Source organism: Pyrus communis, chromosome 3 (assembly GCF_963583255.1).
Source record: "Pyrus communis chromosome 3, drPyrComm1.1, whole genome shotgun sequence".
NCBI lineage: Eukaryota > Viridiplantae > Streptophyta > Magnoliopsida > Rosales > Rosaceae > Pyrus > Pyrus communis.
The window spans coordinates 14683599-14752151 of record NC_084805.1 but is presented as its reverse complement, the minus strand read 5'-3'; the positions used below and the strand labels follow the sequence as shown (position 1 = coordinate 14752151).

Sequence of the window (68553 nt, the reverse complement as noted above, 5' to 3'; positions counted from 1 at the left end):
TTAGGTATGTATTGCGGAACAAATATCATATGGCTGAGTGGGCATCTTGGAAAAAGGTGTCAAAGGATATGAAGAAGTCTATATTGGATGACTAAGCAGTAAGTGGGAGTTAATAATATTAGTAATTATTTTATTATATAATATATTATAATGTTTAATTTTGAATTATTTTTTTGCATAAATGAGTGGCATATTATTGATGAAACGGAGTCGAACCTGATGAGATTTGTGGTGATTTATTCAAGAGGCGTTTGACACACTCCGACCGGAGTCGAGGCATGCTGGCCATCACCTGAAGGTGACATAACCAAAAAGGAAAGTGAAGCACAAAAATATGGATAAATTTAAACCAAAACTAACATTTATTTAATCTAAAGTAGCGAGTGCGCAGTAGTGGGAAGAACCCATAAAACACAAATGTTCAAAGTATAGATGACATAAAAGTGTGCAGTCGAAACTAGTTAAAGTGCTTATTACACAACAGGAAAAGTTGCTACATTTATTTAGAGGTATGTTAGAATCGTCGGATATTCCTCGTACACCACAGAGTAATCAGCTAACTAGGACCTGGAGGGGCGAAAAACTGTAAGGTGAGTGGGCAAAAACAAAGGTTTATAAAACATATTTATCTTCTGAACATACTAACCCCTCGCCGTAAAACATGTATAGTTTCTAGAAAATCATACTACGTATAAGTATGAAATCAAATGTAAATCAACGATAAATTCAGAAATATGCCAAACCACAATATCACAACAGTAGCATAATAAAATCAGGTGCTCATTAATCTATGTTAACACACGAGTTCATATAGAGGGGATCTTACATCAACAGGACTGGGTGTAATCATAATATACACTCTACTACTATAATCACGTGAAGACTGGCGCTAGGCGCATCACATATGAGTTGAAGTTGCCTATTGCAACCTATATGATAGGACTGGCACCTACAAAGGATCCAAGGTGAACGTGTGGTGCGATGTGAACATACACGTTAAGCCTGGCCCTGGCCAGGGCGAGTACTACACTGGTGCAAGCATGCATGATGAGCAAGTATAAAGTGTATGAATGTCACATCCCCGTTCGGGCCCCCACCACATCCCCGGCTTGACTCCATTGTAGCACGATATTGTCCGCTTTGGGCCCCGACCACGCCCTCACGGTTTTGTTTCTAAGAACTCACATGAGAACTTCCCAACTGGTCACCCATCCTGGGAATGCTCTCGCGCGAACTCGCTTAACGTTGGAGTTCCTACGGAACCCGAAGCCAATGAGCTCCCAAAAGGCCTTGTGCTAGGTAGAGATGGGAATATACTTATAAGGCTTATAGGATCCACTCTCCTGGGCGACGTGGGATGTTACAATCCACCCCACTTAGGGGCCCGATATCCTCGTTGGCACACTTCCGGCCAAGGATTGGCTTTGATACCAATTTGTCATATCCCGGCCTAGGTCCCCACCACATCCTGGGCTCGACTTCACCGTAGCACGATATTGTTCGCTTTGGGCCTCGACCACGCCCTCACGGTTTTGTTTCTGGGAACTCACACGAGAACTTCTCAGTGGGTCACCTATCCTGGGAATGCTCTCGCGCGAACTCGCTTAACTTCAGAGTTCTTACGGAATCCGAAACCAGTGATCTCCCAAAAGGCCTCATGCTAGGTAGAGATGGGAATATACATATAAGGCTTACATGATCCACTCTCTTTGGCGATGTGGGATGTTACAATGAACATGCCATGCTAATATATAAATCTCAACGTCATAATAACGCATTTTTTAAAATTAAATAAAACATGGCATGATAGGCGTAAATCAATTCAAAAGCAAATGCGGAAACTATAAAACTTTGTATGTATATATGTGTGTGTGTGTGTGTGTGTGTGTATATATATATATATATAAACAAATACCCATTCACTGATACATCGGTGGATCATAGCCTTCAACCTGGTTTGTCCTCGTACCTTATCTGGTTAAGTCTCACCTATATGTGAAATAACTTTACTAATTAATTAATTAGGACCTACACAAAAATGTATATATGTGTATATATATATATAAACAAATACCCATTCACTGATACATCGGTGGATCATAGCCTTCAGCCTGGTTTGTCCTCATACCTTATCTGGTTAAGTCTCACCTATATGTGAAATAACTTTACTAATTAATTAATTAGGACCTACACAAAAAGGCTAGAAAAATCCCCCATATTTTGCTCAAACGGAGGGTTTAAATATACGAAAATATTTTACCCGACGTCGTGGACCCGTACACGTCAAGCACACACCGGTCGGTGGCCGAACGCACCCTTACGCGTCGCCAGGTTGCGGCTACACATGCAGGCTATGCGCCTGACAAACTGACATAGCCTTAGGGAATATTTCGTCAGATTTGACAAAATATTCCTTTAAATCTTACGGCGTTACCTACCGGCGTCAGAATATTCCTTTAACTTTAACGGGATATTCTCCTTCTTCTCCGATTAGCCTCCGTTGTTCGCCACCATCTGGTTCGTTGGAATCTGAAAAAATTTCAAAACTTCATAACTTCTTCATTTCTCAACCATTTTCAACGTACTTTATATGGAAATGAAGCCCAAGAAGAGGAGAACAAGTTTATACCTCTTAAAAGTTGAAAAGGTGGACGGAAATGGATCAAAATAAACTCGAGACTCTTGGCCCTATTTTAGTTTTCTCAAACTCGTGGGTTTCCTCGTCGGCTCCACTTCAAAACCAGGCTAATGGCCTCGGGGAGTTACCTAGATGCTTCTAAAACTCTCAAAATCTTGTAACTAGAACGGAAAAACGTCAGGGAAAACTCTACCTGAGTTGAAGGCCCGAGTTGCTTTGTGAAATCCCGTTCTTGGATTTCACTGTTATAATTTACATATTTGAATTATTGATATTTTGTATTATTGTTCGAGATTTTGTTTTGATTTGTTTGAATTTAGATTTTTATTAAAGTAGTTATGAGGCTTGAAGTTTGAAAATTAAGTATTTAAAATTTTTAGACCATTCAAGGTCACAATTTATATTTTCAAATAGATCTCGATCTCATGAACGCGTAGACTCAAAACTCGTTTATTTTAAGATCGGTTAGTACATATAGGTTCGTGAGGATGAGTGGAGCATGATGGTGGTGGTTTGAGGGTCGATATATGAGGTTTGATGTTGGTCCTAGTTGTTGCAAAGAAGAGAGAGTTACGAATGAGGGAGAGAGAATGAGAAGATGAGAGAGAAAGAGACAAGCTTTTCTGATTGGCTGAGAGGAGGAAAGAGGGATTTTTTGATTGGTTAAAAAGGTGAAGGTGTCTGCTTGGGGGAGAAAGTGTGGAAAAGTGTTTGATTAGTGTGCATGGTAAGTCACGGACAAGTTTTTAAAAAGAAAAAGAGATAAGGTTTTGTACAATTGAAATCATGTGAAATCTAATGTACATTATTGAAAACAGTAGTTTCCAACATTGAATAATTAACACACACGTGTACAAATCTACCCGTTGTTAACGCACTTTAATTAAGCGTAATTTTTTTGTTACAAGTCCGATTCGGGTCTAACTCACGCTCACGCATTCGTAACAACGAGTACTATTTAATTACGATAACGAGAAAAATAATTTAAAAGCCGAATAACTACGTTCAAGTTAGGTTCCACTTTTGCCAAACAGGGCACAAACATCAATTTACACACTCGGGGAGAAATTTACATGGAAAATTAGGGACGGGTCGTCATAACCTACCCCTCCTTAAGAAAATTTCGTCCTCGAAATTTCAACACTACTAAAAATCATAGTTAGAGAACATACGTGGATAAAGACATCGCTTACGTTCATTTGTCTCCGAAGTAACTTCCTTAACAAAGTGGTTTCTCCATAAGACTTTCACTATACGAACGGTTTTGTTCCTGAGAACTTTGTCTTTCCAGTTAAGAATCGTCAATGGAACCGTATCATAAGTCAAATTTGGGTTAATCTCTAACGGCTGAGGAGGAATCACATGTTATGGATCATAGACGTATCTCTGAAGCATGGACATGTTAAACACATTATGCACTTTTGACAATTCTGGAGGTAAATCAAGTCGGTGAGCAACTTCACCAACTCGCTCAATGATCTGATATGGTCCGATATAACGAGGACTTAGCTTTCATTTCTTCCCGAAATGTACAACGCCTTTCCATGGTGACAACTTTAAGAATACCCAATCTCTAACCTTATACACTATGTCGGTCGAATGTCTGTCTGCTGTACTCTTTTATCGATCATGTGCTACTTTCAGATTGTCCTTTATTACTTGGATATTATGTTTCATCTCATCTACGATTTCAAGACCCACCAAAACTCTTTCGCCTACCTCGGACCAACATAATGGTGTACGACAAGGTTTCCCATAAAGCGCCTCAAATGGTAACATACCAATGCTGGAATGAAAGTTGTTGTTGTAGGCGAATTCTATCAAAGGTAAGCATTTGTGCTATGCGTCTCCGAATTGCAGGACTGAAAATCTCAACATGTCTTCCAACGTCTGAATAGTTCACTCTGATTGCCCATCGGTTTGAGGATGATAAGCGGTGCTGTAGAGTAATTTTGAACCGAGAGTTTCTTGAAAAGCTACCCAAAATTTTGAAGTAAATCTGGGGTCTCGATCGAAAATAATACTAACTAGAACATCATGATATTTGACAATTTCATAAACGAAAAGTTCGGCCAATCGACTCAACGGATAGTTCTCACGAATAGGTAGAAAATGCGTTAATTTGGTAAACCGATCTACAATCACCCAAATACTGTCATAGCCAATTCACGTACGAGGCAGCTTAGACACGAAATCCATTATGATATATTCCCATTTCCACTGGGGTATAGGAAAGTGATATTAAATAATGTAGTCAAAATCGCTGATCAATTCCATCCATCTACGCTGCCGGAGATTAAGTTCTTTCTGAGTTAAGATATACTTGAGGCTTTTATGGTTAGTGAAATTCAACACGTTTCCCCATAAAGATAGTGCCGCCAAATTTTCAAAGCGAAAGCAATAGCTGCCAATTCGAGATCATGAGTAGGGTAATTCATCTCATGGGGCTTTAATTGTCGTGAAGCATACGCGATCACCTTTCCATGCTTCATCAATACACAGCCTAGACCATTCAGAGAGGTGTCACTATAAATCTCAAAATTCCCATTGTCATCGGGAAGGGCCAAAAATGCGCATCAGTGAGACAGTACTTCAACTGTTGAAAATTCCATTCACAATCATCACTCCATTCAAAATTAACTCATTTCCTGGTCAACCTTGTCAGAGGTAGTGCTATGGTCGAAAAGTCTTTCACAAAGCGTCGATAGTAGCCAACAAGACCAAGAAAACTTTGTACTTCAATGACAGTCTGAGGTTGCTCCCAATTTTCCACTGCTACTACTTTATGAGGATCTACGAGAACACTCTGAGCAGATATCACATGTCCCAAGAATAACACCTGATCCTGCCAGAACTGGCATTTACTGAATTTAGCATATAGTTGATTCTCTATTAGCTTATTCAAAACCAGAAGTAAATGTCTAGCATGGTCAACCTCACTATGAGAATACACCGGAATGTCATCAATGAAAACAATTACTAACCTGTCAAGATACGGACTGATTACCTGATTCATCAGGTCCATAAAAGCTGCTAGGGCATTAGTTAACCAGAATGGCATCACAAGTAACTCATAATGACCATATCGAGTTCGGAAAGCTGTTTTTGGAACATCATCACTTATGATCTTCAACTAATAATAACCAGACCTTAGATCGATTTTCGAGAAAACACAAGCACCACAAAGTTGATCAAAAAAATCATCGATACGAGGCAACAGATAATGATTTTTAATCGTCACCCGATTCAACTGTCTGTAATCAATACATAACCTCAAAGTTCCGTCTTTCTTCCTTATAAACAAGACTAGAGCTCCCCAAGGGGAAGTGATCAGTTGAATAAACCCCTTACCAACAAGTTCTTGCAACTGGGTGTTTAATTCCCTCAACTCTGCAGGAGCCATACGATAAGGAGTTAGAGAAATAGGGTCGGTACCTAGAATTAGGTCGATAGTGAACTCCACTTCACGATCTGGTGGTAGGTCAGGTAAATCGTCGGGAAAAACGTCAAGAAAGTGTTTGACTACACAGACGTCTTCCACCCTTGCAAGAGTCTCCTCAGCCATCACTACATGAGCCAAGTAGCCTTGACAACCCTTCCTCAACATCCGCTTTACCTTCATGGCAAAGATAACTCCGTGTTTCAGACCACTACATTCGTCGACAAAAGTTACGATAGGCATACTCAGTCGATGGAAAGTAACAATTTTTTGGTGACAATTCAACATAGCATGATTGTAATCTAACCAATCCATGCCACAGATAACATCGAAATCAACGATGTCCAAGGGAACAACATTAGCGGGCATTAAAACATCCTCAATGAGAACGGAACATCCTCGATACTCCCAACAAACGTAACAAATTTCACCCATAGGCATCGAGAACTCCAAATCATAACCGAAGAGAATAGGGTAAGGTTGAGTTTTTTGAGCAAACATATAGGAAATAACCAAATAAGTAGCACCCATGTCAATTAAAATTCTAGCAAGATGGCTAAGAATATTCAACGTACCCATGATCAAATCGGGATTACTCTAAGCATCCTGCATGGTGATATTGTTAACTTGACCTTGCACTTGTTGTCTACCTCCATGACCTCTGTTTGCCTGATTGCTGGGTCCCAGATTACCTTAACCCTGGTTGGTTTGATTAGATTGCCTGATCGAACTGCCACTACTAGAAGCTACATCAACATTCTGGTACTGTCCTCTAGCGTACCATTGCGCTCCGTCGCCCTGATACGACGTATAACCCTTCTGGTATTGCGGATAACCACCCTAGTAATATGAGACATTAAGTGGACTAATATGCTCTTCCTAGATATTGCGATATGTTTCCCTAGTAATGAAAAACACCACCATAACCTGTCTGCTGGTAGGTACCAGGTTCTAGAATATGTTATAGAGGAACTGCATGTGGTAATGTAGAAAGCTAAGTTTTCTAACTCTGAGGGCATTGATTAGCTCTGTGTCCATCTGACCGTATGTATAGCATCCATTACTTCCCCTTTCGAGGGCCAAATGATGATTGCCCCTGTTATTATTCTTCTGAGTATTACTATTATCCTCTTCATCATTGACATCATCAGGAGCATTCTCGAAATCTTCAACACGAAGCAGAACCTCAAAGAATTCTTGGTAGGTAGAGCATGGAGTAGAAGTCACCAAATAACGTAGTCGCTTACGAGTCCCCTTCTTAAAATAATGGAGCATCTATCTGGGATTCCCAACGATCTGGGGACAATAACGGGATAAGTCAGTGAACTTCTAGTGGTACTCTGTGACTGACATTTTACCTTGCTTCAACTCTGTGAATTCGTTTTTCTTCCGATCTTTGTATTCCGGAGGTGTGAGTCTAGCCTCAAATAGGCGCCTGAAAACATCCCAATTCATGGCATCTTGAGCAGATAACGGGCGTGACTCCTAAGCCCACCATGATTTTGCTCCCAGACGAAAGAACCAAGTCGCTGCTATCACATCCCAGTCTCGACTTCACCGTAGCACAATATTGTCCGATTTGGGCCACGCCCTCACGGTTTTGTTTATGGGAACTCACATGAGAACTTCCTAGTGGGTCACCCATCCTAGGAATACTCTCGTCCGAACTCGCTTAACTTCAGAGTTCCAATGGAATTCGAAGTCAGTAAGTCCCTAAAAGGCCTCGTGCTATATGGAGGTGGGCATGTACATATAAGGCACATCACCCTATCTCCGTTGGTTGATGTGGGATGTTACAATCCACCCCCCTTAAGGGCCCGACGTCCTCATCAGCACATTCGCACCACACGACAGAGTGGCTCTGATACCAAATCGTCACATCCTAGTCTCAACTCCGTCGTAGCACAATATTGTCCGCTTTGGGCCACACCCTCACAGTTTTGTTTCTAGGAACTCACATGGAAACTTCCCAATGGGTCACACATCCTGGGAATGCTTTCACCCGAACTCTCTTAACTTCAGAGTTCCAATGGAATCTGAAGCCAATGAGTCCCCAAAATGCCTCGTGCTATATGGAGGTGGGCATGTACATATAAGGCACATCACCCCTTCTCCGTTGGTCGATGTGGGATGTTATAGCTGTCTCGACCCATCGCTACACTGGGAGATTCCTCTATCTTTACATAATGCGAAAAGTATTTTCAACATGGTCGATCCAAACCTCGGATTTCTTAGGTCCCTCATTGCCAAAGAAATTATTTATCTAAAGATGAGATACTGTCTCTAGGGTAGTCCTTTGGGGAAGACTAAGTGAGGACTGAATAGCACTGGCGATAGCCTCACCGAGTTGCCCAAAATCAGGAAAATTAGTCTCATAAGGGTCTCATAAGGGACATATGGCGCTCTACAAGGTGGCATGATTCTGACATAAGAGATAAAAAATTATTAGGACCTTAACACATACGAGGAATGTAGGACTGCCAAACTTATGCTCTAATACCAAACTGACACACCCCGATCGAAGTCGAGGCATGCTGGCCGTCACCCGAAGATGACATAACCAAAAAGGAAAGTGAAGCATAAAAATATGGATAAATTTAAACCAAAACTAACATTTATTTAATCTAAAGTAGCGAGTGCGCAGTAGTGGGAAGAACCCATAAAACACAAATGTTCAGAGCATAGATGACATAAAAGTGTGCAGTCGAAACTAGTTAAAGTGCTTATTACACAGCAGGAAAAGCTCCTACATTTATTTAGGGGTATGTCAGAATCGCCGGATATTCCTCATACGCCACAAAGTAATCAGTTAATTAAGACCTGGAGAGGCGAAAAACAGAAGGGTGAGTGGGCAAAAACAAAGGTTTATAAAACACATTTATTTTTTGAACACACTGACCTCTCGCCGTAAAACATGTATATTTTCCAGAAAATCATACTACGTATAAGTATGAAATTAAATGTAAGTCAACGATAAATCCAGAAATACGCCAAATCACAATATCACAACAGTAACATAATAAAATTAGGTACTCATCAATCTATGCTAACACACGAGTTCATGTAGAGGGGATCTGGCATGAACAGGACTAGGTGTAATGTAATCATAATATACGCTCTAGTACTACAATCATGTGAAGACTGGTGCTAAGCACATCACATATGAGTCAAAGTTGCCTATTGCAACATGTACGACATGACTAGCACCTACAATGGATCCAAGGTGAGCGTGCGGTGCGATGTGAACATACATGTGAAGCCTGGCCCTAGCCGGGATAAGTACTACACCGGTGCAAACATGCATGATGAGCAAGTATAAAGTGTATGAACATGCCATGACAATACATAAATCTCAACGTCATAATAGCATTTTTTTTTAATTAAATAAAACATGGCATGATAGGTGTAAATCAATTCAAAAGCACATGTGGAAACTATAAAACTTTGTGTGTGTGAGTGTGTGTGTGTGTAAATGCTCACTCACTGATACGTCGATGGATCGTAGCCTTCTAGCCTAGTTTGTCCTCATACCTCCTCAGGGTAAGTCTCACATATATGTGAAATAACTTTACTAATTAATTAATTAGGACCTACACATAAGGGCTAGGAAAATCCCCCATAGTTTGCTCAAATGGATGGTTTAAATATACGAAAACATTCTACCCGACATCGCAGACCCGTACACGTTAAGCAAACGTCGGCCGATGGCCAGTCACGGCTACACGCGCAGGCCACATTCCTGACAAACTGACAAAACCTTAGGGAATATTCCGTCAGATTTGACGGAATATTCCATTAAATCTAACAGCATTACCTAAAGATGTCAGAATATTCTGTTAACTTTAATGGAATATTCACATTCTTCTCCAGTTCACCTCCACGGTCCGTTGCCGTCTGGTTCGTCAGAATCTGGAAAAATTCACCGGTTTCTGGAAAATTTTCAAAACCTCATAACTTCTTCATTTCTCAACCATTTTCAATGTACTTTATATGGAAATGAACCACAGGAATAGGAGAACAAGTTTATACCTCTTAAAAGTCCAAAAGGTGGATGGAAATGGATCAAAATAAACTCGAGACTCTCAGCCCTATTTTCATTGTCTCAAACCCGTGGGTTTCCTCTTCGGCTCTATGGAGCCAAAAATAATCACAAGGCGACATGTGGATTTTTGGACAAAAGATGACAAAAATACCCTTGAGTTATAACGGGATTCCTACGTGCGAGCAGCAGGCAATCATCCCTCAACAAAGTCAAAAGTGCCCAAAATAAGTAACAATTCAAAACCTATTTCATCAAATTCCATCTACAAGGTAATTCCCAAAACCTATCTCATTCCATATATTTTCTACTTCATTATTTAGCTAATCAATTAGTTAAATAATTTATTCATTCCATAATTCCTAAAACAATCCTTCTAAAAACATAATAATTGACTAATTAATAGGTTAATTGCCTAATTACTTAAATGTCAATTAAGTCATCCATTTTACCCAAAAAGCACAATAAGGCCGATTATCCTCCACCCCCAAAGAAACCAACTGTGCTTTCTACCTTTTCTATCACATCTTTCCTTTTTATGATAATAATTAGCTAAGTTAATTAGGGAATTATTTTGATTAATTAGCTAATTATTTCATAACTCCCAATTTGAAACAAATCAAGAACCTAGCCCACAAAAAGAGCTAGGTGGCCGGTCCTCTCTCACCTAAAGAGGCAGGCCATTCACCTATAAAAGCTCTCCATTCTCTCCCAAAGACCACTTCCAATTCTCTTGCTAAAATTCTCTAAAATTCTCAAACACTTTCTCTCTAAATTCTAACTTTGGCATCGGAGGTTCTTCGGCCAAAGCCCCCCCCTAATTCATCGTGGGGGCGTGAGGCTCTTGGCCTTGACCAAAGGTGTTAATTGTTTTGTAGGTGCAATTTTATCCCAGATCAAGGAGGAAGAAATTTGCATCCACAGGCTCCACTTCAAAAGTAACAAAATCTTGTAACTCGAACAAAAAAACGTCTGGAAAAACTCAACCGGAGTCGGAGCTTAGAGTTGCTCCGAGTTGGAAGTTCAAAACTCGTTTATTTTAAGATCGGTTGGTACGAATGGGTTCGTGAGGATGAGTGGAGCACGATGGTGGTGGTTTAAGGGTCAATCTGTGAGGTTTGATGTTGGTCCTTGTTGTTGCAGAGAAGAGAGAGTTACAGGTGAAGGAGAGAGAAAAAGAAGATGAAAGAGAGAGAGACATGCTTTTTTGATTGGCTGATAGGAGGAGCGAGGGATTTTCTGATTAGTTGAAAAAGTGAAGGTGTCTGATTGGGGGAGAAAGAGTAGGAAAACGTTTGATTGGTGTGGATGGTAAGTCACGGACAGGTTTTTAAAAAGAAAAAGAGATAAGGTTTTGTACAATTGAAATCACGCGAAATCTAACGTAAATTATCGAAAACAGTAGTTTCCAACACTAAATAATTAACACACACGTGTACAAATCTACCCGTTGTTAACGCACTTTAACTAAGCGTAACTTTTTTGTTCAGGTCTAACTCGCTCTCACGCACTCGTAACAACGAGTACTATTTAATTACAATAACGAGAAAATAATTTAAAAGCCGAATAACTACGTCCACGTCAGGTTCCACTTTTGCCAAACAGGACATAATCGTCAATTTACACACTCGGGGAGAAAATTACATGAAAAATTAGGGGCGGGTCGTCACACGTTACCGACAGTGGAAGTATGACGTAGCCCGACATAAAGAAGCACCACCAGCAGGGTAGTTTTTTTTCGATGTTATGGACAAATAAATTAGTTTTATAATTATGTATTTGTGGACAATAGCATTAAATAATTATTTAATTTCTATTAGGAGTAACAATTTAATATGGACTTTAAGTATTTATTCTCTTTGAAGATTCGGTTTACAAGTCTTTGGTATGTTGTCCCTGCATTTTTTAGACCAAAGAGCATAACCTTGTAATAGTACATACCTCGGTCAATAGCAAAGAATGTTACTTCCGTATCTGGCTCGTACATCTTTATCTGGTTGTACCCAAAGTAGGCGTCCATAAAACTTTGTAGTCATGGCCTGGGGTCGAGTCCACCAGAAGGTCGATCCGTGGGAGCATTAAGGGTCGTGGTGCTATTTTGTTTTTCTTTCAAATCCTCTCTCACACACATATCCTGCATATAAATCAATCAATATATCAATAAGTAAACTTGTTTGTCACTTTGTAGTGCTAAATTACAATATTTCTTCTGAATGTAACTGTGTTGATATATGCTTGCTAGCCAGTGCTTATTCGTCCTATCAGTCGTTGGATTATTAAATTAGGTTCAAACATTATGCATATGCTAACTTCATGTCCATTGTATTTGTGTGTGATTGTTTATTGCAGGTTTCGGACCCCGTGGAGGAGCCAATGGATTTGGAAGAAATTTAATCGGGAGGAGCTGAAAGTGAGGCTGAACTTGGAAGTGAATGAGATGGTGAAGAAGATGAGGTAAGTGATTATCATCTCCTAGACAGTAAACGTAGTTGGGTTGGAGAGCACTTTAAATCGTATGAGGTTAAGACCCTAGTAAGCGTCAAAGATGAAGGAGGAAATCTTGTAAAAGATGAAAAGGGAAAAACGTTAATGGTTGAAGAAGTAAAACTTAGAGCTAAATGTATCTATCGCCCCAAAGATAGAAGAAATTTGGGTGATTATGTAGCCGATCCAATTGTAAATGGGACGTACGGCATAAGAAAACATCTTGAAAGACAATTTAGATAGTACCCCGTAAACATGAATAAAAATAAAAATAAAGTCCTTTTGGGGATAAGAAAGCGGGTAAAAAGTTGGTTGCAGGGGTGTTTAACCAATTCGATTATTTGGAAGGATGTGTAGATATGATTGTTATTGATGAGATGCCCTTTAATACCGTTGATAAGATGGGGTTCGATAGGTTTTCTAGTGTTGCAATTGTATTGCTTTGTGTGCTTTCTATGACTCTTGTTAGAACTTTTTTAAGAATGTATGACTAATCTAAGGCTAGTTTGAAGAAGGAATTAAATGCTCACCGAATTTCTCTTACACGGACACGTGGACAAGCACTCAAACATGAATTATATGGTCCTCACCACATCCTTTATTGATGACGAATGGAATATGCACAAGAGGATCATTAATTTTTGTGTTATTCCTAACCAACCCTAAACCACAGTAGCTAAGTTGATTGAAACTTGTTTTTGAATGGGACATAAATAAAGTACTCAAAATCACGGTTGACAATGCTTCGCAAATAGTTGCATTGGATCCACTTAGGTCAAAGATGAATAGGTGGGAAATTCACAAGTCATTTTGAGTAGGGAGTATTTACATGTGAGATGTACAAGTCACATAACCAACTTAATTGTGAGTCAAGGGATGCAGAGGCTAACCAAGGCCTTTTATCCGTAAGTAATTGTGGGAGGTTTTTGAGAAGTTCTCCACAAAGATTAGAGTATTTCAAGCAAGCTGTGCATATGAAGAAGTTAATATGCTTTTTATTTTCTTTTTTAACGAAGAAGTTAATATGTTTAGATTGCCCACAATGTGGAATTCAACATTTATTATGTTGGAAGTAGCCATAAAGTTTAAAAAGGTCTGTGAACATTTTTGATGTTGCATTGCTTTTGAGGTTGAACAATTTATGTTTTTGGTTTGAAAGCATTTTGATTTGAACTAAACTTTGTATGACTTTATTATGGTTACTTGAACTTGAACTTCGCTTTTCATTTGGGTTGTACTAATTTCATAAAACATTTCGTTTGATAATGCTTGGTTGTGAACATTTAATTGAATGTTTGATGTGGCATGAAATGGATGGATGAAATGGAATGGTTGCATCATGCAAAAAATGGATAGATGGATGAAATTCTTGGTTGTGAACGTTTATTGAATGTTTAACTGAACATTTGGTTGAACTAATGCCAATATTTGAATGGATGAAATGGAATTTAGGGTCGAACTCATTTTAATTAGCTAGAACATTTTCTTGGATGAAATGGAATTTGGGGTCCAGCTCATTGTAATGTCCTATATCACACTAGCAGGTCCCTTTTTTTATAACTACCAGGATCCTTCTTCACCCCAATACCAAAAATTGGGCCCACACAAACAAAACAAAAAAAACCTGTAAAATTAGCTACACCCCATGATACTGTACCCAATCAATACCAAAATGTTTTTAGGTTTTGGTTTGGGTTCCACTCCCACACCATACGATACCGCACCTTGGCCAGAGCCAATACACACGCTTATTAGCCTCCAACGTATCCCTGTTATTTTTATTTAATTTATTCAATTTGATAGCTCGTCAGAAAAAAAGAAAAGAAAAAAAAAAGGATGCGCAAGGTAGATTTGAATGTTTGATGGTTATACATCAAAATCCTGTTTTAAGCAATGTGAGCACTAACAAAGAGAATCAAATCCGCTGCTGATGCAGATATGATCATTCATGTGTTGTGTTCTATTCTAATCTACTCTAATCTACGCTAAATTTACGAGCAAGGAAATTCGATCATGAACCATTAAAAGAGATGCTTACTGAGACTGCTCTGGTCCATTGTGTATGCCAAATTCTGCGCAGATGATTACAGCATGTTTAATCTAATTTAAAAGATGAGACCACCAATATGCATATTTTTCGATCCTCCCATGTTGATTGTGGAATCTCTCAGAAGACCAGCTTGGATGCATGCAAAGGCTCAGAATTACTATTTTCATTCGTATTTTAGATACACACTCCATTTTCAGACTTTGATAAAAAAGGAACATAAATTTGGAGAAACCCAAACAGCAGGCATCAAGAGAGGCATATCACTTCTTATTTTGAGGACTTCAACTTGGACGAGGATTTGGATTCAGCAGCAGCTTTAACAAGCTTTGTTGGCTTGATCACGCTCTTCGGGTTCAGAGCCTTCCTCACCTTGAACACGGCCCAAGCTGCCCCTATAGCGTGCCCTGCGGCATCAAGCCCTTCATTCGTGACCTTCCCTGCCGGTTCTCCGTACCTGCAATGAAGAACGCATCACATGTAGGCCAGCCATTTGATTCCCTTAGTTGACAACATATATATATATATATAAGCATGCAAACCAACCATGACGAATCTGGTATATATCCAAATCTAACCTATACTTGCATTGACCTAGCTCTAAGAATCAAAGCTACAGCAGCTGCAATTGTTTTGCAGATTTCATGAAAACGTTCTGAACAAACTCCATTAAGAAAACAAGGAAAATCTTCTACAAACATCCACCGAATAGCAACCATGAGCAATACACGGAGCCAACACCATCGTGAAATTTTAAGGCCTGTTACCGGACAAGGTACTACACCATATAGTGATAAAACTATAAATACTGAAACTGAGAAGGATTCGATCAAATAAGTAAAAGTTCATGGTCACATTAAGAATTACCTATGTGAAACAAGCCCAGTGGTGACGACCGATGTGGTAGACATGACGTTCCTTCCCGCAACTTCCACAGCATCACAGACCTTGTCTGTGTTTTCAACCACAAATAGCAAACTTGAGCACAAGAGAAATGTCACTAGTCCTATTTGCTAAGATTGCAACTTGCATAATTTCATGCTCAGCACCTCTATATCTCAAATATCAAAATCCAGAAACAAAACATGTAGAGCTCAAGCAAAAGACTTACTGAATCCATCCAAGGAAGCAAGGATGATTTCTCCAGGCAAAAGGCTAAAAAATTTCTGCCCCACTTTAGAGTTAACTATCGAACTCGTGAAAAATCCAGATACTTTGACAACCCCTGAAAGGATCCCGGTGGCCACTTTCTCCGACCTCTTGGTCAACTTCTTAACCCTGAAATTTGCAAATACATTAATGGATGTTAGCCTTGTACTGCTGCATACTAAAAACAGGGTGGTTCTAGTATCAAAGTTTGACAACTAACACTCGATCACCGAAACTCAACCCGAAACTAAGAAGCTGAAAATCATCTACTCTAATTTTAGGAGAGATGGGGAGATCCAATCCAGCAGCTGCTTGGACCACGCCTTTCGGTCTCATTGAGCTCTCCAACTGAGCTCAATTAGTTGGCTCTTAAGCAAGAAATTTGTTGCTTAAGCGGTCATCTTAAAGGGGATCTTGTATAATTTCGCACCTGAGGGGTTGAAGAAATTCGACCGCCCCCTACATATTTGGTACCCTCTCCTACGAAAAAACTCGCAATACCGACTACCACAAAAAATTAATATTTTTCAGGAATTTAAATGGACGTATTTTTTTCTTTTAATAAATATCATAATTGTTACCAAAATCAAACGGGCAGACGCAAAAACTTAAAAAAAACAATACTGTTTAATTAAAAAACACACCTTTGGATCCTCCTGAAGGCCTCCGGACTAATCTCCGATGGAGAAGTGGGTCCCATCCTCATCTTCAAGAACTCGTTCCCCCACTTCAACCTATCCACCGTCACATCCCCACACCACAGAATTCCCCTTATCATCTGCCCCGAACCCGCCGCAATCAACCGCGCACATTTCCCGCTGTAATCCTCCACATTCGGAGCCAGAGTAGTCCAGTACGCCGCGGCCCTATCGCCAACCTCCTCCCCCTTGGCGTCCAAAACCTCCCAATTCCCCACCCCCTCAACCTTCCCCTCCGAAAAACAACTGTAATTCCCCAGAATCTGATCAAAGTCCCTCAGCAAACCCTCCTGCCCCGCTGACCCGAAAGTCAACCCGTAATTCAGCAACTCGAATTCGCCTCTCTTCCCGGTCGAGTCGTCAATTTCGCCTCTTTTTGGCGACCCATTTGCGGGGACCCGAAGAGTGAAGAAGTAGTGGGACTGATCGAGCTTCACGGAGGGTTCGTCTTTCGCCAGAGGCCACTGAATCTGGTCTCCCACGCGCGCGAGTACAGCGACTACATTCCCGTTCTGCCGGAGACCAACGACGGTAAGTTCGCCGCGGGCAATTTCTATGCTCGAGTCCTTCTCTATAAGGTGGACGATAGCGCCTGGTATTTTGACCAGGAGGTCCTCGGAGGAATGGGTAACAGGGATTTCTGTTGAAACAGCGTCGTCTTCCGGGAAGAGGTTCTCGGCGAGGTCGTTCACGTCGACCGATGGGTAAGAAGTGGGTTTTGAAGCGGACATGGTCTTAGGTTGGTAAGAAGTCGGTTCTGAGATTTTGAATGTTGGTGGATTTCGGGTTGGGGAATATATAACTGCCAGATATGGGGGTTTTACGGAAGGAGCAACCTTGAGTTCTAAGTAATGGAGGGCGTGTCGGTAAGGACGACGATGGAGATGCCGGGACACGTGGCGACAGCTGGACTTGCCGCGTAATGACCGTGGGTGGTTGATGCTGTGATAGAGACTAAAGTAACTGTATATTTGCCACGTTCAACTTGGGACTTTGCGTATTAAGAACGAAGTTTATATTGGAATAAATAGGAAACCCATCATCAATTAATTTAGATACGACAAGAGTTTGGCTATTCAAGGGTAAAATAAATAATACTATGAATGATTTTTTAGTATAAAAATATGATTTTTCGTTAAAGTGAACAATTATGCAGATTTTTCGTTAAAAATTTCTATTTTTAAAACTAGATTTACAAACTAAATGATATGGTTGTAACTGATTTGATTATTAATTAAGTGTCGATTAACATGTTTATTTCTTGTTGGTGATACATCATTTGACTCACAAATTTAGTTTAAAAATTTGATCTTTCTAGCACTATCCATTATGAATTATTTTGTAAAAATAATCTCAACAATTTTATTTTATTATGAAAATTAAGATCGTTTATTTAATCAAATGTGATAAATAGATAAAAAGTTTATAATACTTCTATTGAATTCGTCTCTTTATTTTTATACAGTTTTATAACTAAACAATCTTGTGTGACATTCCAGTCTTATACTAAAATTTATGTTTTTGGCTTGTGTTGGGAGAGTAACACATACGAGACACTCTATCCCTATGTGACTTTAAAGTCAGTAAAGACATTATTAAATTTAGAAATACTCACATACTTTATTTCAAAATTTATGTTTTTACCTATTAGTTTTTCTCATATTGAGTTGGACAAAGGGCTGGAAGTAGGGGTAGAGGGAAGCCAAATGAGCGAAGTCAGGTGGGTTCTCGGATGGGTCGCAGGTTGCTCCGCCTTTTCTCTTCCTCTTCTTATATTTGTTCATCGAGTTTGAAAATGCTGGTTTGACATTGCTAAAATTATTTTAAAAACAATTTTTTTTCTAAAGTTAGGGCTAAAATTGTGTTCGGTGAATGAAAAAAAGAAAAGTATTTTTTGTTAAAATTATGGGTTCAAAACAATAGAAACAGAAGCAGCTCTACCATTACTTCCGAAAATAATATTTTTTTTCATAGCATCACAACCCCCAAACTAGCCTTAAGGGTGCGTTTGTTGCACAAGACTATCTCGGACTGGACTAACTTCAAGGACTAAACTTGACTGGTTTAGACTAGACTAAGCTGGACTATTATTGTGAAGCGTTTGATGCAGTGTCGGACTAAAAACAAGATAATGTAAATAATAATAATTAATTCTTCCTTTTTTTTTCTTTTTCTTTTTCTTTTTCTTTTTCTTGTTCTAGAACACTCTCTGGACTAAGAAACCTATCTCTTCCCTCAGCCTTTTTCACGTCCAAATTCCACAACTCTGGACTACGAAGCTCTATTCCCTCTCCCCTTTTTTCGTCCAAATTCCACAACTTTCTCCCTCCATTTCAATCTATAAAGCTTCCAAATCACAAAATGCAACACAATCACGAAATTCAACTGAAATCAAAGTCAAAATGGCAGCTAAGTCTCTTGTATTCGCGACGGTGACGCTCTGATTCCAATCTCAACTTAAGTCTGGGTCACGAACCAAGACCGACTAGTCAAGAATCTCATCTCCTCGAGCTTGGAAATCACTAGGTCAGGTCAGAGGATAGACGATAGAAGAGAGGACGCGAGGAGAGAGGGAGATGACGTGATTCTGGGACGCGAGTAGCCATGAGAGAACGAGAGAAGTAGATAGAGGAGGTGAGAGCAAAGTGAGGTGTCTTAGCCAGTCCCATGGTTTTGGAGCGGACACGCTAAGACCAGCTAGTCCTGTTGTTAGTCGAGGTGAGTCGTCACTAATGCCACTAATGTTAGTCCCGAGAGCAAACAAACACGGATTGCACTAAATCTTTAATCCAATCCAATCCAGTAAGAGCTAAAGAAGGCAAATAAACGTCCCCTAAAAATATAAAGACACGCTTAAGCTCTTGAGTGCAACTCTAAGTATTAATATCGCTTAAATAAACAAGGGCGTAACTAACTCTCAAAAAAATTATTTTACACTTGTCTCAAATATATTTTTCTTCTGGTATTTTTCAAATGATTTTTTCGACTATCAATAATAGCTCTCATACACAAACCACTAGTTTCTAAACATCTTCTTTTAAAAATTTGAAGTGAGCTTCTTAACAGACTGATAATATGGGCTGACCCACCCACTTCACATGACAGCCCAATCACGATATGGCTCTTTGCTAGTCCGCTGTTTTGGGCCGGAATAGAAACATATATTAGAGACCATAATTTCACAGAAGGGTTTTATCAGAAATTAGTTCTTGAAATGACACACACCTTTAAGATAGTTTTTAAAATTAAAAATTGATTATTGTAATCCTTGAAAATATGTGTCACAAATTAATTGCTTCTTTAAATTTTGTAGAAACTTCTGTTATATACTGATATGACACATAAATGGTTCTTGTAGGATTTAAGGCATTTTATCACAATTGGTCCCTAAAATTGACTCACACCATCAAGATAATCCTTAAAATTGAAAATCGAAAAGTTGACTCACACCATCAAGATGATCCTTAAAATTGAAAATCAATCAATTAGTTCCTAAAATAGGTGTCACAAATCAATGTGGTCATTCCGTCATAATTACATCAAAAATTTTATTATGTGTTCATGTTGGTTTAATAACTAAGTAATTAATTAAAAAAGTTGTCAAAATACCGTTTTGCACAGTGATACTATCTCAAGGCAGACTTCGTTGTTCTCCGCGTCACCAAGATCACTGGGATAGCATTCAACAAGCTCTCCAAGATTAAGGTTGTGAGGTTGTCAATCACAAATATGGGGATGGTGATTGCACATAAGTCGTCGTCAAAGGTGGTCTCGATCTTGGTCCAATCAGGTGAAGGGTGTAAAGATGGGTGTCTTGAGAATTTTTTTTCTTCAAAGAAGAGACGATGATGGCTACCATAGGTGGAGGTAGAGGAATGTGAGTTGGGATCGGAGGTGATTAAGGGATTGGGTTTTTGGGTTGACAATTTTTTTAACTAATTATTAAATTATGAAACATATTTCTAATTCATTTTTAATTTAATTAGACTTATGGGATCCATTTATATGCCACACCAACACATAGCAGAATTTTTTTATAAAATTGTGACGAAAGAATCATATTAATTTGAGACGCTTATTTACAAGACTAAGACTAAATTGTTATAAAAAATAAAAAATTTAAAAAAAAAACTTATAGGGGCTCATCTTGGTGGTGTGGGTCAATTTCAAGGATCATTTGTGAGGAGAAAAAAATAACTTGTGGGACTGATTTATGTGCTACATCAACACATAACAAATTTTTTTTACTGAATTGTGATGGAAGGACCACATTAATTTGTGACACCTATTTTCAAAAACTATATTGATCGATTTTCAATTTCAAATACCGTCTTGATGGTATGGGTCAATGACACACCCTGACCTAACTCGAGGCATGTTGGCCGTCACATGAGGATGATGTAGCCATGAGCGCAATGCGGAAGTGATAATGATACGAAAATGTGAGTAATTAAAAACCAAAACTAACTAATTTACACTAGGTAAGTATATAAGTGCGAGTGAAGATGTTTAAAGCATGGTTACACATCATTAGAGCATAGATAACCTAAGTGCAGTCTAGCAGGCTAAATACTAATTATACATGATAGGAAAGAAAACCCTACATTATTTGGAGTCTGTCAGAATCGCCGTAGAGTCCTCGTAAGCCACCAACACGAACGTCTAACTAGAACCTGAAGGGGCGCAAAACAGAAAACGTGAGTGGGTAAAAACAAAGCTTTTAAAAACCTTTTCACTTTTAAAAGTAATAACTCCTCACCGTAAAACCCGTATAGTTTCCCATAAAATAGTAATACATATGTATTTATAGAAATCAAGCTTGAGAGTAAAGAAAACCAGGTATATGCCATGTCACTATCTCATCAATAAATATGTAAGTCAGGTGATATAAATCAATATAAAAGTGATATGTTAGCTGGAGTCACCTAATGTGACCTATAAGGCTCTAAACCTGCACATGAGTCGGAACCACCTAATGTGGTTTGTACGACAGGCTGGGTGTAAATAAGTACGCTAAAGTGCTATAATCACGTGAAGGCTATGCGACGAATCACAAGTCACCTACGAGTTGAAACCACCTAATGTTGTCTGTACGACAGGCTAGCACCTGACTTGAATCCAAGTTGAGCTTGTAGTGCGGGAGGTGAACAATCACGTGAAGGCTAGGCCCTGGCCACGGATGGAGCACTAACATCGGGGCGCAGGACAATGAGCTCTACATGCATTAACTCATAAACAACTACCATGCAACCATACCGTCAATATACATTCACCTGACTTACCTGGGTCTTCGCAGCATCATGCAATATTATGCAAAGCTATACTAATGCATATGCTAAAATGTAAAGCAAATATGACATGGCATTTCAAATGAAATTCCATTTAAAACAGTTTCTGGGAAACGCATAATATATATATATATATATATATATATATATATATATATATATATATATATAACCAAAAGCTTACTCATTGGCATATAGCAGGGTTGTAACCCCCAAGTCTCACCTGGCTGTGCTCGTCTTCCGGAAACGTCTCACCTATATGTGAAACTACTATTTTAACGTTAATTCTAAGCACATAATCAAAACCGTGCAATAACTTCTTATACGTTGTTCAATTTGGGTGTTTGAATATACCATTGTGGCCTACTCAACACCACGAGCATCCCCATATTTTTAGAATAATTTTCCGATATCCCACACGCCTTCACGCACCGGCCAAGGCACGGCCACACGCGCAGGCACGTGCCTAGCATACGGACGAAATATTTAATGTCGTTAAGGAATATTTCGTTAAATAGTAGCATATGTTTTTAACTTTTACCTAACGCCGTTAGTATATTCCATCAAAGTTGACGGAATATTCTCCTTCCTTCTCCAATGGTTCGTTGGAAATCCGGCGTTGGCCATTGTTGCGTCACCGGAAACTGGAAAATCATAAAACTTCAATATCTTCTTCGTTTTTCAACCAAATTCCACAAATTTTATATCAATTTGAAACCCTGAACTAGAAGAACATGATCTTACCTCTTAGAGATCCTAAAACTGATGAAAAGTGGCCGGAAAATCCTCCGATATTGCTAATTCTGCAACTTGTGGAATTGACCTATCTCGACGTCCAAATCTTCCCAAAAATTGTTCCCATGTCTCTATGGAGTAATTTTAAGACTCCCTTAAGCTTTAAAACTCCGTGAAATAATCACAATCACGATGGAGCAACAGAGCACCACGCCGGAGCTCTTAGGTTCTTGGGTTCCCGTGATCCGTTCTTTGATCCAATGGTACGGATGGGTTCGTGAAGTCACCAAAAACACATTGGTGCAAAGCTCAAGCTCCATCGATGAAGTTTGGATGATGTTTGAGAGTTGAAGGCTTGGATTGTACGGACGAAAGAGAGAGTTCAAGAAAGACGGAGAAGATGAAGGAGGTTGGCACGTGTATGTGTGTGTGTGTCCGGATTGGGCAAAAATAGAAGAGTAGGGCCCTGATTGGGCCATAAGGTTTAGGGCTAGCAATTTAACTCAAAACAAACCCACAATTCTAATTAGACCCAAAAAAGTAGGAGGTATGATGATTGGTCCATTTCCTTAGCCCGACTACATGATCGTTTATTCGTAACATTTTCATTACAAACCCAACTTGGTCCTAAATCGCATCAACACTCTCGTGACATCGAGTATGATTTACTCACGTCCGCTAAAAAATAGTTTAAAACTATAAACGGACATCCACATCACTACGACTCAAAGGTATACTTGTGACAGCCTGTCCCGGATTTTTCGTACCGTATGGGTGAAATGACGGTTTTGCCCCTAGTGTGGTTGTTTTTGGATTTTTTTTGGTAGGTTTTGGACCACACACACTCTCCCACACCCCCTCACCCTTTTCCCTGTCCTGTATCCCTGTCCCGAGCTCTCTCTCTCTCCCATTTCTATCCCCATATGTACGGACACACCCAAAAACCATTGAAACCTTCACAGATCAAGGGAACAAATTACATATTCGTGCTCGTGAGGTCCTTGGGAGTTCAACCATACCCATTTCAGGTAATGATACCTTTGTTTTCACGAACTCGGGATACCCCGATTTGGTCACTGTTCATGCACACGTTGATTCTTGTGTTTTTGGGAATTTCAAGCTTGTAAGAAGCTTGGTGAGGTCCTTAGGAGGCTCGGGGTGGTTCGTTTGAAGGTTTTGGACGTCGGGATCGTGAGTTACAAGCTTGGCCGGAGTTGGTGGTGTTTCCCCCCCGAGATTCCGTGGATTTTAGTGCTTGAAAGTGATATGGATTTGTTCCTCTTGTTGTAAGCTTCATTTTGGTACCAATTTTGTGAAATTTGGTTGAAAAACGAAGAAGATACAAGGTTTTAAAGTTTTCACGATTTTCTGGCGCCGGCGATGGCGCCAGAGTCTCGCTGGAGAAGATAACGGAATATTCCTAACGGCGTTAACGGAATCCGTCAAAGTTAACGGAATATTCCTGACTGCGTTAACTAACACCGTTAGTGTGCTAGGCACGTGCCTGCGCGTGGGCGGCACGTGTGGCCATGCCTTGGCTGGCGCGTGCGGCGTCGAAAAATTATTTTAAAAATATGGGGATGTTCCTGAGGTTGAGTAGATCACGTTGGTGTATTCATGCACCCCATTTGAACATTGTATGAGAAGTTATTTCGTGATGTTGGTTATGTGCTAAAAAATTTACGTTTTTATAGTTGTTTCGCATATAGGTGAGACCTATCCCGAGGACGAGCGCGGTCACTCGAGGTAAGGGGTTACGACCCTTCTACATACCAGTGAGTAAGCTTTTGGTTTTCTGTATATACCTATACACTTATGTTTTTCCCAGAAAGTGAAATGAAACGTTTATACGTTAATATGCCATGCTTATTGTTTGCCATTTATTTACGCATTATTAGTCGCATATGTATGTATATATGTGGTGCTGCGGACGCACAGGTAAGTGCCAGGTGAGTTATGATTTATGTTTATGTTCAGTAGTGATTTGAGATGCATAAAGAGTTCATAACCTGCACCCCCGGTGTTAGTGCTCCCGCCCAGAGTTGGGCACAGTCCTTCACGTGATGTTCACCTTCTGCACCACACGCTCATCTTGGATCCAAGTTAGGTGCACAGTCCTGTCGTACAAACCACTTTAGGTGGTTCCAACTCGTAGGTGACCCGCGATTATTCGCCCAACCTTCACGTGATCGTAGCACTTAAGCATACTTATATTACACCCAGTCTTGTCGTACAGACCACTCTAGGTGGTTCCGACTCGTGTGTAGGTATAGTTAGTGAGATAGAGATTTGAGCTCTAGATTCAGCCGTACATGTCACGTTAGGTGACTCCGGCTAATAGATTGCATGGCATTGATTTGACATTACCTGAGCACTTGCATTTTACTTCGAGGCTTTTGGCATGGCATATTTCTGAGCATGACTTATATATATATATATGTATACTCTATTTTTCTGGGAAGTATATAGGTTTTACGGCGAGGGGTTAGAACTTTGTTTATGAAATGGTTTTTGAAAAGCATTATTTTTGCCCACTCACACTTTCTGTTTTGCGCCCCTCCAAGTTCTAGTTGGCTAGCACTCTTGGTGGCTCCCCAGAGGATTTTCCCGGCATATCTGACAGATTATCACCAGTGTAGGACCACCTTTGGGTGTGTTTTTGTAGTGTTGTTTCTCCCGGACTGCATTAGATCTTCGTGCTCTGAACTTTGTTTTTACACTTACGCTTGCACCTGTATGTTCTTACGTTGTGTATAGCTGATTTTTATTTATTCGTACTTTTATTATTATTTTATTAGCTTCCGCACTGTGCACATGGTTACGTCACTTCCACGTGACGGCCAGCATGCCCTGATCTCGATCGGGGTGTGTCAATACTCGTCATTTCCACACATTCGAGGATAAAATATATATTAATTCGGGACGGGTCGTCACAGTCAATTCCAAAGATCATTTGTGATAAAAATAAAAATAAAAAAAAGCCTTTCACAATTGACCTAATAAGTTTCCAAACATCTTCTTCTTTTATCCATTTATAGTTTATTTATTATTATTTGATGAATTTAACCATCAAAACATTTAATTTAAATGTGTGCGTGTGTGTGCGCGCGCGAGTGTGTGTGTATTCTCACTTTTCCATTTACTGAAAACGATTTTATCTGTTTTTGTTTTGATTATTTCATTTTCTGTGCTCAGAAGGATTCAACTAAAAATTGCTTTGAATTCACTTCAAAGATGACTTAGGATGTCATCAAAGTAGAGAATGGCACGGGAAAGCACGAATCGAAGCAATATTTTGTGCCCATAAAAAGAAAAAGTAAAGAGTAAATTGAATGCTTTAATAATTTGGATAGTGGCAAAAGATTATTCAGTCATGGCAACAAACAAAAGTGGATTCAACGCTGCTTTGTACAATTTTTTTATTTTTCTTTTGACAAGGCGAAATTCATTACCAACGAAACATACAATACACAATATAAACAGAGACCCTATTATAATTAAAGTAAACTAAACTATGGACCCAGAGCAAAAAACTCAACCCATAGGTTGAGCCCAAAACATGAACACAAAGCAAAAACCCTAGACCTTGGTTATTCATAAAATACAACTGCAACTTAAATGCCTTGTGACTTTTTTGGAGTGTAACTCGGACAATGAATCAGGAATTGGCTTTGATGTGCTCTAATTCGCCCCGATTTACAAAACGTCTCTCATAAGTAAACTACCATTTGCACACTCTAACACCATATATCTTGACCTAAAAGGCTCACACCCCAACAAGAATAACTTTTATGAAACGGGTTTATCATCACCTGGTGTTCTGATCCAATAGCACAATATCATGCGTAAATTTCTCTTCACACAACATGCATCAATTTACGGTGCACTGAAAACATTGTCTTATATCATGTACGGCGTGCAACCTCAAAGCAACAAAAAACCGTGACGTATATAATGAAAGCTCATTATGATGTACACGTGAAGTCGTGAGTAATCACAAGGACCACGGCGTAAAACTGTTTTTAAGGCATCCAATGAGTGCCGTAATGCATATCTTATACGATGTTTGTCAAACATCGTATTAGCTTGTTAATTTACGGCTTTCTTCCTAATTCTTCATCACTCACACGTGTATTTATAGCACCCCGAAAATAACATTTTTTACGGCATGCATACTAAGCATGCCCTAAAACTCAAGCCGTACAATCTAAAAAATGTTGTAGTGTTACATTATTGGATTAAAAATGCTACTTTACCCCAAACGTACTATAAATGTTCCGCGTCTTATGCCAATTATCAGCTTTCCACCGATTATTGATGCATGGTTCGAATCAATGGCCGACAAGGATGAAGTAAGTTATATGGGTGAATTATGGGGCACAAATCTTTTGTGCATGGTCTACACTTTTGTTCCTTGTTGAGCTAGGGTCCTATCAGAGGACCCCCTCCTTGATCATGCTCGATTATCACAGCCTAACAGGATTGATATACGATCTGTTGTGGTCCTTCGTGTCGTCTTCTTGTTACATATATAGGTCCCAGAAATTAGGCTAAAGTTGAAGATTAATCATTGAAGTATAGGATGCTCTACCATCTCAATTGACAATTGTAGTCCACATGCCCTCTCTAAAGCCTATAGCTTAAGAAAAATTGTGAAATCAAAGGTCTTCTACTCTTCTTGTTTTACAAAGCGGAAATATCTTGTAACTTCCATTTCTCTTTCGTACATGATTTGAAAATATCTCTTCGTGTTCCACATGCCCTCCCTTTTTATTTTCATCTTCCTTTTCTTTTTCGTACATGAACAGAAAATATTTTTCAACAAAGCGGAAAGTGAATGCTTCTATACCAGATGATTATATGTAGAATAAGATTTCTAATTGTATAGTGCACAAAAAAGGCCGTTGATGGCTCTTTGACTTAGTTTACATAATAATAAGGAAAAGAGACCCGTGATTATTTGATTTAAGTTATTTAAAAGAAACAAAGATTTGAGTGGTTCAATGGGACAACATCAAGATTTGAAAATGGTGAGAGGTTCCCCTCGTGCTATTGTTGATTGACTAAAAGGTCTTATTTTTAATTTTTTTTTTCTTTTTTTTTTTTTTTTTTGCAGAGATGATTTTTATATTTTTTTAATTATATGAACGATTTTAAATATAAATACGAAATTTCGTGAATTAGTCACAAAGTATGGATGAACTCCTTTTGATTCTTAAGGAGGCAAGCCTAGATACTTCCAACATATGAGTGAAAGTTGAACAGAGGTCTTAAAGTTGGTATCGAACCAGTACTTTGATTCCCTTGAATCCTTTCTCGATGGATAAGTACACCTTTCTAGGGTTCAGCTCAAGTAATGTAGACTCTTTTACTGGATATATTCATATGTTTTTATATAGTTTCTATAATTAAACAATCTCATATTTTATTTTATTTTTGCATAGATGATCTTTACATAATGAATACTAATACAAACAGTTTTAACCAAGAACACAAAATATCGTAAATCGGTCATTAAGTATCGTAAGGAGAATTCCTCCTTAACGTTAAGGAGCTAAGTTAATTCCTTTAGGAAACATGAGATGCATAGGAACCATTTATACTAAGGTCGGAGTGGGAATATCTTAGCTTATCTAAACATATCTTACTCGTTACCAAATACCATTCTTTATTTATTATAGTATTTTGATTCCCTCATTAAAAAAATGAAAATATTTTGCCCTCTTGCTCTTGTTTTTATATCCACGTACAAAATATAGAGATTCCATGTCCAAATTGATTCATTATTCAAATAAAATGATAAAATATTGCTAAACTTACACTGGAAAGAATATTAGAATCACCTTCCTGTCTAGTGGATAAAACCATCTTTTTCCATTCGAAATGTTTGACCGTTTGCATGACGTTCAAACAAACTTAATATTTGCCAGTGGCAGATTGCACCAGCTAGGTCTTCTATTTCAATCCACAAAATCTCGGGTTCAAACCCTTAATCCTTCTTTTTAGTGTAGTTTTAATCCTTCTTTTTAGTGTAGTTTAAAATAAAAAGTACTTATTTTTAGCTACGCTCTTAGCATTTAATTGTAATCTCACTTTATTTTCTGAAACTCAAAAGTCACAATTTTACTTTCTGAAACTCAAAATTTATTCCACTTTGACTTGTGACTCTCTTTTTTCTCCGAAATTCATAGGTCGTCTCCTGAAACATATGTGAGGCCCAACACATAATAAGACTATGCCATATCTACAATAAATTTGATTATAAATCTCCATTATGAGTTCACATTCAACAATAAGAAAATATTGCATTTAAAAGAAATTAAAGAGATGAAAAAACTAAAAAAGAAATTGATTAGTCTGATGCACTCAAATCAAACCCACATTAGAATTTAACAGATTTAAGGTAATTTGAAGTGAATTTTGAAATTTATAAGGACAACTTTTGAATTTCAGGAAGCAAAATGAGATCAAAGTCGAGTTCCAAAGACGAATGAAGCAAATTTTAAGTTTCAGATAATAAAATGGTAACTTTTGAATTACCGAGACTAAAGTGAGATTAAATCAAGTTTCAAGACATAGCTAAAAATAAGCCATAAAAATATGGCTTGTATTAAAAAAAAAAAACAATTAGAAACTTGAGATTTTATATAATTTAAAAGGAAAAATAAACAAACAATAAAAAAAGAAATTTTCACGTTACACCAGCCCTCAGAAGAAGCTCTGTCGTTGGGCCATAGCCTATACCGCTATAGTAGTAGTTTGCTTTAGTAAAACACAACACAAAGTAAAAACGCCCTCTCCCCTAACACGTACCAACAACTTGTAGTTGTACCACCTATCACTACAAGTTACAAACCATCAAAATCCCCCATCATTTTTTTACAAGGGATCCATTTGTGTCACTACAATGGGGCTCCGAACCACGTGCTTCCCGTCGCTCCAGTAAAGCGACCCGAACGCCGCACCTGACTCACCAAACACCACATTCCTCCTATCCACCGCGACCGTCACTACAAAGCTCCGCTTCTTTACCGCCCCACTAAACACCAGCCTCGACGGCTTCACTGACACTGTCACCCCTTTTGGGGCCTCAATCCTAGACCCATACACCGCATTGGGTTGCCCCACATTCGTCACGGTCCGAATAAACATCTTACTTGACTTACCCGCCCTGGAAAACACCGCGCCAATGGACGGGTAATTGAGATTTTCCGGCGCAGGCTTCTTCACCGGACATTTGGGTTGGACCCGAGTGATGACCTGAATCACTCTTGGCCCATACCCAACTCCACAAAGAAACCGAACGTAATCATCATTGGTGATGTCATAAATAAGCCCAGGATCCATGGCCCGGCCCAAATTCAAATGACCCGCCCCCAAATCATAAGGCGTGGAGGGCTTTCCGGTTGCCTCATCAGTCATGGTCTGATTTCTGTTATCAGTCACGCTCGCCGTCGTCATCATGGCGGATCTTATGGCGGCTGGGCTCCAATCCCGGTGAGCCGACTTCAGCAAAGCCGCAGCTCCGCTCACGTGCGGAGCGGCCATCGAAGTCCCGGACAAAATGTTAAACTCCGTTTTCCTCTTGTCAGTGTCCAGACCGGTGGGTCCCACGGAGTCTGTCCAAGCGGCCAAGATGTTGACTCCCGGGGCGATCAGGTCTGGCTTCAGAATTTCCGGGTTCAGCCCGTTCGGCCCACGACCCGAGAACGAAGCCACAACCGGAGCCGGTTTGATTCCAATCACAGTCCCTTGGAAATCGAGCGTCGCCATGGGGGTCTTGGTGGAGGCCACGTAGGCCTTTATTGCGTCACCCTCGTCCGCCCCGACGGCGCAAGTGGCCAGGATATGTGCGTCGCCGACGAGACCCTCGCCGTTAGAAATTCCGTTAGCGAGGATCATTCCAACACCGCCGGCTTTCTTCACGACTAAGCCTTTGGCCGCTCGAGGACTGCTCCCGCGGTCGCATATTACAATTTTGCCCCTGACCTGGCGCGGGTCCAGGGTGTTCTCCATGCACAGCGAAGCAGAGAGCATGCTTGATTTCCCAGGATAAACGACAGGGTACATCTTGCCTTTGAGAGGTAATCCGGAGTACAACGACACACCGCTTAGTCTCCGGCCGTTGCCTAAAATCACAACCGCCGGGAAATTCCGATCGATGGTTCCTGCGCCCACCGTAGTAAGCCAAGGCGCGAGATTAGTCACCGACATGCCGTTTGGACCGTCGTTGCCGGCCGAGGAAGACACGAACACTCCGTGCGAAACCGCTCCGTACGAACCAATCGCAATCGGATCGAGATAATACGGAGCAGAAACACCGTCGCCGCCTCCGATTGAAATAGAAATGACATCAACGCCGTCATTAACGGCAGCGTCAAAGGCAGCCAATATATCGGAGTCGAAGCAACCAGAATCCTTCCAGCATACCTTATAAACCGCCAACCGAGCTTTTGGAGCGACTCCTTTCGCAATTCCGGCGGCGTAACCCGACATGCTCGCCTCGAACGCGTACCGGCCGATCGCCGTGGAGGCGGTGTGGGTCCCATGACCATCCGCATCTCTCGGCGACCGGTACTCCACCGTGTCGTTGATCGGTGATATCGGACCTCCGGCATTGGCCGCCGCCTCGTGGCCCTTGATGAAGAATCGAGCTCCGATCAGCTTCCTGTTGCAGTTACTCTTCGCGAATTTAGTTCCTGTCTCGCAAACCCCCTTCCACCGCCTCGGAATCGCCCCAAGATTCTTATCCGTGAAACTCCGACGCTCCGGCCAGACACCGGTGTCAAATACTCCGACAATGACGTCGGAGCCATAGTCCGATTCCGACCACAGCCCCCTCTGGTTCCTGAGCCCCAAAAATTGTGGGGATCGAGTGGTGTGGAGACTCCGGCGGCGGTCCTGGATCACAGCAAGCACCGAAGGGTGGTCGGAGATGGCGGAGACCTGGTCGGGAGTGAGAGAGGCGGAGAAGCCGTGGAAAACGGTGTCGTAGACGTGGAGGATCTGGGGCGGGTCGGCGAATTCGGAGGCGTACCAGTGGTAGTGGGTGGGGAAAATCGAGGGCTTGGAGTGGCGGTCGACGCGGAAAATGAAGGTCTTGAGGGTTTGATCGGCGGCCTGCGGCGCGATTTGGGCTGAGAATTTGAATAATGTGAGAAGCAAGAGGAGGGGGAGGAGAGGATTGGAGGCCATTGGAAGGGGGGGCAGAGAGAGAGAGTGAGAGTGAAGTGGAAGAACTGTGTGTGACCGACAGACAAGAGGAGGGGAGTGTTATAAGTGAGATTATTATTCTTTTCTTTGTTTTGAATAATTAATCTGGAATTCTAATTAATTAATCATTTTCCCGTTGTAGTAATTTTGTTAGTTATTTTAATGGCGGGATAATTTTGTCGTAGACGAGTCAGCCCATTTACTGCGCGGGGCCTCGAAACAAGAGAATCGACGTTGCATTTTGAAATCTTTGCTACGAAAACGACGGCGTAGGGTCCTTAATTTAACTTAGGTTGCATAAAGCGGTGCCGTTTTGTCAGCTTAATCTGAAGGATAAAAAGAAGATAAAGATAAAGATAAAGATATTAAATCCGTCAATTTTTGGGGTTCCAATTCCCATCTTTACTCCTCAATTCGAGCGAATTTAACTCTGAGGTGTGGAGATCTATAGTTTCATTTCTTTTTACTTTTCATGTGGTTATGATGTTGAATAATGACTGTTGCATTAGGTGGTGATCATGATCATGATATGCGTATGGTCTGCACGAGTCCTATCACATTTTTGGGGTAAAATCGATTACTTGGGGTCAAATAGTTTTGATAGCTATAAAGTGGATTGATGGGAGACATAGTCACACAGATGTATTTACAGTAAGGGAAAGAAAAATAGACTTAGATTTATAATAGGTTAGTAATAATGTGATTCAAATTCGTTTTTACAAGAATCGAATCTAAAACGTCTCACTTAAATGAACAATTTTTTTGGTAAAATTTAATTTAATTAATATTTTTATAAATACAATAGACTTACATACATTTAATATAAGGGAATTTTAACGAAAAGTCTGCAGTACTGTTCACTTTAACAAAAAACCACATTTTTACACTAAAAAGTCAATCCTGGTATTATTCACTTTATCATTTATTTTGTCCTTGTCATTAAAACTCAAAGTTTTCAAACTCTTTTCATTAGGTTTCCTTTAATATAATCACCGATAGATAATAATTATACAATTAAGACATTGATTATATGTAATTGATAATATTTATACAATACATGTATTACCACTTCGTACTACGGTCTAGTAGTATTCTTTTTTACTTGTAAGGGAGATGTCTTAAGTTTGATTCTCGTCAAGACAAAGTTGACCCAAATTAGTATGACAAACCCATTGTAAGGCTTAACTCATTCCCTCACTCTCTTAGCGTAGATATTATCGTTTGTACATATATGTATTGTAGTCATTCTCAAAACTTATATTTAATTATTTTTAATGGTATGGGGCAAATGATTGAGTAGGGACTCATCTATTTTGTATGATCCATACATGGTAATTGGGAGAGATACCTACTGTACCTACTCATGTAGAATATTCCATATGGAATGTAATTATTATTTTTCCTTATGTTTTAGATTATTTAAATACAGTAGGAGTATAAAGAAAAGTAATGATTATTGAAATTTGTTAAGGGAATTTTAGTTTTAATTTGTCATGAAAATGTTATTTCATACCAACTACTATGTGTCCCATATTCTTGTGCGTCTTCTATTATTCTTAGTTATTTTCCCACATGGTGCCATGAAAAATTAAGTAAATTTACTTTCAAGGATGATAAAATTAAAAAATTCTTCTGTGTTGGTCTCTAATTTTTTTTTTTTTTTTTTTCCGTCAAAGTGTTGGTCTTTATTTGCACCACTAACTAAATGGTTTAAGACTTTTGAAACTATTTGAACCCGATTTTGTACGCAGTCGGTCCATATACTCTAAGAGGTTGGATGAGAGAAATATTAATAATCAGGATTGGTTTCCGGATAAAGGTTGAATCAATTGCATAATCAATTTAGGTTCTGAGTTCTAGTCAAAGACGCAAGAAAAGATGATAGAATTTCGAGCGAGAATAATTTCGAATATATTCAAAGAACATGCCAAGGAATTGGAATATTATTAGAATCTTACAACTCGACAGACTTGGCCATCACAAAATTCACCCCTATAAATAGAAATTGTTTTGCAACATAGAAAGCCCTTTGAACTCAACAAAAAACTAAAAAAATATCTACGAGAAACCTCATTCTACGGAAGCTTCGCTCTATGTGAAACCTTCTCACAACCCTGCGACAAAAAATACTAATTATCCCAACCCCTCTGTTAGCACATATTCAGTTAGGTTGAACATCATTGGGTTAGCAAATCAGCAACACATTCGTTTAGCTAAACATCATTGTAGTCGTGAAACTAATCGGCCTAGAAGTACCTTTAGTTCAGTTGAATAGCACTACTTCTAGTTAAGGTGGTTATCTATCTAAATCTTAGCCGACAAAAAGTTTTTTATTCTTTCTTCCAAAGATGTCACTTCATTAGTTTCTCAGTGAAGTGAGGTTTTCTATGATCGACTTGTAAGTACATATCAGGGTTTGGCATTCAAGTCGCCGAATGACGTTTACCATAAAAACACTCATCTCCTTTGAGTATATTTGCCCTTATAGTCTAATACCAATTCAACTCACTTATATTCTCACAAATATAGTTGAAGCTATCGGAACATGGTGCAGATCTTAAACTTCGCATTAAATTAAGAAACCTTATCTTCGAGTTCTAAAACCCTAGGCCGAGAGGCATTCCTTCCTCGGCAGTAGTTGCTAAGTGGAGAAGTCAGTAACGTGTTCGACACCACCACCAGAACTACTTTACTTGCCTGATCAACCTTAGTCATGAGTTAGCATGCTCGCATTCACAACGAGTATGTAATTAGCTCAATAATTCCTCGGTCTACAGGCCATGTAGAAATTATAATTTTTAGGATCAACAAAAACTTATAGAATGTTTTTAATTAACAAGCATGAGAACTTACAGAGGATATCCAAGACATGATTATGATAAATAAAAAAATTAAAAAAGATTCCAACTCATTTCAGAATGTAGTACCAATTGACGGAAGATATCCAGTGGCAAATTTATTACCATATTTCACAAATAATGCCCAGGTTTAGAAAGTCGATTAATGTAATCAAGGTTATTTACTTAGCTTTTTTTTATTTTTTTTATAGAACAACAGTGTTAATGAGTTAAATAGTTAAATGCTAGAAAGGATAATCAGTAGAAATCGAAACGCAAGAATGCATAGACATAGTTGAAATCATTTAGTTACCTAATTTTGTTTGTTAATTAGGTTATTTGAAATCATTTTCCCTTTATAAAGCTATCAACCTAGCCATACACATGTATGTGATCCTCTTAGAATTTCCCGTCTCCTAACTTGCATGTTGAAATGAGAGTCGTAAAACCTTTTTTTTCTTCCAAAGAAAGTTGTAAGACTTTGGTTTAGAACTTTTTAGGAACATCAAATACAGCAGAACATAATTTAAGTTAATGACACATCAGTCAATTAATTCCAAATAATCACCGACAACTAAATGATCTTCCTTTTCCTTTTCATTTTATTCTAGTTTTCTTTCTTTTAATTAAAGATATATTTGCCGATTTTCTCTCAACTTTTATAAAGTTGTCAATTCTCTCTAAACTTTAAATTTAACTGAGCATCCTTAAATTTTTATAAATAACTAATTTTCCTCTAGCGTTAGTTTTGAATTTTTTAGCCAATTTTTCATCCATCTTGGTCATGTGGACAATACATGGCAACCATTTAAAAGTGAACATGTAATTTTGTTTTGTTAAATTGCACGTAGAGCCAATACTTTGCAACTGTTAATTGGGCTCTCATGGCTAGTTATAATTTAAGTTAATGACACATCAGTCAATTAATTCCAAATAATCACCGACAACTAAATGATCTTCCTTTTCCTTTTCATTTTATTCTAGTTTTCTTTCTTTTAATTAAAGATATATTTGCCGATTTTCTCTCAACTTTTATAAAGTTGTCAATTCTCTCTAAACTTTAAATTTAACTGAGCATCCTTAAATATTTATAAATAACTAATTTTCCACTAGCGTTAGTTTTGAAATTTTTAGCCAATTTTTCATCCATCTTGGTCATGTGGACAATACATGGCAACCATTTAAAAGTGAACATGTAATTTTGTTTTGTTAAATTGCACGTAGAGCCAATACTTTGCAACTGTTAATTGGGCTCTCATGGCTAGTTATAATTTAAGTTAATGAAACATCAGTCAATTAATTCCAAATAATCACCGACAACTAAATGATCTTCCTTTTCCTTTTCATTTTATTCTAGTTTTCTTTCTTTTAATTAAAGATATATTTGCCGATTTTCTCTCAACTTTTATAAAGTTGTCAATTCTCTCTAAACTTTAAATTTAACTAAGCATCCTTAAATATTTATAAATAACTAATTTTCCAGTAGCGTTAGTTTTGAATTTTTTAGCCAATTTTTCATCCATCTTGGTCATGTGGACAATACATGGCAACCGTATAAAGGTGAACATGTAATTTTGTTTTGTTAAATTGCACGTAGAGCCAATACTTTGCAACTGTTAATTGGACTCTCATGGCTAGTTCAAACAGTAAGTATACAAAGTGAACTAGCAGAAGAGAAAAAAAAAAAAAAAAAAAAAAAATTTGATATCCACATTAGAGATTAAGTTACTTTATTGCCCTCAAATATTTATTGTCACATCCTGGGCCGGGACAGATCACTTCCCCGGCCCGCTCTATCACCGTAGCATGATATTGTCCATTTTGGGCTTACCATTCCCTCACGGTTTTGTTTTTGGGAACTCACGAGCAACTTCCCAGTGGGTCACCCATCATGGGATTGCTCTAACCCCCTTCTCGCTTAACTTCAGAGTTCCTACGGAACCCGAAGCCAGTGAGCTCCCAAAAGGCCTCGTGCTAGGTAGGGATGAGAATATACCTATAAGGATCACTCCCCTGGGCGATGTGTAATGTCCCAAAAACAAAACCGTGAGGGAATGGTAAGCCCAAAGTGGACAATATCGTGCTACGGTGGTGGAGCAGGCCCGGGAAATGATCCGTCTTGGGTTGGGATGTGACATTTACCATGTGACTAAAATGGATATAAAATTAGATGGAAAATTCCAAAATCTAACGTCATAGGAGAAATTGGTTAACTATTAAAATTGGGTAAAATACAAAAAACTACCTCAACTATTGGGGTCACGACAATTTCATACCTCATCTTTTAAAATTGACAATGTTATACCGTATCTTACGAATTTGTGACAATGTCATACCTCCATCAATTTTTCTGTTAGTTTTTTTGTTAAGTGCTGACGTGGCAAGAGACAAGGACCACTCACTAATCCAGCTAGATTAAAAAATAATTAAATATTAAAAAAATAACAATAAAAAAACAAAACAAAAAAATTTCCTATCCCCTTTCCCCTCTCCTTCTTCTTCTCCTTCTCCTCCTTCTTCTTCTTCTTCTTCTTCTTCTTCCTTTTTCTGGGTTTTTTTATTTTTTTATTTTTTTTAATTTTTAATTTCCTCCTCTTCCTTCTTCTTCTTCGGTTCTTCCTCTTTCTCCTGGGGGCCCCGGGGGGGGGGGGGGGGGGAATTGGATTTTCAAATTTTTTTTTTTTTTTTTTTTCCCTCCTCCTCTTCTTCCTTCTTCTTCTTCTTCTTCTTCTTCTTCTTCTTCGGTTCTTCCTCCTTCTCCTGGGGGGGGGGGGGGGGGGGCACGGATGAGGTTGGGTTTTCAATTTTTTTTTTTTCTTTCCTCCTCCTCTTCTTCCTCCTTCTTCTTCTTCTTCTTCGGTTCTTCCTCCTTCTCCTGGGGGCGGGTGGGGTTGGGTTTTCAATTTTTTATTTTTTTGTGTTAAAGATTAAGCAGAAAAAGATGAAGATGGGGAAGAGAGAGAGGGGGAGGGAAGGGACGACTAAGGTTTTTTAATTTTAATTTTTTTTTTAATTTTTTAATTTTTAATTTTACTTTTATTTATTATTTTAATATTTAAAAAATATTAAATATTTTTTTTTAGTTTTTAATAATTTTTTAATAGAAAGTGGTCCCAGTCTCTTGCCACGTCAGCACTTAACAGAAAATTTGACGGAAGTATGACATTGTCACAAATTCTTAAGATGCAGTATGACATTGTCAATTTTAAAAGATGAAATATGAAACTGTCGTGATCCTAATAGTTGAGGTAGTTTTTTGTACTTTACCCATTAAAATTCAAGGGGGTAAGGAGCTAAAATTAAAGTTAAACGGAATTAGCAACTCCTATCAAGTTCGAAGAGAAATCGACAAGTACCTCTTAATTAATCAAGATCAATTTTATTGAACCCATATAACCTCATTCTACACCCAACTTAAATTTCAAATATAAATTGTCTTTCTTGCCTTATTATACAATTACTATCAAATAAAAGATGAAATTACCACTAACTTCTTCCAAATGTTTATATCGAGATCATCATTCACTGGGCCACCGTCCGGCGACTAGACACGCCGCATGCAAAGCATCGCGTGGCGGGCGCCTGATCAACACTTTATCATTTCAGTCTTGTCCCCATACCAGTGGGTCCGCAAGCTCAGTGTCTGACTGCTGATGAGGACATCATCTGACAGTTTTTTGTCATTAGCTGGAAAGTTTTTGTCTGCGGTTGGACTGACACTGTATGACGGGAATCCGAGTTTCTGGTTTTGACTCAACGCCTTATAAACTCAATCAAAGCCGTAATTAGCGCCAGTTCTTGTAATTGGGCTGAACCCTAAGGGGCCCAAATTTATAAGTTTTGTGCTGTACCGTTTCATTTGAGGAAGTTGGTCGTTTTGCTAGGTTTCGGCTTCAAACACTAGAATCTATGGAACATGGAAGACACAAGGACAAGTGACATTTAGGGAAGTTCAATCTTGGGTTGTCTGTTTAAATTTACTTTTGTTTTTGGGTTTTTTTATTTTTTGGCAGCTGACGAACAGTGCCGGTGAAATTTCTGGGTTGATGACGGAGTTTTGACAACCATTATGGCCTTTTTCTTGGATACAATGGAAGGGAATGAAACTCTTGATCTCGCGATATGGCCGTTACTGTATGTCTGTATCTGTATTGTGGAGATGCGACACAGTATGATGATTGCAAAATGTCTTAAATTTAAATTCGTAATGACATCTATGTCTCCTTCCACCCGTATCACTTGAGCTATCTCTAAGGGCCTCGACGCTTCTGGGTTTGCAATTTGAGTTTTGGGTTTGTATTGACAATTTGGACTTTGATTTGGTGTTTTAGTTTGGGGCTTTTTTGTAACATCTCGTAAAGTAGTCTTCGTTTGTTATTGTTCATTGGGCAATGCTCATTCCTCCAAACCTTGCTCTGGAATTTTGCAATTTGTTGATGAATAGTGTTATTCACATATATATATATATATATTTTTTTTACTTTTCACATACTCCTGTTAATTTTTGTCCATGATATTCTTCATTTCATTCGATCTGACAACCGAAAATCGAGCGGGATGTGTGAGAGGTAAAAATAGATATGTGGATAGATATGTGGATAGCACCACCCTGAGCGGAGTGTTTGAGAGGTAAAAATAGATATGCGGATAGCACCACCCTTTATTCAATTGTCCATCTATCTTTTTACCTTGGTTTCTTTTTAAAATCTAAAATCAGGTTAGTTTGATAAATTTTCAACATGAAATCAGGATTTGTCATTGCATTTCCGACTTGTTAAGCAAGTTCCCACCTATCGACTAGGAAATGCAATCATATTTACCTTGCTAATAATTTGCGGATAAGGTGATAAGGTTCTAAGGGCATGACAAAAAATTTAAAATAATACGTAAACTAAATTTATTATACTAACTTTGGATAACCAAACGCACGTGTTATTATTCTAGTGGGAAGTATCTTTATTTTCAACTTGCTGATTCATGAGCTAAAGACATTTTCTCCTTTTCTTAGTGTAGTTTATAGTAGTAATATTGCTTGTAATAAAAGAAAACTCTCGAGAATGAAATTAACGATGTGATAGTTTCTTGTTTTATAAGGCTTAATGCAAATTTCTTTATGCAAGAACTAGGCCCCAATGCATAATTATCCTCATACCAAACCCATAATTTCAACTAGAAAACCGTACAGAAAGAAAGAAAGCAAATGAATACTAGCATCCTAATTTCACGTAGAAGGTGATGATTGATCTGTTAGCATAGCAGTTGGCACATACAAGGCATGCCACTCAAATAATTGTGGTGTGATTCTGGTGGTTGCAACAGCCCGAAGATATACTGTAAAAATGCAGTAAACCAATGGATGAACGCTCACAGAAATTATTAACATGATAACAAAAGAGGAGGGGAGGGTGGTAACAACCAACAACTAACACAAGTATGAGAAGATAAAAGTTAACAACAAGATGGCGAAACATGACATGAAATCATGAATGCCCTACTTCTGTTTGCTTCGTCCTTGTTAGGAAGTGTGGATCATATACAATCGTCCCACGTCGCTCGCACCTAAATGCGTCGACGGGACTGATCAACTTTATATCCAAGAGCTCAAAGATGCCGCCCCGATAGCAGCGTACAATTCTTTTGAGATAAAACTTCGTACTTGAATGGTCACCCGGGTTGCTCCCGTGCATTACATCTGGGTCATGCGCACAACCCGCATACGCATGGGAGAATTTTCACTCTCTACCTTATATCGAAATCAATTTGATATTTTTCTTGAAACTTTTGGGTTCAAGGTAGGAGATTTATTGTGCTTAATTGTTAGTGTTGAGGAAAAGGGCGATCGGTAGAGATATAACTTACACCAAAATACCTAGATATAATTGTTTTCCACCATTACTGTAAAACGCTATCCGCCGCAACAAGCATTCTTTGAACTACTTGAAATTACGCAACGACAATCTTTTTTCTCCTACAAAATTACAAGTGATACTGGAAGACAGGGAATTTAAACACATGACTTAAGTTTATTAGTGGGTAACTGAGCAGATTAATAGCCCAACTATACAAAGCCCACTTTTAACAAGAGTTCAAAAATATCTAAAGGCCCAACAATGACCAAAATTAATGGGATATGATTTTCATCCACATTTAAAAAAATTTCATTTAGGGTTATTAAATTAAATAAATCAAAGGCGAATTTGATTCTTACTAAATATGAATTTGAATCATATTATAATTAACCTGTTGTAAGGCTAAGCTTACTTTCTTCTTTTTAGTGTAAATAATATTGTTTATTCAAAAAATAAAAAATTAAATAAATCAAATGAAAGCAAGAAAGTTGATTAAACAAGAGTATGTGAGAGAAAAATGTATTTAATTTTCGAAACCAACTAGAAAGGTAAACAGTCATAGGCAAGGAACAGAGCAGGAGACATTATTGCCCTTTTTGTGGTCGGCTTAATCTCTTCAGTGAAATGGATATTTTATTGAAAATTTGTTAAAATCTATAGTTAGGTTTATTTGTCCCGATACTATCACGATACTATATTGGGAGCTGCTAAGGAATTCTCTTAAAAGTAAAATTTCTTGTGTGCTTTTTACTATCTTATGTTTTTGGTACAACGTGTTATAATGTTGGTAACAAAGAATCTATCAATACTTCCACTTTTAAGAGAGTTTCTTTAGTATTTATCTGTTATCTTAGATCCAGGGCCGGCCCAGGCCTAGTGCGGGTAGGACGACTGTGTAGGGCCCAAAATAATCGGGGGCACCAAAATTATTAGGGTGATATATTTGTGTATGTTTTCATAAGAGTATAAATTTATAAAATTTGGTTCAATGACAAAGAAGTTTAACTATAAATGGTGGTTTTGTTGTTTGAAATCAGTGAGGAGGTCTTGGGTTCAAAACATCATATGTGCTTATTTGCTTTTCAATTTTTACAAATTTCTTTTTATAAGAGTATAAATATATAAAATTTGGCTAAATGATCAAGAAGTTTAATTAGAATCAATGGTTTTTGTTGTTTAAAATTCACGAGAGGTCCTAAATTCGAAATGCTAAGTGCATGTTTATTCTTTTCAATTTTTACGAATTTTTGTTTAGTTGTCAATTTATTTTTAATTAATAGCTAGTAGCTATGTGGGTTGTTATTTTAAAACATTTGTTTTAATTCAAGTCTAATCTTCCATAAAGAGTAATGCGTTGACCAAATTTTTAGACTAAATTTGCAAATCATATAACGTGTCGCCAAAATATTTAATTTAGTACCAATTTATTACTTATACATATCAATTAAAGACTCAAAAATATCATTATTTTTTTAGTCCCATATTGACAAGGTTAGTAAATAAGAAAAAACATCTCACGATTTATATAAAAATACTTTAAAAGTTCAGATGGAAAACAAAACTCATATCTATCTACTTATAAATCAAGAGTTTTTTTGTTTCCCTTCTTACGATACAAAATAAATTAGTTTTTCCTTGTTTATAAATTATTAAGTTTGAAGTGTTTTTCTAAGTATAATTTTATTGATGTCTTAAGTGTGAAGACAAATAATTTTCTTATATAAAATAAGAGCATATTTTTTTATGTCGTCCTGGATCTCAAAAATCTCTCACCAGCCATGCTTAGATCTACCATGGTTGTCTTAGGTCCACTCCTTCAATGAAAAAGATTTTACTCGTAGGGTAAAATTCCTCTTTCGTTATCATATTGATGTGAAAGTACTACTTTAATCGTGTACCTCAATAATAAATTATATCGGATAAGTTTAGACTTACCTATCAAAATTAATCAAAGTGCGAGCCGAATCATTAGTCAATTTTGTGGGCAACCCACACAAGTGATTTACAATGAAAATCGCCACACGATTTCCAACAGTTTTCTTCTTTAATCCCCTATTTGTATTTTTTTTTTTTAATAAACGATATCATCTATGTTATCAAAGTGCGAGCCGAATCATTAGTCAATTTTGTGGGCAACCCACACAAGTGATTTACAATGAAAATCGCCACACGATTTCCAACAGTTTTCTTCTTTAATCCCCTATTTGTATTTTTTTTTTTTAATAAACGATATCATCTATGTTAAAAGAGTAGAAAATGTGTTAAATATCACAATAGACTAACAATAATATGATTTAAATTCGCTTTTAACGAGGATCGAACTTAAGATATCTCTCCTACTTGTATTAAATTGCAAAAAATTTGTATGAAAAAGAAAAGAAAAAAGTGAACGGAAAGTTTGACCTACCAACCACACCACCTTCTCTAACAAGGTGAAAGGTCATTTTTGCCAAAGTCAAATATATATCGAAGCACTAAGAGAGGCACATTCCAACATTCATTTGAAAGTTGGGGTTTAAGATATTACATGAAGAGAGATTCCTCGTTAATTAGCACACAATTATTATTACAAATTAGATGAATAACTTACATTAGTGCCAAAAATCTAATTAAGAGAAGGGGAACAATGAAGATTCCACCAACAAGAAACAAGAAAAAAACCCATGTGGCTGGAGTTATTAATTTAAAGTAAGATTCCAGAACATGATTAAGCTGCTCTAATCACACTTATTTAGCCCTGTCCTTGATCACATCCATCCCCATCTCGGTCGGATCGGTCGCCTGAAGTTCATAGCTGATGCCATCTAAAACTCTCCTCAGCCCAGCTTTGGAGGTTGCATATAGTATTTTTGCCCTAATCCTTGATTCACTTGGTGACCTGCATCAACCCAATTTCACATCACCTTCAAATTCCCCTTATACTTACCACACAAGATGCTCCTATATATACGTATGAAATGGGGAAGTGATTCTCCGAGAAGTGATTTCCACACTTTTGTTTTGTCACACGGACTTTCCCTTGTTCATTTCACATTTTAGATTGAATGAATCAAATGACAATCAAAAGACGTAAACTAAAGAAGGAGTGCAGACAAGAAAACCGGCGTGACAATCACCACCCTTCAAAAAAAATGGTAGGGTTTTATTTTTATTTTTATTTTTTTTCAACAACTGTCGGCCGAGATATTTGAACTCCGACATCCGGTAAAGATTGAATGTCGCTATACCAATTAATTACGTGCAAAAATTGTTCTTTTGATGTGACAAGCGAGCAGATGATATTTTATAAGAATCCAAAATTAGGCGTGGGAAAAACCATTGAAAAAGAAAAGCATGTACCAATTGACCATGATGGATGCACCAAATTGGGTATTCCTAATTGGTCACAAATATTCCTACCTACCAAACATGGCTCCCCAATTAATACAGAATTCTCATGATTAGCATGATTAATTACCAACTACTTAATCTTAATTTTTAATCAGACATGGAAAATTAAAGAAATTAGAACAAGGGAAGTGATTAATTACTGACCAAGCAATGAAGAAGAGTTTGCTCTTCCTGCAGTTATCAACAGTGACAAAATCAAAATCAAAGACTGCATATCTGCAATCGTCTTTGGGCAAGGAGGCAGCCAGATCATCGTAGTTTTCCGCTGGCCCACCAACTTTGTCAACGGTCACCAGCCTCGATCCCTCATCAATCTTGAAAACTATGTATCTGTGAACTTTCTTCCATTTCATCTCCATGAATGACTTCTTGCATTCATCAGTCACCCACATCCCAGTTGTAGCCTATCATCGTCAAATAAATAAGTATTACTCGCAAGCGCACGAATCAATTCAACTAAACATAAACATATACATAAATATGAAAATAAAAACAAAAAAATCACTCGTAAGCGCACGAATCGATTGAATGGCATAAAGGAATTGAGAAAGTTACCATCTTGAAAGCCATTGCCATGGTTGCTGAAATTTGAAGGGAGGGTTTTGAATCCGGTGAGATTTCTGAAGGCTGGGTCCTCAAAGTGGTGCTTTGCTTTCCTCTTTATATAACAATTGGGATTGCTGGGACGCCCTTTAATCATTAATGTTGCCTGATATTACAACTTTGTCCTTGCTTACCTTAGATCTGTGACTGTAGTTGTACTGCACATTCTATTTTCAATGACCAAATTGCCCCCCCCTAATCAGTAGATTTAGTTTGTCATTGCGTTCGTGACCTCCGGGCTCTTGTCTCCCCTTCCACTTCCAGTTTTGAATTTTTTTTATTTTTTTTTTATTTTTTTTTTCACAATGTGGTAATTTGCACCCAAAGGATTGTATGCAACTTTGTATTTTAACCAATCACAAATTTTTAATTTTATTTTTGGGTTTATCAGAGGATTGTAATGATACAGAGAAGATTAGTACAATGTTACTTAGTGGCGATTAAGTAAAATACTAATTTGTATAGATTAGTACAGAGTCAGCTAGAGAAGATTAGTACAGTGTCAATTGGGAACTCTCAGGTCATTACGGATGCTATTGATCGTAAAATCTCGGACGAAATGAACAGAGAGCTCAACACCCCCTCACCATTGAGGAGGTGAAGGACACCCTCTTTCAGATGCAACTGTCCACTTCTCTGGGGTCGGATGGCATGCCCCCTCTATTCCTCTAGAAATATTGGGCAATTGTCGGCAACGATGTTTCCAATGCTATCATCTCCTTTTTGGAATCTGGTCGAATCCTTTGCAAGATCAATTTTACTCATATCACTTTGATTCCCAAATAGTTTCGACCTTCTAAGATGCCCCAACTCCATCCCATAAGTTATGCAATGTTCTTTACAAAATTGCCTCAAAGATGTTGGTGAATCGCATGAAAGCCACTATGCTAAGTATCATCTCCCTAAACCAAAATATTTTATTTCTGATCGCCTAATTTCAGACAATACCCTTGCTACAGAGGTTGCCCAATCTCTGCTCTAACGAAAAAGGGGGAAGAAGGAGCAAATGGCAATTAAACTCGAGATGAACAAAGCGTACGATCGCATTAAGTGGGGCTACTTGCGTATGGTGCTTACGAAACTGGGTTTCTCCGGTTGTTGGGTGAATCTTTTTATGCAATGTGTTTCCACAGTCACCTATTCTATCATTGTGAATGGTTCTCCCTGCGGTTACATTCACCTTTCTCGTGGGCTCCGACAAGGAGACCCTTTATCTCCCTATTTGTTTCTTCTCTGTGCTAAAGGATTTTCGGCCCTTATTGACCAAGGCACAATGATTGCGCAATTCAGGGGATCTCCATTTGCCATGACACATCACTAATCCATCACCTCATTTTCATGGACGACTTCCTTTTATTTGGCCGTGCCACTAAGGAGGATTGCATTGAGATTAAATCAGTTCTAAACTACTATGCGGGGGCCTTGGGTCAATGGGTCAATTTCTCTAAGAGTGTCGTTTGCTTTAGCCAGAACATTACTCGGGGAGAACATGATTGTTTGGCAGGTTTACTGTGTTGATAGGCATGTCAAGTACTTGGGCCTCCTAACTCTGGCAGGAAAGAACCTAGGTGCTTGCTTCGACCACATAAAGGAACGCTTGTAGAAACGTCTCCAGAGTTGGAAAGGGAAACTCTTAAGTGTGGTGGGTCGTGAACTGTTGATCAAAGTTGTTGCCCAAGCCATTTCCCTTTACACCATGAATTGCTTCATTCTACCTAATGTTTTGTGATGATCTCAACAAAATATGGCCAAATTTTGGTGGAATGGTGTGGATGACTCTTGAAAGATTCATTAGATTTGTTGGGATTGGCTTTGTGCTCCGAAAAGTGAGGCTAGCTTGGGTTTTAGGAGCCTCTATGCTTTCAACCTTAGTCTTTTGGCAAAGCAAGGTTGGAGGCTCATTCACGACCATTCCTCTTTGGTTGCCCGTGTATTAAAGGCCAAATACGAAAACTCTTCGTTTTTGGAGGCATATGTGAGAAGGAATGCGTCATCTTGTTTGCAAAGTTTGTACTCGGCTCATCCCATCATCGAGTTGGGCTCTCATTGGCAAATCGGAGTCGGTGATAATGTTGATTTTTGGAATGATCACTGTCACCTTCTACTTTCCAAATTGATGATTTTCTTCCCTTGCCCCCCAGATTGCCTTTTGTCGTAGGTTAGCCAGCTGATCAACAATCATCAATAAAGGCATCTCTGATTTGCTCCTTATTATCTGACTTGGAAGCCAATGCAATTCTTCCCTTCCTCTTAGCTTTCGCATGCCTGGGGATAAGTTACTTTGGCATTACGACTCCAAGGGTCTTTTCATGGTTAAAAGTGCATATCACCTTGCCTCACGTTGGGTTTTAAGAATTGGTGACCATGCTTCGTCATCTCATCCTGGAAGCAGCCTTAGTGTGTTGTGGAAAAGAATATGGAATGCTCATGTCCCTTCTAAGTTAAGGTGGCGGCTTGGCGTATTTGCAAGGATATCATTCCACCTCGTGCAAATCTTTTTCATCGTCACATTGGATCCTCTTCAGCTTGCGTGTTTTGCCTTAGTTGCAAGGAATCTTCTTTTCACCTGATGCGAGACTACCCCTTCTTTATCTGCACTTGGATCTCTACTTCGTTGGGTCCTCTGCCTACTAGACCAGGTGTTACTTCAATTGGAGATTGGGGTCTCTTTCTGGCTAATTCTCCATCTCATGAGAACTTTGATCTTGTTATCATGATTTGGTGGTCTTTATGGAATGCCATAAATTCTCTCATTTGGAACGGTAAGTCAGAGAAGTTGGACCTTGTGGTGGTTCATTCTTTAAGTTATTGGCATGATTTTATTGCTTCTACATGGCCGTATCCTTCTCCTTAATCTTTGACCCCTTTGATTATTCGGTGGTCTAAGCCCAGGTCCGGTTATATAAAGATCAACGTTGATGGGGCTTGGGATAAAGAAAAAAGCTAGGGGGAATGGGAGTTATAATTCGGGATGAGATGGGGCATTTTGTGGCTGCCCGTTCCATAAGGTTCGATTTTGTTTCCGATCCTCTGCATATGAAAGCTTTGGTTGTTCGTGAAGGCGTGTTCTTGGCGATGGAAAAAGGTCTTATCGATGTTCTTTTTTAGGCTGATTCGCTCCTGATCCTGAATGCGATTTTTGACAACTCTACCAATATGTCAGCAGTTGGACTTATTGTACAGGACGTCAAGGCTTGTCTTCACACGATCATTGATGCTACTGTTTCCTATACCCATCGCCAATGAAATGATGTTACTCATCGCCTGGCCCATCAAGCTTTACATATGATTTCAGTGAATTGCTCCTGGTTCGAGTAGCCCCCCGATTTCATACTTGGTTTACTTTCGTCTGATTGTAATTGACTTTGGCGACTTTACTGCTGGCTCTTGATGAAACCCTTTTTTTTCGATCTATGGAATCTACTATCGTTGCTTTCAAAAAAAAAAAAAAAAAACAAAAGGAAAAAAAAAAAAGAGTGCTAGTACCGTACATGCTAAGGTAAGTAAATTATATAGGGCTTAATGACTTTTCATATTTTTTTGGAAGTTTTAACGAAACACTCCCAGTACTGTTCACTTTAACGAAAAATAACATTTTTACTCTAAAAAGTCATTCCTTCTACTATTCACTTACAACACATTTTTGTCATTTTGATTAAAACTCAAAGTTTCAAGCCTTTTTCATTAGTTTTCCTTTTTTTTTTCCCTATTTTAATATATGTCTATTTGAAGACACGTAATCTTATCCTAAATCGTAATTGACCTATTTTTCCAATTTGTCTCTTCTTCTTGTTATTGACCAGCAAGTATCCATGTCCATTCATAGTTGCTAACTTGTTTCAATTAAAAAAAAAAAAAAAAAAGTTGCTAACTTGTTCGTAGGTCATTGTTAAGAAGTAATGTGACGGGAATACTAACCAGCGTCTGGAGGTCAGGCAAGAAAGTTTCTCCTTTCCGACAGTGTAATAAATTCAAAGAGCGGTTTGTTGGGATTTGGATCCTCTCCTAAGCTAATGGAGAGTATCCTCCTCATCAATCATCGTGGGCCGTTAGATTTTTATCCAACGGCTACAATCATTATAACTTTGAAGGGACCCTCCCGTTTGTAGCCGTTGGATAAAAATCTAACGGCCCACGATGATTGATGAGGAGGATCCCCTCCATTAGCTTAGGAGAGGATCCAGATCCGGTTTGTTGTAACTTTTATGTTCATATACACCAATAACCTTATGTAATAAATTCATATTGCTATTTGAACCGTCATTTAATAACCTTTTCACAAGCAAACATTCGGGAGGTCGCCGATTGAGGAGTATTCAGTATAAAATTCAAATACAGAGATATATATACTCTGAATCACTTGTGCTACAGACTTCTTGTAGATCTAAATTGAACGGACAAGCGACTCAATCAATATGGAATACCATATTGACCTCTACACAAGTGGGTCAATGTGGTCACACTCTACAAACTTCACTAAACTTGAACGAATACAGATGATATGCTGGTCCTTTCTTGGATCGCACACGCACATCCCAATCCCCCATCACACTATACATATCTTTGAGTTCTTCAACGAGTCTTTGCGTGAAAAGAAAGAATCCAATTCATTATATTTCTATATGCAAGATCTAAACTGTTAATTTTCTAGACAACTCAACTCAATAATACGTACCATGGAAAAAAAATTGCAATTGTTTTATTAAGAAAACACAAAACTTGGCAACTTGTCTGTATGATTGTACTTGTTATTATATTCATAATTATTTTAGGGTTTTGAGTTTTTCCACAGGTTTGTCTGTGAAAAATGGTAGGAGATAGGAGCAACAACCCAACATTCATCCCATAAAATACTGGTCACCTAATATTGGTGATAAACATGGCTCATCCGATTGAGAAAAATGGTAGAAAATACAAGCACTAGAATCCATGAAATTTGCATACAATTGTGAGTGCATGCATGGATGTCTGTATGGGGAAACATGCCCCTTCATGTGAGTGAGACTACCCCTTTGGACAAAAAGCTCCATCAATCCCATAACTTGTGGGTGTGGGTGCCTAATCTCTGTTCTACAATAAGTTTGTATTGTGACCACCCAACAAATCTATGGCTTATTTCTAATGGAAGTACATTATAGCGGTTCATGTTATGGACCAGCTCCTAGTCTAGTGATACTTACTTTTATGTTGAAAGATATATTAATCTGATGGTACTTGTCTTTACAAAGGTAAAAGAGATTACACGTTCGAAGGTTACATAATTCTCTTTACCCTAAACCCTAGAAAGCTCGATCAGATTCACAATTTATGAGTGGTTCATCTATTTGCTAGAATATGAGTTTATAGGCCTCACAATCTATACGGTGGATGCAGGGTTTTGATATGAACGATATGACCTGGATTCGATGCCACCCAACAAATTTTAGCTTCTTTCTAATGGCAGTACTTAATAGTGGGTCACGTTGGCCTTACATAACAAGAGTAGCATTTGTCAAGCAACGGTTCTAAAAATCCCCGACTAGGCCACGCTTAGGCGCTTGTCAACCAGTTACCATCCCGATTAATTCTTAGGTGTTTGAAAATTAAGAAAGGGTGCCTTGACGTTTGTCTAGATCCGCTTAGGCACCCGCCTAGATTGTGACTCTCACCTAAATAGAAAATCGATAACTGTCATTTTGCATTTTATTTTTGTTCAATAAATTGTAAAAGGCTTATTGAATACTTGGATGAACACTTATTATATGTTTGTTCCCCATATTTTTAATATGTTCAAATACTTTAATATATATATATATATATATATATATATATGTCATAATACTTTAATATATATGTCATTTTATTTTGCAATTTATGTGTCCGATACAGTTATGTATTAAAAAAAAATATAAATAGATTTACTTAAATCCGCAGCTCAACGCCCAACTAGCGCCTAGCGTTTTTTAGAATCATAACCAATTATAAATGTTTAATAATGAGTAGAACTAGCAAGACACCCAAAATAAAGCGGCATCAAACCGTAGTTTTTGTACAACTTATTATCATATATAGTGCATTTGATTAAAAGTTTGTAACCGGTTTTATTATGTACACTTCCGGTGCAATTTTCAGACAAAACTAGCTAAACAGCTAACAAATAGTACACGGTTACCCAAAAAGTCAAGCATGGTGGCCGGATTAACTTCTAGAGTTTTCAGAGACCCTTCATTTAAAAAGCTAGACAAGAACTTACTGCGGCTGCCAAATGCTACTATGCTATCCTCAATGCATACGAAATTTCTAGGAAGGCCTCTGAAAGATATTGCTTAGACCTAAAGAACCCAAAATTCATGTCCACACGAATAAGATGAATGAGATGCAACAGTTTTAGATTGGTGGCTCTTAATAAAAGGGCATCTAAATCTAACTAGTAGTCAACTATTAGCAGCCAATAAGAAAAGGTTAGGGTCTGTTTGATATCTAACTTAAAAACGAAACTCAAAATTTTGATTTTTTCTAAAAACACATGTTTTGATTTAAAAATTTTAAATCCAAAACCGTGTTTGGTATGCTTCTCTAAACTAAACCAAAACAGAAAAAAGTTATGTTAAAGAGCTTGATAGGGGTCTTTTTCCCATAGTAAATCCCTATCTTCTTGTTGGGGTTTTGGGCTCGAATAGTGACCTGGATCTCTAGAGAGATGACGGAGGCGGAGACAATGCTGTCAAGTTGAATCCTTTGAACGCAATGTTCTCGAATGAGTAGTTGGAATCAGGGCGAACTGCGACGTAGAAGATGTCGGCAGAGGGGAGGATGAGAGTGGAATGAGGCCGAAGAGCCAGTATAAGCAGCAGCAGGAGCTCCGGCAAGGGTTCTAGCAAGTGTAGTTCTTGTAGCGGGTTGCGTACTCTGTCAACAGGACACAGTAGACTTGGTTTTTGGAGATGTGCAGTAATTGGAAACTTGAGGAGGAGTCGGGGGTGGAGCTTTGTCAAGAAATCAAGCAGACTGCACACCAGTGCAGGCCTTTGTGAGAAAGATAGGGAGACGGGGTGGCTGAATTTCCGAAAAAAAAAAAGGTCCAAAAACACACATTTTGTGGACTCAACAAATAGGTTTTGTTTCCAAATATTTTTGAGTTCAGATTTTGAGAATTGTTTTCAAATCAAATATCAAACAAAGATTTTAAATTGTGACTCAAAACTTAATTTTTGAGTTAAAAACATTGGATCCAAATCCAATACCAAACGGGCCCTTAATTTCCATGAGCTGTTATATGATGGAACAAATTTGATCGAAAAACAGCTGACCGATTGTGAACCACCACCGGCTTATTGCAGAGACCATTAAAACACAGTAAACTTAAGGGATTTCAAAATCTATCTGTTTTTTACCTTTTTTTTTCTTTTCCAATAGAGCTACCGTAAACTGGTGCCAAGACGTTTGAAAGAGTTCATCCCATTGCCTAAGTTATGCGCAATATGAGTAGAAATGCAGCATAATTTGATTACCAAATAATCGTTAAAACCCTAATCGGCATATGTTCTTGTAGCGTCCTCCCATAATTTAAACTTCCTTCAGGATCTGAATGCTTACTTTCAAGATACAGAAGTCGTTCCAGTCACAATTTTCATTTGTCCTCGTTCGATGGTTCTTCTTTGTCCTTCTGTCGGTACAGCAATTACAAAGAAGGGAAAAACTATTTAGTAATTGAAAGTAAATTCTAGAAATTTTTCTTTTTGGAAGAAACAAAAAATGTACATTCTAGAAACTTCCGATAATCGATATTCACACCAAATCAAAAGACGAATTTTGTGACCAAGAAAATTCAGCATCATAAACACTCATGCAAGAAGTTCTATGCGTAAGGTTTGTGAGCATACCTCAGACGGATTCTTCAGAGATGCAAGAAGATCTTTCACTGAAGGATCGTTGGGGTCAACTCCTGGAAGCTGTAAGGAAAATAACATATCAGAGAAACAGCAACAGCAAAAATAGCTATACACATAGTAAAAGAGTTAGGTTCAATTACACATACAGATTCAAGGATAGATGATACAAAAGATTGATCCTCCAACACCTTGCTCGCATCGGTCTGGGATGATGGCTCTCCTGCACTTTCCTGCATTGACATTTGAAGAGCTGCATGCAGCCAAGATATAATAAGCATGCTGAAACTAACAAATTCTCCCAGAACGCTCCGTCAATGCTCAGAATTTTCAAATCAAATGTAATATTAACCAGAAAAAAGGTAAAATGAAGAACCAAAAAAGGACGCATGATAGGTGTACATTTTGATGCCCAACTACACCAAACTAGAAAATGATTCATGTTCTCAGGGCAGCTAAGCTTTAATTGCTATGAGTATGAATTACATGAACCCATATTTCATAGCTTGGGAATTAAGCAAACCATAGCACTTGTACCCATGGCCAAAAGTGGATTAGATGAAGCAAGTAGACCACTTAACATGTAAACATAAAGAACTACCAAGTATAAACCTATGAATGTCAAATTTATCTGAAGGTAATGCATAAGTTTTTAAGGTCAGACAGTCGTAGAGATACTCTCGAATCTATTAAAAATGAATGTGACCTCCAAGAGTTGTACAAGAATATACCTGTACAAATTTAAGTTTGCAAGAGGATATAAACCTCATGTTAAGTTAGTGGCATGGAACAAAAAATAGAAGCATGTTAAATGAACAAAAAATAGAAGCATGTCGTAAACAAATTTCCACAAGTAATCAAGCAAAAGAAGCTCATGCTCAAGTTACCTCACTCAACTAAATAATATGAAATATAAGAAATAAAATAACTCACCTAAAGCCAACTCCTGATCCGCACTAGTCGCTTCTGACATCTCAGTATCACCTGCTGAATGACCAGTTCCAGAGATGTTCATTGACATTGCAAGAGCCTCCTTCAACAAGTCATTCTCCTCAACCTATCACACATACCATTAGCCAAGGCCAATTTAAATAACAAAAATTCTTTGAAAGATAACAAATGACAAAACAAAACCCAACAATATAGACTTTATAGACTTTAAGAACTAGACAAGGTTATGCAAGCATGCAAACACAGACAATCAAGAGAGGAACTGAAACCAACCATATCATCGGTATGTTTCTTATCCTCCTTGGAAGAAACGTTAGCTTGATCTGTCATGGTCACATCTTCTGATTTGGATGATGGTTCCCCTCCTTTTCCACCAGCTTCTTCAGCAGCTCTTTTGGCAGCGGCTTCTTGCCTAGCCCTTTCCTCTTCCATAGAAACTCGAAGGGCGAGAGCAAGCTCAGGATCAATGTTGGGATCAACGCCAAAGTCATACCCAGAGCCACCAATAGCAGAAGCAGTTGCTGCTGCTGCAGCCACTGCAAAACCACTTCCACCTTCTCCGTCACCAGTAAATACAGGTGTACTGCCATTAAATAAGGAAAAGCTCATATCACGGGAGACATAGTTAGAATTATTAATTATACAATGTACTGTGACATGTTCACTATGTTATTCAACAAGCAATTCCAGCCAAGTGACACACAGAACATGTTTGAAGATAGAAAGAAAAGTTTCTTGTGTTCACTATGTTGTTCAACAAGCAATTCCAGCCAAGTGACACATAGAACACGTATGGAGACAGAAAGAAAAGTAGAAACTTATGCCTATTAATTTTCTGAAAAGTAAGTTGTAAGAAATACTTGAGCTTAAATACATATTCTTGGACAAATTCTCCTTGTATCATTTTAATACCTACTATTCTCACTTCTCCATTCTTTCTTCGTATAACATGCATTGCTCTTATACACAATAGCATGAATCTAAACCTATATTCCAATTAGTTCCATGAACAAATAATTTTATAATTGGCAATGCAAGATGATATCTAAACAGACATGGGAGAAAACAAAAAATAAAACACCTTATGAGAACATCCGAGAGAGCATTTGGACCAGCGGGGACATGTACTATATGACTGCTGTCATTATTATTAACTGCAGACAGAAGGGCCTCCAGCTTCTCTGGCTTCCCATCATCCTCCTCCCCGAAATCAACAATGTCAAGAGCAACACTGTTCTTTTTCAGTTTCTTTCCTATCGATTCCAACACCTTCTTTTCAAATTTGACAGGACTGAACACGGTTAAGAGTTAGATGTCAACAACAAAAAAGAGCAAAAAGGAAAGTGCAAGCAAGAAGTTAGCACTATATACCTTCCAGCAAAAACGATAATCCGTTGTTGCTGATTTTTGTTTTGACGATGCTTAAGAGCCAGCTGAGCTATCTGGATTGCAGATGCTATGTTCATCTCACCTCCCATCTCAAGACCTATATAAAAGGAATTAGAGAACTGCAAAGAAATTAACCAAAAGAAAAAAGGGATAATTTGACGAACATCATGATGGAACGATTTCCACAAATAAGAGATAATAAAGGTACCCATTGAACTAGAATTTTAATAAAATCCAGCACGCAAAAGAACACGAATCACACTTAAAACGGCCTCACCATCTCTAATTACTTCCTCGCATTGTATAGTAAGATCCAGTCTCACATTCATACAGGATAATATATAGTACTAAAGCTCATTCGAGTTTCCCTTCAAAACTAAAGTTACAGCTTTGGATTATAATGTCCGCCTAAACTATGATCATTCATATTCAACAAAACCATTCCAACTGCTTCATTGATACAGTTTCATCAGCTATTTAACTCTACAAGTAAGCTAAACATGTAAAGTTTCCGAATTCAATTAAAAAATAATCACACAAGCAAATTAGTAATGAAATGAGAACTTCACCATGCATGCAAGCTAAAATCCTTCCAAGATCAGAGGTTGGAGTAGCCAATACCCGAACCCCTTTGCCCGCCATTGTCAATACCCCAACTGTATTCTCCGGATTAGCCTGCCCAATTTACAAAGTCCACTGTTGAAAAATTGAAGTGGTTTACAATTTCGTAAAGGGAAAAGCTTTATTAAAAGTCGAAAGAAAACCTGGGTTTTGGCACCACAGATGAGATTAATGGCGTCGGCTTGAGCTTGCAATCGGGAGGGAGAGTAATCGCCGTTTCGCATCCACTCGGAATTGTCGACACAGATCATAGTCGCCTGATTATTCATCACATTTAAGCATAATCATCAGAAAAACCGTAAGCAAAACCTGAAAAATTGAAACATTCGAAGGAGGAGGATTAGAAGAGGGCTAACCTCGAGAACCATGGTTGCAGAGATTGTTCAACTTTTTGTGCTTCACTACTCAAAACTTCAAAAGAGGGTCTCCGACTCTCCGCAGTGTGTGTGTAAAATGTGTAATTCTCAAAGTACCCCAACTGTATTTGTATATTTTTTGCTATTTTCCCCTTTATTTTTGCTCCTCCTATATTTTCTACTAATTTACTTTAAGTTACGTAACGAAGATTTTAACTTGAGTGTCGGTTTGGTGGATATTCTTCAACACTTGAAAATGAAAGGTTTAAGTTTGAATTTTATAAATGACGAATTCGTTATCAAATTAAGCTGCCACAATGTACTTAAAAAAAAAAGAAAAAAATTATGCCCAAGTTTGCAACACTTTTCGTCGTCAAATTAACCGATACAAATCTTGTACACAAGTAATACTTTTATCCAAATTTGGATCTTGAATTTTGAACGTAAATTCGTTATAATTCCAAATTTGTAAAGAGAGTACATTGTCTTAAGGAATTAACCTGGCACCTCAAGAACGAGTAGGTGTTTCTCCTTAATTCAACATGCAGCTGATTCACGAAATTTCAAACTTATGATCAAAACCTTACATATTATAATCACTATGTAAATCAGTTTTGCAAAAAAAAAAAAAAAAAAAAAAAAGAAAAAAAAGTCGATTAAATACAAGATCGTTTGATCATTGAACTGTATAAAAATAGATGGTCGGATTTGAAAAATGAATTACAAAATATCTACCTATTTGCGACAATTGACTGATCAAGTTACTTTAGTTTTAATTGATTTTTTGTTCTTTACGGATTTAATTGATTTTTTGTTGAGGTGATATTCATATTATAAGCTCGAAATTGTGTGAATCAACCACTAAGGAGTGAACAGAGGAGGAACTCCTAAAGCTTGAAAAGCCAAGCCTTTCTCCTTGAAAAATTCTCTTTATTGATGAAACCTACGAAATCGTTACAAGGAAACACTCGATATGCACAATCTACCGGCAAGCAATTCCAACTTGACACAAAGAACAAATCAACACCACAACATTGTAAATCAAAGATTAATTTATACACCCAGAGTTCTGGAGATCATAGAAGATGGTCTATGGTTTCGACTAATGGGTAAGTGAGTGTAAACCTCGTGAACTTCCTGTTTACAAACCTCTCCTCTGTCCCTATCTATGGCGTAGCACACGTACACGGTGTCAATTACATTGTCCAGCACATGAACAAAGAAACCCAGTACCAAGATCAGCAGCACCCACGCCAGAACTGCCACAAAGTACGAATCAACCCCAAGACCGGTCGCAGCTTGTAAGATAGCGCAGACCTGTCAATGTACATCCATAATCAGAAAATACCAAGGCAGAATAAAAAGGAAGAAGAGGAGTTCCAAAACAAGAAAGATGATGTAACCGAAAAAAAGTCCAGCAATCTGGGAACAGGAAAGCACATTTATCATGCATCTCCTAATGACTCATCAAACCTATACAGTGCAAACACTCTATGTACAGTTCCCAATCGACAGCGCATGACATCTAGAACAACCCTTCCTCCATTTCCGTCCTCCCCCCAACTCTCTTCTCTCAGTTAGGCCACACCAGAAAGTGCGGAAGAAGACCAAAAGGCAATAATTATACAACATTTATTATCACTATCATTAACTGCGTTAGGTGATAGATCTATGTAGTGTCACATGTTCAATACATGGATGAGTTCCTAACACCAAACATGATGCACGACGATCTTAAACAATAATTAATGGAAAACTGAATGATTGAGATTCGAAAAGACAACATACCACAATTGCATATATTGCTGAGAGTACAAAAACAATTCCAGCCAATAGACGAGTGGAGATGGTTTCCACAAAAACCGCCGAGAGAAGATTGCGCTTTAGAAGCTCATACGTCATTTTTGCAGATGAGCAGTAAGCTTCACCAGTTATTGCCGCAAAGTTGATTGTGAACTTGTTGAGAAAATCAATCGCTGACAATAAGGCATTAACACAACAGCGCATTACAAAATACACCATCCCAGGTGAACCGTCTTGTCTTGCACCATCAACCATGGCACGAACAACTCGAACAACAGATAAAAGTAATCCAGATAGGCATACTGTGCCAAAGTTGGGGCCAAAGGCATTTCTGCAAGTATAAACAGAAACATGAGAAAGGAGAAGTTATTGTGCTCACTAAATAGTAATGCCTATATTTCTGTTTGTTTAATATGTCAACCGTTTCACCAGGAACAGATAAAACAAAAACTATGACCAGATCACAATTCTCAAAAGCACAAGGGTTGACAAATAGGCATAAGAAAGAATACAGAACGTCACTGAAAAGTAAGCATAATTGCATTAAGAAAACAAAGTTGCGGAATAACATTAGTGCTCAGTGCATGCCAGATAAAGCAAAAATATTGCATCTTCATCCTTCAAGATATCATGTGGACATACATTCCGGAACATTAGCTTGTTGCTAAGAAAATAAAGGTCCAAGGGACCTGACACTACCAGGACGAGAAGAGCCTATACCTAAGAACCTATACCGAAGTGCTACTGTCTGTCCATCTGACACCATGAAGAAATGCTAAATAACGACGGCCTAGTATCTATATCACAGTTTTCATGCATATATTTACATTAGAGAAGATATAGTTGTTCTGGAGTTTGGTCGGTGGAACCTAGAAAGCAAATTTGGTTAAAAGTACACTGATTATATGCCTGACTCGCAATAAATTACAAATTCTCGACATAAATTGATTTTGTTTTCAGTCTTCCTAGTTATTCAAACAAAACATAGTTAATCACCAACTTTACAACTCTCACTAATTCAGTTTCATTTAGTTTGGAACAGAGTACATTTCAATTGCAAGTTGCAACAATATATGAAGTACGAACTTAAGTAAATTACTCCAAACATCGAAAAAACAAATGTAGCAACAAACAACTCACCTTAAAGAGCTTCTGATAATCCGCTTCGGAGTTGAATCCTCCTTAGTGAAATACCACTGAGCAACAGTCCCACTAATCACATACACCTGAGCTTCCACCATCGTCGTGAACGACCACAACATTGTCAAAATCGCCAATGCGTAATAAGCAGGCACCCAACCATCCTGCTTCCACACACAACTATACACTCCATTCGATTCCCGCGGCGCAATCTTCCCATTGAACCTGGCATAGACCAAGAACACAACAATGGGCGCATAGTAAACCACCAATCCTAGTGTCAAACACGGCAGAACCCCGAACAAGCCCAAGTTCCGGGAAAGCGCATGGGATGCCACCCCGATTATGCTCACAGTGAGCTCAATCCGATGCCAATTCACCACAAGAATCCACACAATGACCCCAATTACCAAAAACACGAAAATCAGAATCAAAATTCTGTAAACTAAAGGGAGAGCGTCGCTGCAAGTGGAGCTGAGAGTGCAGGCGACGAACCAGTAGACGTTGAAGAAGATTGGGAAGAGGATGAAGAAGGGGAGGAAGACGTAGACGACTTGCTTGGCGTAGTGTTTGAGGAGAATCAGCAGACTGAAGCAAATGGGCAGGCTTAGAATCAACGTAATCACGAGGGTCCATATCAAATCTTTGAGCAGAGAGGAGGAAGAGGAGAAAGTGGGTCCGACCCAGGTGGGGAGACGGGTCAAAGTTTCGTTTTTGACGCAGGAGGCGGAGTCGGAGTCGTAGGAGAAGGAGGAGAGGGCGGTGTAATTTTGGTTGCGGTGGACGACGGCGAAGATTCCAATGGCGAAGGTGGCCAGGATAAAGAGGAGGTGAAGGATTAGAAAGGGGAGGTCTTTGAAATGGCGGGGGCCGTGGTTGTAGGAGATCTGGAGATACTGGGTCGGGTCGGTATCGGATTCCGGTGGGTCGGTGTAAGATGGCGGAGGGGACGGTGGCGGTGGTGGGTCTTCGATTGGGGGTTTGGAGAGGAGGGGGGTGGAGGGAGAGGATGAGTCGTAGAAGATGGGCTTGTTGGGTTCTTCGGAACTGTCCATTGGAGCTCAGTTGCAGCTGAAGGAGGTGGAGATGGCGGCTGTGGGCAGTGGTTGGGGGTTTAGAGAAGGCGGAGGAGCATTTGGTTTGGTCGTTGACTGTTAAGCAGAGAGTGCGTGGAGTAGTAGATATGGCTAGATGGTGACGTGCATATGAGAAACAGAGCAGTGAGGAAACATGCCAGTGCAAATTTTGGTCGGTTTGTCGACAGTGGACTTGTGGAAGCTTTATATACAGTGTTTTTTCTAATTTTTTTTCTTTTTTTGGCAATGATTAAATCATTAAAGCATATTAGTTTTGTGAAGTCTGTGTTCATTTATTTGTAATTGACGTATTTTAATCGCATAATTGTTATGATCAGAAAATTCTGTCATTTGTTAGAAATAAAGTACAGAAAAGAGAGAAACAAAAGAAAGATTGGGGAGAAAAAAACAAGGTGTCTGTTTCCAATATCGTTAGACCAGCTTTATATAGGAACTCAAATACATGAGTTGTTGTCCAAGGGTTCTCTATAGTAATCCAAAAGCTTCTCTACATTATTATGATGTTTATGATAGTTTCCTAATATACATTGTAGAAGGACAACCACTATTTATCACAACACTACCTTTGGGATGTCCTTGTATAAATGATAGTTGTCTCAATAAAAACATTGCTTGGAAAACCAATGGGACAAAACGAAAGCAAAGGAAAAAAAATTGAGCACAATTTAAAAATACTAAGAAGGTATTGGACGCGCATAATGTTGCCTTGCTAAAACATTGCCAAGAAAAATCCAGTGGGATAAAAACCTGATCGAAGGAAAAAGAGCACAACGCGCTTATATGTCCATAATAGCATATTGTCCAAGACCCCCCTTGATCGATAAATTCACTAAATAAGTCTCTCCCCCTAATGATACTATGTCTTGATTTGACTGGTATCACCGTCAAGTTTGAAGTAATGTGACTTTGGTCTCCAAGAAATTAAACTTGAATAAAACTTGACTTGGGGAAGTGCGGAGGTTTATCAAGAGTTAACAATAGTCGTTTGTGTTCCTGCAAAGAACAAATAAATATAAAATAAAATTAGTATTCAAAATAAACTAGGAGCAGTATAAACTCCATGGTAAATATAAACCATATAACCTTATAGGCTCTTCAAGAATCATACTAAAACTCTTAACTCTTTTAAGAATATGTTGCAACAATATAATTTAATTCGAACTAACAAGAGTACTCGTTGAGGCAATTTATACCAAATTTATCTAGGTACTAAATACATATTTTGAGCTTTATCTTCTTCATTTGAAATCTTTGGAAAGAATTTCATGGCATTCTCTATTCTTTATAAAATTGTTTCAAGAGAGAGATCAAAACTTAAAAATCTCAAGTCGTATGCAGTCTCCCCATGCTATAAGTCTCAGTTTAAAATAACATTGCACTTATAGAAATGTGGCTGCATATATGATGACAAAAAAATACTCATTTCTCTACTATGAAGCACCATGCCATGTTAGTGAGTTTATTTCAAAACACACAAGAATAACATTTGGGTACAAATTATAGGTTCCCTTATTCCACATTTTTCAATGGCTCTAAAATGGAATTTGCCCCTTTCCAATTTGTACAACAATTTTACAATTGTCGACATATAATGGGAAAATGTAACTGAATAGCCCTTGATGATGTGAGTAGCTATTATAAGTATCGTCAATTCATGGTCCAACGCTTAATTTATAAGTATTTCATTGCTTGGTACATATACAATGCCTCTTCGGGACTTCCATTGTCACATCTAGGACAAACATCTTACGATGAACTTACAAACTTAGATCATACCTTTCATGGAGAGTTATTTTCAATCAGGGCTTGAACTTATTAATCTCCACTTATAGAGAGTTCAAAGTTTATAACCTATATATATATATATATATATGTATATGTATATGTATATATCTACATCACTTATGAGATAAGAGTGGATGTATCAACGTTGATTCACGAGTTCTTGAAACTGTCACTTCTCTCCCTAACGGCGTGAAGAAATGACCCATCAAAATTGACAAGCCGCTAAAAATGAGGCAAATATGCACAACGAAAGAAAGATAAACTTGAATCCCAATTTTTATGGATTGAACCATCTTTGTTCACGCATTTGGAAAATGAACGTCGACCGAAATGATCATGATAATGCATGTGATAAGATGTATCTCCCAAGCAAAAATTAGCAATGAATTGAATGTTTAAAGCTTATGGTAAGCCATGAGAAATTGCGTGCTCAAAAGTAATCCGAAATGGCATGAAATAGCCCACAATTTTGGGAATTACGCTTGTAGTAGAAAGTGAATAATATTATGACACCTTGTACATACATCTAGGTTATTGGTCAAGTGGTCCACAATTAGATGTTGATTAAGATAACAAATATGCTTTTAAATTCTCGAGAAGAAAATAAGGATCCAAGATCAAATTATAGATGGTTTGAGGACCAATTTCTGTGTGAGCAATCCTTGCAAAGACATGCATAATGCATTGTGTTAATGTCACATCCCGACCTGGGCGGGACCACTTCCCAGGCCCCCTCCACCACCGTAGCACAATATTGTCTGCTTTGGGCTTACCATTCCCTCACGGTTTTGTTTTTGGGAACTCACGAGCAACTTCCCAGTGGGTCACCCATCATGGGATTGCTCTAGCCCTCTTCTCGCTTAACTTCGGAGTTCCTACGGAACCCGAAGCCAGTGAGCTCCCAAAAGGCCTCGTGCTAGGTAGGGATGAGAATATACATTTAAGGATCACTTCCCTGGGCGATGTGGGATGTCACAATCCACCCCCCTTAGGGGCCCGACATCCTCGTCAGCACACACGCGGCCAGGGTTAGGCTCTGATACCAAATTGTCACATCCTGGCCCGAGGCGGATCACTTCCCCGGGCCCCCTCCACCACCGTAGCACGATATTGTCCGCTTTGGGCTTACCATTCCCTCACGGTTTTGTTTTTGGGAACTCACGAGCAACTTCCCAGTGGGTCACCCATCATGGGATTGCTCTAGCCTTCTTCTCGCTTAACTTCGAAGTTCCTACGGAACCCGAAGCCAGTGAGCTCCCACAAGGCCTCGTGCTAGGTAGGGATGAGAATATACATTTAAGGATCACTTCCCTGGGCGATGTGGGATGTCACAGTTGAGGCCTAAAAAACGTCCATACAAATTCATTAGAATCCAGATCATGAACGGCCATGATAATCATGCCATTATTTAGTCACTGAACTTCTAGTTCATGACAAGCATACACTACTTATATGATTGTGCGATACAACTCATAAAAGAAAGTAGAAACCACTTTGAAGAAAAACAATGAATTGAACAAAATTAAAATATAATTCAATATAGAAATAAATTCAATCAATGTGATGTCCCGTCCCAAATTTAATATATTTTATTCTCTAACCTTAGAAAATTACAAAAATGCCCCCTGACAGTGGAAATCCTTCATGGACATTTGAATCCTTATCACTCCTCATTCCCTTGCACATATTTCTAGGTGGTATGTGTTCTTACAAACACGTGAGCATGAACGGGTATAAATTGGATGATTTATGCACGTTTCCCAATGAGGGGCAAAATGGTAATTTTGCACTCTTGAGAATTTATTACTTGTTTATCAAGAGAATAGTGAGTTATTGGTATTTTGGGTTGCAAATTGTAATATCGATAGTTTATTCGTTGGGTTCATTAAGCAAGTGGGTAAGTAGACCTGTCTATGTTAGTATTTTATTAATTAGCCCTCGTGCCTAATTAATTATTATTTGGGCATGACCCAATGACACATACACACATATTCTCGTAGTACTCAGCAATGCGAATGTGTGGGTGCCCGCGGAACCGAATTTGGAGTTACAACGAAGATTCTACGAAACACCGAACATCGAGGGCAATTTGGTAATTTTACGTTGCACGGGGAGATATTTTTTCTTTCCTTTTGTGACCTTGTTTTGTGAGCCAGTGGGGCCCACACCCCACTCTTTCCCTCTCTTTCGTGTCCCCTCCATGGTTTCCTCACTCTATCTCAAGTTCTCTAACTCTCTTGGTATTTCTCTCTCACTTTTCTCCCTCTTTTCTCTTTCCCCCCACTTTCTTGGAATCTCTCTCCACACTTCCTTTCTCATTCAAACTCTGCACTTTCTCCCTCTCAAACTCTCTTTTTCTCTGTGAATCACAAAATCTAGGACGAGCTCCCTCACCTCACACTTTCCTGTCCCTCTCCTTTGTACATGTAAGCACTATCACAACGGAGCCGCCATTTCTGCATCGATCTTAGACCACTCAAATCACCACCATGTCTTGCAAGTCCTTCCCCGAGCCTAGTAATGATCACTAGTGCCATGTTTTCCAGTGAACTCGCGACAACTCCACCGTGGTGAGCCTCGGGACCCTTCAACCTCAAATCCTTCTGATTTTGAACTCCTGATAATGTTTTTAACCTTAAAAGTGTGATTGCGGGTGAATTAGTGCAGAAAAAACCTCGGGAAAATGTGAGGAAAACTGTGACCACCAAGCCATTTTCAAATCATTTTTTCGGCCACTACGACCATAACCGGGCCCCACTTTGGTATGGTTTTGTTCCCTACATTTCTAGCTTCAAATTAGCTTTTGAATCATCAAGTTTGGTGAAGAATTAAGCTCGGAATAAGCTCTGGAAGTTAGCTCAAAAACCTGCAAAATCTGGAAATTTGCGAAGAAGGCACGTGGGCACGCATGATGGCTCGTGTGGAGGAGCCCGAGGTCTCTCCTTAGGTTTCTCGATGTGCAGAATCCAAATCCGCCCTCTGTTTTTTGAAATTCGATCATTTTAAAATAGTTCATTTATTAGCTGAACTTTGTACGAATACGTAAATTTATGTTAGAACGTTATATATTTACGTAAATGGTTTTGTTTCTAGGTGAAACGCATCGCAAGGATCTCTGATGCCCGCGAGGTGGGTTCGACCTGACGACATGATTTGTGAGTGGGTCTTTGCTTTTAAATATTGTATATTTAATTGGTTTCCATACATATATTTAATAAATAATTTTCTACGTTGCGCCTAGATTAGCTTAATGTATATAAGAATTTGCACATTGATAGAATTTATGAAATTATTCTATGTCCTCCGAGATGCACATTTATTATTATTATGGGTTGCTTTAATTATATTTACGATCACAAATATTATTATTTTATTATTATGAATTACGAAATTTCCATAGCATGATCATATTTATATTACTGCTCATCATGCATGCTACACTGGTGTTTATACTCGCCCAGGCCAAGGCCAGTCTTCATGTGTATGTTCACATTGCACCGTACGCTCTCCTTGGGTCCATGATAGGTGCTAGTCTTGTCCTAGATTGCTATAGGTGTAAACACGAAAAATTCCTGAAAACAAGAAACAAGAATACCGTGTACAAAATAATATTTTTGTATTTAATTGATTTTGGGGTTACAATCTCTTTGTAATTTGATCCTCTGATTCTATCTTCGTAGGGTGTAGGTTTGTGGATGAGCTGTTGATCCAAAGGGCCGTCGGGGCTTGATCTAGGGATGAACAGTTGATGAACGGATCTTCGAGGGCTTTTGGGCTTGATCTTGAAGACTGAGTGTATGGATTTCTCCAAGGGCTTTTGGGCTTAATCTTGAAGAACGATTGGATGTGCGGATTTGTTGAGGTTGTTGATCCAAAGGGCCGTTGGGGCTTGATCTTTAGGATGAACGGATGATGAACACTTTCTTCAAGGGCCGTCGGGGCTTGATCTTTAGGATGAACGGATGATGAACACTTTCTTCAAGGGCCGTCGGGGCTTGATCTTGAATCGGTGGAAGTTCTTCAAGGGCCGTCGGGGCTTGATCTTTAGGATGAACGGATGATGAACACTTTCTTCAAGGGCCGTCGGGGCTTGATCTTGAATCGGTGGAAGTTCTTCAAGGGCCGTCGGGGCTTGATCTTTAGGATGGATTTGACGAAGAACAAAGATAGCTTTCTTGGTCCTTCGAGATTTGCTTGAGAGCTTTAGAGTTTCAAAGCTTCAAAGTTTTGGTGTAATGTAAATTCCTTTCTTTCTTTCCTCCTTCCTTCTTTTTTTCTCCCCTGAAATGAATGCCTTGGCCTCCTATTTATAGAATTCCAAAACTTGATTTTTGGATTTAAATAATCAGATGAAATAAATCATTTCTGCCAGATATTGACACGTGTCCTATTTGATGACCTTTCCAATTTATTTCGATTTTTCGTTGAGTCACACGCTACATGTAAAATTTATGTGACACGTGAGTGTTGAAATTTTAATTATTAGTTAACATTCATTTCACCGAAATTTCGATGTCTACAAATGCCCCCACTTCAAGGCGCGTCGTTGACATGTGCTTGTCACGTGTAGAAGATGCGTTTTGAAGTCCCTTAATGTAGATGTCAACCCAAGGGCCGTCGAGGCTTGATCTTGAATTGAGCTGGAAATTTCTTCAAGGGCCATCGAGGCTTGATCTTGAGTTCGACTGGAAGATTTTCTGGTTTCCTCCAATCGTTGATTTCCCACAAGCTTAATCTTGAACTGGGCTGGAAGATTCTTTTGGTCTCCTCCGAAGGTCTGAACTTACTCCTTTTATCTGGAGTTGAATTTGATTCAAGGGTGGTGAACACTTGATTTTGAATCGGACTTGTGATTTCTTCAAGGGCCATTGAGGCTTGATCTTGAACTGGGCTGGAGGATTCTTCTGGTCTCCTCCGGTCGTTGATTTTCCTTTGTGCTACTCTTGAACTGGGCAGCAGGATTCTTTTGGTCTCCCCCCGAAGGTCTACGAGCGGTTTCAGGATATGGCAGGCAAGTACGAGGTGGAGGTGCTGACCTGTTTCTTTGTTCAATCTTTCCAATTCGTATTGAATACGAATCAGAAAGATTGAAGTTTCCTTGTCTCTTCTCTGGCAGTGTATCAACCGTTGAAGATGACTACTCGAGAGCAATACTAGGTAAGCGATCAGGAATAGATTCCAGGTAGTCGGTTCCAGATCGGAAGACTGACTCCAAGTGTCGCTGACTGCTCTCTTTCACTTTGCCATGCGAGTAATAACAAAGACAAAGGAAAAGACAGGGAAAAAGCATGATATGAGATACCTTTTCTTTCGAAGAAGCAACGAATGAATCAGCACATATATTTGTTGTGCTTGTCTCCACATGCTTCGATGTATCATTTTCACTTGCCTTACTTGCTCCCCTTTGCAGAAGTGGTATTTCCTTATGCAGGTTTAGCATCTTCTCTTGTAGTATTTGTCCTCCGATGCAGGAGTTGAATGCAACCTTTGCATTTAAATGGTGCTTCACTTCTTGGTGGCAACTGGTTTGAGTGGAGGTTCCGACATATTGCTTTCTCTGTCCTTGTCTTGGCAGGTGAGAACAAGGGCAAAGGAAAAGATAGGGAAAAAACATGATATGAGATACCTTTGCTTTCGCCCTTGATGATATGAGATACATTTGCTTTTGAAGAAGCGGTGAATGAATCAGCACATGCTTCAATCTATCGTTTCCTCCTGGGTCATCTGTACTCCAGGCATCTGGTGTCTTCAAAGGTTGAATAGGTTTTCTCAAGGGAAGAAGAAGAATTGAGTATTTCGAGAGGCTTTGCTGGGAGTGCGCCCTCAGAGGTGAGGAAGAGTTGGGCATTTTCTTCAGGTCTGCCTTGCCATAAGAGACGAAGGTCGACACATATAGGGATTTCTTAATAGCAAGTGGTGGTCTTGTTCTTTTACCCTTGTCGACAAACGTCTCTTCGATATCTGAACGACGCCTCTTCGATTTCTGAACGAGCGCCACTTTTGACAAAGTTGCACGCGTTTTCTGAAAAGCAGAGAAAGCGTTGCCGAACTTTGCGCTTGTTGGCTAAAGACGTGTAGTTGCGATGATGACCTCCACGTGTTTTCGACTTTGTCAGATATCTTTTGACAAAGTTGAACGTGTTTTCTGAAAAGCCGCGAACGCGTCGCCGAACTTCACGCAGGAAAATCCGGATTTTTTGAATCGGTGGTCGTGTCGCTTGGCTTTTTACAGAGGTATCGATCACTCCAACATACACATTCTGAAGATTGCCCATTCTTGAAAATCGTCTCCGGCCTTTTGAGAATTAACTCCATCCACCCCTTCTCTCTGAACACCTTTGAAAAATGACTAACTCATCGAACCTTTGCTTAGATTTGAGTCTCAGCAGCGATCCGGTTGCACCCTGTCAAGGTAATGTATGGCGCCCTTCTTTTTTATCTTCTAACGGTCCTCTTACAGGTGAAGACTCCATGATGACGGATGCAACAACAGCTACGATAGTAGCTAGAAACCTCCTCACTCCTAAGGATAATAGGCTGCTTTCAGGACGGTCCGATGAGTTGGCCGTTCAAGAGTCCCTCGCTCTCAGCGTTCAGTGTGCAGGCTCTGTGTCCAACATGGGCCAACGCCTACTTGCTCGCTCCCGTTAGGTTGAATCGTTGATGGCAGAGGTGGAAAGTCTCAAGCAAGAGATCAAGCAGCTGAAGTATGAGAATAGAAGTTTGCACGTGCTTGCAAACAACTATTCGACGGGCATGAAGAGGAAGCTTGATGAGCTGCAAGAGTCTGAAGGTCGGATTCAAAGTGACCGTCAAAGGTTTTCGTCTTTCCTCCAGAGGCACCTTTTTCCTGGGTCTTCCAGCGTTTGGCCAAGTATTGAGGCCTGGAATGCTCTAGCTTCAACGCCTCCCGCTCCGATGCCTTCTGCTCCGATGCCTTCCGCTTCTAGAGTTTTGCCAAGTAATGGGGCTTCACGTGAACATCCTTTGTGAAAGCTCCATCTTTTTTTTTTTTTTTTTTTTTTTTTTGTACACACTTGTAATTTCTTGGAGATTAATGGACATGCTTTATTTTATTCAGTGTATTATGCTAAATACAGATAAAACATATACATCACCGTCCATCATCATTCC

General features: G+C 38.8%; 5 protein-coding genes across 5 annotated transcripts; all 5 read right to left on the bottom strand.

Annotated features, from left to right (window-relative positions):
* Positions 1-14785: 14785 nt before the first annotated feature.
* LOC137728658 (protein EARLY-RESPONSIVE TO DEHYDRATION 7, chloroplastic-like) lies at positions 14786-17319 on the bottom strand. The gene is made up of 4 exons (XM_068467384.1): positions 16441-17319; positions 15759-15925; positions 15515-15599; positions 14786-15104 (listed from the first exon to the last, which is right to left on the bottom strand). Exons 1-4 carry the CDS (start codon positions 17223-17225, stop codon positions 14918-14920), a joined length of 1224 nt encoding a protein of 407 aa, XP_068323485.1. The 5' UTR covers positions 17226-17319; the 3' UTR covers positions 14786-14917.
* An 11825-nt stretch (positions 17320-29144) lies between these two features.
* LOC137729777 (subtilisin-like protease SBT1.6) lies at positions 29145-31747 on the bottom strand. The gene has a single exon (XM_068468801.1). It carries the CDS (start codon positions 31710-31712, stop codon positions 29397-29399), a length of 2316 nt encoding a protein of 771 aa, XP_068324902.1. The 5' UTR covers positions 31713-31747; the 3' UTR covers positions 29145-29396.
* Positions 31748-42954: 11207 nt separating this feature from the next.
* Positions 42955-44497, bottom strand: LOC137728865 (actin-depolymerizing factor 5-like). The gene is made up of 3 exons (XM_068467651.1): positions 44362-44497; positions 43951-44210; positions 42955-43294 (listed from the first exon to the last, which is right to left on the bottom strand). Exons 1-3 carry the CDS (start codon positions 44380-44382, stop codon positions 43144-43146), a joined length of 432 nt encoding a protein of 143 aa, XP_068323752.1. The 5' UTR covers positions 44383-44497; the 3' UTR covers positions 42955-43143.
* A 7373-nt stretch (positions 44498-51870) lies between these two features.
* Positions 51871-55727, bottom strand: LOC137728962 (26S proteasome non-ATPase regulatory subunit 4 homolog). The gene is made up of 10 exons (XM_068467777.1): positions 55595-55727; positions 55382-55495; positions 55187-55292; positions 54600-54714; positions 54310-54519; positions 53502-53811; positions 53211-53334; positions 52427-52530; positions 52272-52340; positions 51871-52054 (listed from the first exon to the last, which is right to left on the bottom strand). The coding sequence occupies exons 1-10, from the start codon at positions 55604-55606 to the stop codon at positions 52019-52021; spliced, it is 1200 nt and encodes a 399-aa protein (XP_068323878.1). The 5' UTR covers positions 55607-55727; the 3' UTR covers positions 51871-52018.
* A 784-nt stretch (positions 55728-56511) lies between these two features.
* Positions 56512-59775, bottom strand: LOC137730020 (uncharacterized). Its single transcript, XM_068469089.1, has 3 exons — positions 58538-59775; positions 57383-57728; positions 56512-56911 (listed from the first exon to the last, which is right to left on the bottom strand). Exons 1-3 carry the CDS (start codon positions 59590-59592, stop codon positions 56648-56650), a joined length of 1665 nt encoding a protein of 554 aa, XP_068325190.1. The 5' UTR covers positions 59593-59775; the 3' UTR covers positions 56512-56647.
* Between the last annotated feature and the right edge of the window lie 8778 nt (positions 59776-68553).

Coding starts and splice junctions, on each gene's coding strand:
- LOC137728865 (XM_068467651.1), bottom strand. CDS start 44,382: ATGGCAATGGCTTTCAAGATG. Junction 44,211..44,361: donor TGGCAATGGCTTTCAAGATG/GTAACTTTCTCA, acceptor TGACGATGATAG/GCTACAACTGGGATGTGGGT. Junction 43,295..43,950: donor AAACTCTTCTTCATTGCTTG/GTCAGTAATTAA, acceptor GGGTTGATGCAG/GTCACCAAGTGAATCAAGGA.
- LOC137730020 (XM_068469089.1), bottom strand. CDS start 59,592: ATGGACAGTTCCGAAGAACCCAACAAGCCCATCTTCTACGACTCATCC. Junction 57,729..58,537: donor ATTATCAGAAGCTCTTTAAG/GTGAGTTGTTTG, acceptor TTATACTTGCAG/AAATGCCTTTGGCCCCAACT. Junction 56,912..57,382: donor CAGCAATATATGCAATTGTG/GTATGTTGTCTT, acceptor GTACATTGACAG/GTCTGCGCTATCTTACAAGC.
- LOC137728962 (XM_068467777.1), bottom strand. Junction 55,293..55,381: donor TCTGTGGTGCCAAAACCCAG/GTTTTCTTTCGA, acceptor TAAATTGGGCAG/GCTAATCCGGAGAATACAGT. Junction 54,520..54,599: donor ATTATCGTTTTTGCTGGAAG/GTATATAGTGCT, acceptor AACCGTGTTCAG/TCCTGTCAAATTTGAAAAGA.
- LOC137729777 (XM_068468801.1), bottom strand. CDS start 31,712: ATGGCCTCCAATCCTCTCCTCCCCCTCCTCTTGCTTCTCACATTATTC.
- LOC137728658 (XM_068467384.1), bottom strand. CDS start 17,225: ATGTCCGCTTCAAAACCCACTTCTTACCCATCGGTCGACGTGAACGAC. Junction 15,926..16,440: donor GCCTTCAGGAGGATCCAAAG/GTGTGTTTTTTA, acceptor TGCAAATTTCAG/GGTTAAGAAGTTGACCAAGA. Junction 15,105..15,514: donor ACTGGGCTTGTTTCACATAG/GTAATTCTTAAT, acceptor TCTTCATTGCAG/GTACGGAGAACCGGCAGGGA.